The 62,719-nt window shown below is 47.1% G+C and overlaps 1 protein-coding gene across 4 annotated transcripts; it reads left to right on the forward strand.

The window, feature by feature from the left end:
* The first annotated feature begins 2,556 nt into the window (after positions 1-2,556).
* Positions 2,557-34,392, forward strand: hsp90ab1 (heat shock protein 90, alpha (cytosolic), class B member 1). 4 transcript variants are annotated; one of them, XM_078212107.1, is made up of 12 exons: positions 2,727-2,769; positions 6,405-6,428; positions 7,547-7,693; positions 13,492-13,858; positions 18,736-18,893; positions 20,254-20,568; positions 23,061-23,226; positions 23,910-24,100; positions 27,788-27,935; positions 30,964-31,232; positions 32,381-32,714; positions 34,000-34,392. In XM_078212107.1, exons 3-12 carry the CDS (start codon positions 7,547-7,549, stop codon positions 34,107-34,109), a joined length of 2,205 nt encoding a protein of 734 aa, XP_078068233.1. In that variant the 5' UTR covers positions 2,727-2,769; positions 6,405-6,428; the 3' UTR covers positions 34,110-34,392. The 4 variants fall into 4 exon arrangements, with proteins under 4 accessions (XP_078068229.1, XP_078068233.1, XP_078068232.1 ...); XM_078212103.1 differs by lacking the exon at positions 6,405-6,428 and having other exon boundaries at positions 2,557-2,769; XM_078212106.1 differs by lacking the exons at positions 2,727-2,769; positions 6,405-6,428 and adding an exon at positions 5,252-5,298.
* The last annotated feature ends 28,327 nt before the right edge of the window (positions 34,393-62,719 follow it).

Genomic DNA, 62,719 nt, shown 5'->3' on the forward strand with positions numbered 1-62,719 from the left:
AAGCCTTGGGGTTTTCCTTGATCCGACCCGCCAAGGACTTCTCATGTCCCCTCCTAGCTCTCCTAAGCCCCTTTTTCAGCTCATTCCTTGCTAACTTGTAACCCTCAATCGAGCCATCTGAACCTTGTTTCCTCATCCCGACATAAGCTTCCCTCTTCCTTTTCACAAGACATTCCACCTCTTTTGTGAACCATGGTTCCCTCACTCGGCCATTTCCTCCCTGCCTGACAGGAACATACCTATCAAGGACATCCAGTATTTGTTCCTTGAAAAAATTCCACTTTTCATTAGTTCCTTTCTCTGACAGTTTCTGTTCCCAACTTATGCCCCCTAATTCTTGCCTAATCGCATCATAATTACCCCTCCCCCAATTGTAAACCTTGCCCTGCCGTACGGCCCTATCCCTCTCCATTGCAATAACAAAAGACACCGAATTGTGGTCACTATCTCCAAATTGCTCTCCCACAACCAAATCTAACACTTGGCCCGGTTCATTTCCCAGTACCAAATCCAATGTGGCCTCACCTCTAGTCGGCCCATCCACATATTGTGTCAGGAAACCCTCCCGCACACACTGCACAAAAACTGCCCCATCCAAACTATTTGACCTACAAAGGTTCCAATCAATATTTGGAAAGTTAAAGTCCCCCATGACAACTACCCTGTGACCCCCACACATATCCATAATCTGCTTAGCAATTTCTTCCTCCACATCTCTATTACTATTTGGGGGCCTATAGTAAACTCCTAGCAACGTGACCGCTCCTTTCCTATTTCTAACTTCAGCCCATATTACCTCAGTGTGCAGATCCCCCACGAAGTGCCTTTCCGCAGCCGTTAAACTATCCTTGATTAACAATGCCACTCCTCCACCTCTTTTACCAGCTTCCCTACACTTAGTGAAACATCTATACCCCGGAACGTCCAACAACCATTCCTGTCCTTGTTCTACCCACGTCTCCGTAATGGCCACAACATCGTAGTCCCAAGTACCAATCCACGCCCCAAGTTCATCTACCTTGTTCCGGATGCTCCTTGCATTGAAGTAGACACACTTCAACCCACCTTCCTGTCTACCAGTACCCACCCTTGACCCTGATACCTTCCCCAATACCTCACCACCCTCACTGACTTCTGGACTACAACTCCCTTTCCCACTCCCCTGACAAATTAGTTTAAACCCCCCTGAAGAGCCGTAACAAATTTCCCTCCGAGGATATTGGTGTCCCTCTGGTTCAGGTGCACCCCGTCCTGTTTGTACAGGTCCCACCTTCCCCAGAACGTGTTCCAATTATCCACGTATCTGAAACCCTCCCTCCTACACCATCCCTGCAACCACATATTTAACTGCACTCTCTCCCTGTTCCTCAACTCGCTATCACGTGGTACCGGCAACGTACCAGAGATGACCACATGTTTCGTCTTGGCTCTCAGCTTCCAGCCCAGCTCCAGAAATTCCTGCTTTAAATCCCCGTCCCTTCTCTTACCTATGTCATTGGTACCAATGTGCACCACGACTTGTGACTGTTTCCCCTCCCCCTTCAGAATCTGGAAAACACGGTCTGAGACATCACGGACCTTGGCATCCGGTAGGCAACATACCATCCGTGAGTCTCTTTTGCTGCCACAGAACCTCCTATCTATCCCTCTAACTAACGAGTCCCCAATAACTATCGCCCTCCCGCTCTCCCCCTTTCCCTCCCGAGCCACAGAGACGGACACAGTGCTGGAGATCCTCTCACTGCGGCTCCCCACTGGTATGTCATCCCCCTCAACCGTATCCAAAGCGGAATACTTGTTGCTAAGGGGAACGACCACCGGGGATCCCTGCACGGACTGCTTCCTCCCAGCGAGGGGAGTGAGGGGAGTGGGGGTGAGGGGGATGGGGTGAGGGGGAGGGGAGGAGGGGGGTGGAGGAAGGGGGGAGGGGAGTAGGGGTGAGGGGGAGTGAGGTGAGTGGGGGTGAGGGGGATGGGCGAGGGGGATGGGGGAGGAGGGGGAGTGGGCGAGGGGAGTGAGGGGTGTGGGGGTGAGGGGGATGGGGTGAGGGGGAGGGGAGGAGGGGGAGTGGGCGAGTGAGGGGAGTCGGGGGGAGGGGTGGTGGAGGTGAGGGGGAGTGATGAGGGAGGGGGAGGGGAGTCGGGGGGAGGGGTGGTGGAGGTGAGGGGGAGTGAGGGGGGAGGGGAGTCGGGGGGAGGGGTGGTGGAGGTGAGGGGGAGTGAGGGGGGAGGGGAGTCGGGGGGAGGGGTGGTGAGGGGGGGATGGGGGAGTGAGGGGGTTGGGAGTGAGGAATTCGGGAAGCTGCAGTACCCGCCCTCTCCACAGGTGGCGCTCGGGCGTGGTCTCCATGGTAACCGCGGCTCCCGCCCAACCGTCCTCAGGCCCCGCCCTCTCAGGCCGCGGTGACGTCAGCGCATGGAAAGTGCTGGAACAAACCGCAGCACCGCGCCGCCCCCGCACCGTCCCCTTCCGCGCTCCGAGATGTAGTGCGGCCGAGTTCCGCGGGGGCGGGGCCTGAGCTGACAGGGTGGGAGCTGGGGGAGGGAAATGGGGAGGGGCAGGCCCGCGGGGCTTCCCGAGGCCGGTTCCAGGAGCTCCATCCGCCAATCCGGGCCCGCCTGCGAATGGATCCTTCTCCCGGGCTCCGGGGTGAAGCGGCCACTCACATAGTCCCGGCTCGAGCGTGAAGCGGCCTTTTGAGCGGAGAGAGCGGAGCAGAGCAGAGCGGAGCCCCGGTACCGAGAGAGAGGATCAGCAACCCCGGGAAAGGTAACCCAGAGAGAGGGGATCAGTAACCCCGGGAAAGGTACCCCAGAGAGAGAGAGAGAGAGGGGATCAGCAACCCCGGGAAAGGTAACCCAGAGAGAGAGAGAGGATCAGTAACCCCCGGGAAAGGTAACCCAGAGAGAGAGGATCAGCACCCCCGGGAAAGGTAACCCAGAGAGAGAGAGGATCAGTAACCCCGGGAAAGGTAACCCAGAGAGAGAGAGGATCAGCAATCCTGGGAAAGGTAACCCAGAGAGAGAGAGAGAGGGGATCAGCAACCCTGGGAAAGGTACCCCAGAGAGAGAGAGAGAGAGAGGATCAGTAACCCCGGGAAAGGTAACCCAGAGAGAGAGAGGGGATCAGCAATCCTGGGAAAGGTAACCCAGAGAGAGAGAGGGGATCAGCAATCCTGGGAAAGGTAACCCAGAGAGAGAGAGAGAGGATCAGTAACCCCGGGAAAGGTAACCCAGAGAGAGAGGATCAGTAACCCCGGGAAAGGTAACCCGGAGAGAGAGGGGATCAGTAACCCCGGGAAAGGTAACCCAGAGAGAGAGGATCAGTAACCCCCGGGAAAGGTAACCCAGAGAGAGAGAGGATCAGCACCCCTGGGAAAGGTAACCCAGAGAGAGAGAGAGGATCAGCACCCCTGGGAAAGGTAACCCAGAGAGAGAGAGGATCAGCACCCCTGGGAAAGGTAACCCAGAGAGAGGGGATCAGCAACCCCGGGAAAGGTAACCCAGAGAGAGAGAGGATCAGCAACCCCGGGAAAGGTAACCCAGAGAGAGAGAGGATCAGTAACCCCGGGAAAGGTAACCCAGAGAGAGAGAGGATCAGCAACCCCGGGAAAGGTAACCCAGAGAGAGAGAGAGAGGATCAGCACCCCCGGGAAAGGTAACCCAGAGAGAGAGGATCAGTAACCCCGGGAAAGGTAACCCGGAGAGAGAGGGGATCAGTAACCCCGGGAAAGGTAACCCAGAGAGAGAGGGGATCAACACCCCCGGGAAAGGTAACCCAGAGAGAGAGAGAGGATCAGTAACCCCGGGAAAGGTAACCCAGAGAGAGGGGATCAGTAACCCCCGGGAAAGGTAACCCAGAGAGAGAGGATCAGTAACCCCGGGAAAGGTAACCCAGAGAGAGAGGATCAGTAACCCCGGGAAAGGTAACCCGGAGAGAGAGGGGATCAGTAACCCCGGGAAAGGTAACCCAGAGAGAGAGGATCAGTAACCCCCGGGAAAGGTAACCCAGAGAGAGAGGATCAGTAACCCCGGGAAAGGTAACCCAGAGAGAGAGGATCAGTAACCCCGGGAAAGGTAACCCGGAGAGAGAGGGGATCAGTAACCCCGGGAAAGGTAACCCAGAGAGAGAGGATCAGTAACCCCCGGGAAAGGTAACCCAGAGAGAGAGAGAGGATCAGTAACCCCGGGAAAGGTAACCCAGAGAGAGAGGATCAGTAACCCCGGGAAAGGTAACCCGGAGAGAGAGGGGATCAGTAACCCCGGGAAAGGTAACCCGGAGAGAGAGGGGATCAACACCCCCGGGAAAGGTAACCCAGAGAGAGAGAGAGGATCAGTAACCCCGGGAAAGGTAACCCAGAGAGAGGGGATCAGTAACCCCCGGGAAAGGTAACCCAGAGAGAGAGAGAGAGGATCAGTAACCCCGGGAAAGGTAACCCGAAGAGAGAGGGGATCAGTAACCCCGGGAAAGGTAACCCAGAGAGAGGGGATCAACACCCCTGGGAAAGGTAACCCAGAGAGAGAGAGAGAGAGGGGATCAGCAACCCTGGGAAAGGTACCCCAGAGAGAGAGAGAGGATCAGTAATCCCGGGAAAGGTAACCCAGAGAGAGGGGATCAACACCCCCGGGAAAGGTAACCCAGTGAGAGAGAGAGGATCAGCAATCCCGGGAAAGGTAACCCAGAGAGAGAGAGGATCAGCAATCCCGGGAAAGGTAACCCAGAGAGAGAGAGGGGATCAGCAATCCCAGGAAAGGTAACCCAGAGAGAGGGGATCAACACCCCCGGGAAAGGTACCCCAGAGAGAGAGAGAGGATCAGCAATCCCGGGAAAGGTAACCCAGAGAGAGGGGATCAACACCCCCGGGAAAGGTAACCCAGTGAGAGAGAGAGGATCAGCAATCCCGGGAAAGGTAACCCAGAGAGAGAGGATCAGCACCCCTGGGAAAGGTAACCCAGAGAGAGAGAGAGGATCAGCAATCCCGGGAAAGGTAACCCAGAGAGAGAGAGGATCAGCAATCCCGGGAAAGGTAACCCAGAGAGAGAGAGGATCAGCAATCCCGGGAAAGGTAACCCAGAGAGAGAGAGGGGATCAGCAATCCTGGGAAAGGTAACCCAGAGAGAGAGAGGGGATCAGCAATCCCGGGAAAGGTAACCCAGAGAGAGAGAGGATCAGCAATCCCGGGAAAGGTAACCCAGAGAGAGAGATCAGCAACCCCGGGAAAGGTAACCCAGAGAGAGAGGATCAGCACCCCCGGGAAAGGTAACCCAGAGAGAGAGGGGATCAACACCCCCGGGAAAGGTAACCCAGAGAGAGAGAGGATCAGCAACCCCGGGAAAGATAACCCAGAGAGAGAAGATCAGCAACCCCGGGAAAGGTAACCCAGTGAGAGAAGATCAGCAATCCCGGGAAAGGTAACCCAGAGAGAGAGAGGATCAGCAACCCCGGGAAAGGTAACCCAGAGAGAGGGGATCAACAATCCCGGGAAAGGTAACCCAGAGAGAGAGGATCAGCAACCCTGGGAAAGGTAACCCAGAGAGAGAGGATCAGCAATCCCGGGAAAGGTAACCCAGAGAGAGAGGATCAGCAACCCCGGGAAAGGTAACCCAGAGAGAGAGGATCAGCAACCCCGGGAAAGGTAACCCAGAGAGAGAGGATCAGCAATCCCGGGAAAGGTAACCCAGAGAGAGAGGATCAGCAATCCCGGGAAAGGTAACCCAGAGAGAGAGGATCAGCACCCCCGGGAAAGGTAACCCAGAGAGAGGGGATCAACAATCCCGGGAAAGGTAACCCAGAGAGAGAGGATCAGCAATCCCGGGAAAGGTAACCCAGAGAGAGAGGATCAGCAATCCCGGGAAAGGTAACCCAGAGAGAGAGGATCAGCAATCCCGGGAAAGGTAACCCAGAGAGAGAGGATCAGCAATCCCGGGAAAGGTAACCCAGAGAGAGAGGATCAGCACCCCCGGGAAAGGTGACCCAGAGAGAGGGGATCAACAATCCCGGGAAAGGTAACCCAGAGAGAGAGGATCAGCAATCCCGGGAAAGGTAACCCAGAGAGAGAGGATCAGCAATCCCGGGAAAGGTAACCCAGAGAGAGAGGATCAGCAACCCCGGGAAAGGTAACCCAGAGAGAGAGGATCAACAATCCCGGGAAAGGTAACCCAGAGAGAGAGAGGATCAGCAACCCCGGGAAAGGTAACCCAGAGAGAGAGGATCAACAATCCCGGGAAAGGTAACCCAGAGAGAGAGGATCAGCAATCCTGGGAAAGGTAACCCAGAGAGAGAGAGAGAGAGGATCAGCAATCCCGGGAAAGGTAACCCAGTGAGAGAGGATCAGCACCCCTGGGAAAGGTAACCCAGAGAGAGAGAGAGAGGATCAGCAATCCCGGGAAAGGTAACCCAGAGAGAGAGGATCAACAACCCCGGGAAAGGTAACCCAGAGAGAGAGGATCAACAATCCCGGGAAAGGTAACCCAGTGAGAGAGGATCAGCACCCCCGGGAAAGGTAACCCAGAGAGAGAGGATCAGCAATCCCGGGAAAGGTAACCCAGTGAGAGAGGATCAGTAACCCCGGGAAAGGTAACCCAGTGAGAGAGGATCAGTAACCCCGGGAAAGGTAACCCAGAGAGAGAGAGACGAGACAGGATAACCCACACACCCGGGACAGGAGACCCAGAGACAGGATTGGGCTGCCTGAAGGGCGCTCTCTCCCCCTCCCCTCAGGACTGGGCTGCCTTGGGTGGGGCTCTTTCTGCCTCCCCTGGGACAGCAAGGGGGGGCGGGTCTGCCTGGGGAGGGGCTCACCCTCCCCCCGGGACGGGTCTGCCTGACCGGGGTGAGGGGGGGGGGGGGGCGTCTCATTGCCCCCAGCCCCGCTTCTTTTCAACTCCGGCGGCCATGCGTTCGTCTGAGCGCCGCCATTTCGTAGCGGAAGTGGATGCGTCATTTCCGGCAGCATGAGTCTGCGGATTTGAAGTTTTGTCAAATGGCTTCGAGCTGATTAATATATTCCACAGGCCAAACACTTTACCCAGCGGTCCCCATGTGTGGCAGGCATCTCATTTCCAGTGTCCCCAAGAAACTGAACACTAATCCCCATCTCCTGTTTAAGTTTACTGTCACCATGAGTCAGAATTGTGAAATACACAGCTGTACAAGCTTAACCTGTACAGACTTGTCTTTGGCTGTTTTCTGTATTAAAGTTTTATAATGTGTGTGTGTGGTTAACGCCAACAGAATTTTCCACGGGTGTTCGCCTGTGGGTTTGACCTGTCAAGGTGCTTTTAGTCTCATTTATGCTTCTGTTCCTGGCCGGTTTATATTTCATGGACTTTGATATTAAACAAAAGGTTTTATTGGTTGCAAAATGGATGAATCAAAATTAAAGGAGCTGCAACTGACCTTGGAACTGTGGATGTGCACACCTGAGATATTCTACAGATGTGTTGAGTCAGCTTTGAATGCAGTATAAGAATGTGGTTTAGAATGAGCTGGAAAAGGAGTGTTGGATGGATTGTTTTGAGTCAGGGTTTTCTGCTTTGCCCCACAGATGCCTGAAGAAATTCGCACCGTTGACGATGAGGTGGAGACCTTTGCCTTTCAAGCTGAGATTGCTCAGCTTATGTCATTGATTATCAACACCTTCTATTCGAACAAAGAAATCTTCCTCCGGGAACTCATCTCCAATGCCTCTGATGTGAGTTCTGTTTCCCTTCTCTGAATCATTGTAATGCTGATGATGCTCTCGAAGCTTGGCTACCCTGACACTGTCTCATAGAATTATTGTAGCACAATAGAGGGCCACTCATCTCCTCATGTCCAGGCTGACTCCCTGCCAGAGCAACTTGGCCCCATTCACCTGCCTTTTCCCCCAGATCCTGCAAACAATTGTCCAATTTCCTTTTGAAAGCTATGCCTGAATCTGCCTCAACCATGTTCTCAGATCCTCATTTGTAGCAGCTTGTCCATGTCGCTATTAGTTCTTTTGCCATTCACTTTGACTCTATCCTCTGGTTCTATTATAACTACTTGTATCTCTGCCTCTAAGTTGTGCTGCTCTTGGTCATTAGTTTATAGTTAGCAGCGTTCACATTATTTAGAAATGACCTGCATTTTTGTTAAAAACATGTAATCTAATTTCTTTCACAGGCTTTCAACCTTCCTCTACACCAACAAACTCATAACGTCTGACTGCTTCAGAAGCCTGAGCCTGGACTCATTTCTATTCTCACCTGTCTTCCAATTCTGTTTAATCTTACTTCAATGGTGGCTGTGCACTGCTATTTTCCCTGTGTTCATTTGTGTGCATGTTAGTTGCTTTCCATGGTTCTCAGTATCAAGATTAACCCTGGCTGCTTATGATGTCTGTCTTCAGCAGTGACCTTGCTGCTTCAGTTGATGTTTTCTGTCATGGCACATTTCATTGCACCCCTAATGCTCCACCCTCTAATCTATTGATCATGTCCTTCAATATGCTTGCTTAGGTGTTGTCTTCACCAACCCCCAGGGTGGTCATCTACCCGAGTAAAGGTTCCTCCATCCATGACCTGGGTTATATTGGTTTGGTGCTGCAGAAAAACAACTCCCTGGTGACTGTTCATCATTCCAGAAGTCCCTGCCTGCCTTTTCCCATCACAAGGGCATTTGAGTGCAGGGGTAGGGATATCTTACTGCAGGAGTATAGAGCCATGTGTACAGTTTTGGTCCCCTTATCTTTAAGGAAGAATATACTTGTCATAGAGGGCGTATAATAAAGGTTCACCCTATTAATCCCTGGGCTGGGGGTATTTTACGAGGCGAGATTGAGAACACTGCAGATGGATTCCTTTGAAGAATGAGGTGTGACCTAATTGAAACTTACAAGCTGTTTATAGGATGTGGTGGTGGCTGGTGATTCTAAAACCATACCCTCAGGATAATGGGTAACTGAGAGGCATTTCTTCACTCTGGCATCCTCTCCCCAGAGGACCGTGGAAACTCCATTATGGAGCATGTTCAAGACAGAAAGTGATAGACTTCTGGAGGCCAGCAACATCCAGCAATATGGAGATAGTGGAGGTCGGAGATCAGTCATGATCTGATTGAATGGCGGAGCAGGCTGAATGACCACCTCCTGTTCCTATGTTCTCATTCAGTCATTCCTGTTTCAGTCCCTCAGCAGAGCCCTATGCTAGCTGTCATTGTTAAGAATTCTTACTGAGTTGTGGCCAACCTAATGATCACTGCCCTCAACATTCGGGTGGATGGAGCTATTACAAGGGAGCATAACTATAGGGTTCGTGGTGGGAGATATAGGAAGGATATCAGAGGTAGGTTCTTTACGCAGAGAGTGGTTGGGGTGTGGAATGGACTGCCTGCAGTGATAGTGGAGTCAGACACCTTAGGAACATTTAAGCGGTTATTGGATAGGCACATGGAGCACACCAGGATGATAGGGAGTGGGATAGCTTGATCTTGGTTTCAGATAAAGCTCGGCACAACATCGTGGGCCGAAGGGCCTGTTCTGTGCTGTACTGTTCTATCTAACATTCCTCTGCTGACACTTCCCAAGAACTAGGTCTAGCAGTACCTGCTTTCTCATTGGGCTGGAAACATATTGCTGCAGAAAATGCTCAAGTTCCTTATAACTAAAGTTGTGTACCTCTTTTATTCCTCTACACCTTTCCCACTAGTTAGCCTGCAGACTACATTGAGCAATGTTAATTACACCTTGTTGTTCCTTAGTTCCCCTCTCTGGCACTGCAATGTTCGACTAATTGATACTGCTGCCCCTTCCCCAAACATCTTTTATCTGAGCATATTTAAAACCCAGTCCTGCCCATATTTGGGCTGCATCTCCATTACAACGACGATGACATATTTTCATGTGGCTATCTATGCCTGTAACTACCACACTCCGTGCATTCACATACATACACAGAACCCTACTTTAGACGCATTACTTTTCCCCACATAATACCTTACTATTTCTTACTCTGGAGCTGTTTCTTTCTGTATTCTGTGCACCTTTGTTTACGTCTCCAGTATTATGTCCTGCTTCCCACATTCGGGACATTGAGTAAATTAACTGATTTTGAATTCGGAATGGGCATTTGGATCAGTACAGGATGAAATGGAATCAGTACAAGCCAGACAGGCTGTACTTAATAGAACTGGATCCAATTTCCTTGCATGGTGATTGTCTAGAGTTATCACTACTTGCCAGGGCAGCATGGTGGCACAGTGGTTAGCACTGCTGCCTCTCAGGGCAAGGACCCGGGTTTGACTCCTGGCTTGGGTCGCTGTCTGTACGGAGTCTGCACGTTCTCCATGTCTGTGGGTTTCCTCCAGGTGCGCCGGCGTTTCCTCCCACAGTCCGAAAGATGTGCTGGTTAGGTGCATTGGCCATGCTAAATTCTCCCTCAAGTGTACCCGAACAGGCACCAGAGTGGCGACTAGGGGATTTTCACAGTAACCTCATTGCCGTGTTAATGTAAGCTGACTTGTGACACTAATAAATAAACTTTAAAACATCCCTAACAAGAAACGATAACATTAGAAAAGCACCCTGCAAGGAAATTGGATCCAGTTCTATTTAAGTACAGCTTGACTGGCTTGTACAGATTCCATTTCACCCTGAACTGGTCCAAGTGTCTGTCCCGAATTCAAAACCTATCAAATGTACTCACTGTCCTGACATCCACTGCCCTCTGAGGTCGTGAATTGCACAGGTTCACAACCCTTTGAAAGAAGAGGTAATTTCTTCTCATCTCTGCTACCCCTTCCACTAAAACTGACCTCTCCTTCAAATTGCCCCACAAGAGGAAATGTCCTCTTTATGTCCACTCTGTCAATCCCCTTTGGAATGATTTGAGATGAGGGGTACTTTTTAATTCAATCTAGTGAACCTCCTCTGAACTGCCTCCAATGCAACTATATCCCTCCTCAAAGCGACTGAAACTACACAATACTCCAGGGTAGTTTCACGAATGCCATGTACAGTTGTAGCAAAATTTCATTTGCCTTCCATATTACCGATGATTCATGCACGGACAGCCAGATCCCTCTGCACCAAAGCACCCTGAAGTTTCTCTCCATTTAGATAATTGGCCTTTCTATTTTTCCTACCAAAATAGATAACCTTACACTCAATTTCACCTGCCAGATTTTGGGCCACTCGCCTAACGTATCCATGTCCATTTGTAAATTATTTCTTGTGAATTTCTATCCCACCTATTTTGCTGTCGTATGCAAATTTAGCTATTGTACCTTATATTCATGCATCCAAATCATTCATGTACATTGTAAATAGTTGAGGCACTATTCACCCCACGAATTACATCGTACCAACCAGAGGGGACGTTTATTTCCACTTTCTGTTGGTTAGCCAGTCCTCCATCCAAGCTAATGAATTTTACCCCAAACCCCATGTGAACCAATTGTTAATAACTTTTTGTGCGGCATCTTATCAAATGCCTTCTGGTGGTTTGGTAACACATTCACCTGTTTCTATACTTGTTCATGGTGCGAGGACTGAACTGGGGATTGCTGTTTTTGCTCATTTCTACATAGTTCCCTAAATTCTGACAGCTAGATTGAGGGATGTATGTGGTTCTGCAATGTCATTGGTACTGATGTGGACCATGACTGCTGACAATTTACCCTCCACCCCTGCCTCAGATGAAAGAATTTATGATCTGGAATGCACCACATTTGAATCTGTTTCCAGCACCACTATTCAGGAAGATCAGGAAGCAGAGTGATGACAAATGGTTGTTTTTGAGATTGGAGGAGGGTTTGTAGTGGAGCTCCCCAGGGGTCAGTGTTGAGACTTTTGCTCTTCCTGATATATTAATGACTTACTCTGGTGTCGGGGCATTATTTTAAAATTTATAGATGACTTATAGATTTGTTCCTGTTCTGTAATTTTCTTTGTTCACTTTGGGGTTTTAGTTCAGTCGGGCAGCATGGTCGGTGCAGGCTTGGAGGGCCGAAGGGCCTGTTCCTGTGCTGTAATTTTCTTTGTTCTTTGATACAAATATTAAAAATGTTGTCAAGTATGATGAACAGTCTTGAACTTCACAAGGATATAGACATGTCGGTGGATTGGGCAGACAAGTGGCAGGTGAAGTTCCATGCAGAGATATGAGGTGATTCGCTTTGAGAGACATAAAACAAAGGGAGAAACACTACAGGAGGTGCAGGAACAGGGGCCTTGGTGTATATGTACATGGGTCATTGAAGGTGGCAGGTCAGGCTGAGAGAAGTTAATAAAGCATATAGTATCTTGGGTTTCATTAATAGGTGCGTAGACTACAAGAGTAAGGAGGTCATGTTGAACTTGTATAAGACACTAGTTAGGCCTCATCAGGAAACTGCCTCTAGTTCTGAGCCATATTTAAGGAAGGATGTGAAGACACTGAAGGTTTACAAGAATGATTCCAAAATATCAAACTGTAGCTATGAGGATAGATTGGAACTGTTTTCCTTGGAGAAAAGAAGGCTGAGAGAAGATTTGTCTGTTCATGAATCACAAAGTCGGTATGCAGGTGAAATATGTAATAAAGGCTAATGGATGTTGGCATTTATTGCAAAAGGACTGGAGTATAAAAGTAGATGCGTGTTGTTGCAATTGTACAGGGTGTTGGTGAGACCATATCTGGAATATTGTGTCCAGTTTGGGTCTCCTTATTTGCAGAAGGATGTTGCGGCATTGGAGGCAGTTCAGAGGAGGTTCCCCAGATTGATTCTGGGGGGTGAAGGGGTTGATGTAGGAGGAGATTAAACAGTTTGGGTTTATACTCGCTGGAGGTTAGAATGATGAGAGGGGATCTGATCGAGGTATATAAAAAATTTTTAAGAGGGATTGATAAAGTAAATGTAGACCAAATATTTCTCCTTGTGGGGCAATCTGGAACAATAGGTTGAGAGGCAGTAGATTTAAAACTGAGATGAACTACTCGCAGAGGGTGGTGAATTTGTGGAACTCGCTGCCCTGTAGCGCGGTGGAGTCTTGAATTGTTGAGTGGTTTTTAAGAAGATAGATTTCTAATTTTAAAAACAGGATATGGTGAACAGGTGGGGAGGTGGATTTGAGACCAGGGAGAGATCAGCCATGATCTGATTGAATGGCGGAGCAGACTCGAAGGGTTGAATTTGCTGACTTCTGCTCCTAATTCTGATGTTCATTGTTGACTTGGTAAGAGGTATTGAATGTGCTGAGGGGTATGGAGAAGGTAAATAGTGAGAAACCTGAGCAGTGGAAGCAGGTTCAATCAAGGTATTTGAAAGGGAATTGGATTGCTATCTGAGAAGAATGTTGTTTGAACTTCTGGAATTTCCTCCCAAAAATACTTTACTACAAAACATGTCTCTTACCTTTTTTAAAAGCCTCCTCATGTTGATTAACATCAGTGTTTTGATGTGTTTAATTTCAGGATATAGCTAAGTAATATTTTTGTAGTTTGTCTATTTTGTTTCAAATTCTGATATGGTCTGGTTACATTTAAACCGCAGGCTCTGGACAAGATCCGATATGAAAGCTTGACTGATCCTTCAAAATTGGAGAGTGGAAAGGATCTGAAGATTGAAATCATCCCCAATCTGCGTGAACGTACCCTCACCATCATCGACACTGGGATTGGGATGACAAAGGCTGACCTGATCAACAACTTGGGCACCATCGCCAAGTCTGGAACCAAGGCCTTCATGGAAGCTCTGCAGGCTGGTGCAGATATTTCAATGATTGGCCAGTTTGGTGTTGGCTTCTATTCTGCCTACCTGGTAGCTGAGAAGGTTACAGTGCTCACCAAGCACAATGATGATGAGGCATATGCCTGGGAATCATCAGCTGGTGGCTCCTTCACTGTCAAAACCTATACTGGTAAGTAATAAATGGGGCAGGTTATTTTCTGTTGGAAATGGGGTTGATTTTTGTCTTGCTACCGGAGGTGTAGTCTGTAACTCTGAAATTGAGCATCTGGTGTCACTGTGTATATAACCGATTAGTAACAGCAGGAATTGCAGTTGTGACATGGTTACAAATGTAAGAGTTTGCTCTCTACCGTTTTGTTGAATCAGCTGAAAGGTTGTAAAAAGTGACTTATTCACAATGCAGAATTTCACAGTAACTTCAATGCATTCTTAACGTAAGCCTTGTGACTAATCAGTAAACTTTAAAAACTTATTCAACACCGTTCAGCAGATCTGGGGAGCTGTGTATTGGAATGTCTGCTACACTGTGTTAACCTCAGCATGGAATAATGCAGGTGGTAAAGTTTGGGAGTTTAAAAACTTAAAATGTATTTATTAGTGTCACAAGTAGGCTTACATTAACACTGCAATGAAGTTACTGAAAATCCTTGCGAGAATACCTGGGAATTTTGAGGCCAGAGATCCAGTTGTCTAGGGTTGAAGCTGTGCAGCATCCACAGCTACTATCGTTCATACGTTGCAGCCGAATGGATCTTCAAAAATACCTTCAGGTCTGGTGATGTTCGCCTAGTCCAATTAGAATGCTGCTGCATTAAATCTTATTCACTTTTTATTGCTTTGAATTTGGTCAATATAATTTTCCTGTGGTGCATAGTCAGTTCAGCTGAGAATTTTAAACAGTTACTTATTCCCTGATCCTGCTATATTATCTGTCTGTGTGGGTAAACGTTACACCAACAGTGCATGGGAAAAGATAATGTGCCCGAGGAAGTGGGCTTACCTCTTCAATTCTGAGCCATCCTGTCCTCTCTCTTCAGACGTATATTTCCCCCCGTCCAGGAGACTTGATCTCCCCAGGCCTCGTCACCTCTTGACAGCTCAGATTTGGGGGCAGTGGGGAAGGAACCACCAAACAGTCCTGAGCTGTACTCAATGAACAGAACTGTCACCATGTACACGCATTGAATTAAAGGGCCACATTTCATAAATATAGTGGTCAGCATTTGCAGTTAAAGTGGGAGGAATAAGTTAAACAATTAGGTTTTATTCAGCAGCTGCTTAAATTTGAACATGCTGAAATATCTATTTATCTTTACTGACTTTGGGAAAGTGCAAACAGGAACATATTCCAGGAATTTGTCTTTCAATGATCAGCCATGATCAAAGTGAATGGCGGAACAGGCTCAAATGGCCTCCTTCTAGTTTCTTTGTAATGTCTGGAGTTCGAGTGGTTTGGAACTTGCCCACCCATGTTCTCGTTTGTATTGTGAGCTACTGTTACTGCACAGCTTTGAAGCATTTCTAATGTCCCAGTGTGGACTGTTGTAGCATGTTGCGTGAAAGTAGGATCATGGTCTGGGTGCCTGCAAGTTGCTGAACTTCACTTCCATCAATCTTTCTTTGAAGTAGTCTTCTAGACTCTTGTCACAGAATTGCCCAGGGTTTTCGTTGGAGGTCTGGAGTGTGTAATCCCCAGCCAATCCTGCGATGCTTTGGAATTGGAGACTCCATTGGACAAGGGAGTGAATGGCTACTGTGTTCTCTATTTTTTGGGAGATGATGTTCCCCTTCCAGGTGGAAATGTTGAGAGCAGGGCTGGAGTGAAGTCTTCCTGGCAGATACTTTGTAGGCTAAAGTTAGGAGATGGAGATTGGTGAGAGAAATAAGAGTTGGTTAGTTAGTATTCCTTATGTTTTTAAATGAAGTCTTGATACCTGAAATCTGGAAAGATTTAAGGGTGTAACAAGGAACAAAACATGGGCTATTGTATTCTTGCACATTTATTATCCAATTACTTGTCCCCTCAGCCAGAGCTCATGCAATTCTTCCGGCAAAAACTGCAAGTTAGTGTGAGCGGAATGGTCTGCTGGAGTTATTCTGGGAGATTGAGTGTCAGAGGTTTACAGCATGGAAACAGGCCCTTCGGCCCAACTTGTCCATGCCGCCCGCCCTTTTTAAAACCCTTACGCTAATCCCAATTGCCCGCATTTGGCCCATATCCCTCCATACCCATCGTACCCATGTAACTATCTAAATGCTTTTTAAAAAGACAAAATTGTACCCGCTTCAACTACTATCTCTGGCAGCTTGTTCCAGACACTCACCGCCCTCTGAAAAAATTGCCCCTCTGGGCACTTTTGTATCTCTCACCTTAAGCCTATGCCCTCTAGGTTTAGACTTCCCTACCTTTGGAATGGAGCCATCCTATCTCCGAGAAGGAGAAGTGTGTAAGAGGCCATGAGATTGGCACTGGAAATGGTTTGCTGGTGATTGCAGTGTTCTGATACTGCAGCAATCTGTGTCTATAGGAGCAGAGTTTGGGCTGATCAGTGGCAAGTAACATTTGTGCCCCACAAGTGCCAGACGGTGACCATCTCCAGTAAGCCTAGCCACTGCCAATGTCTAAGTCCTCCGGTCACTATTGATCTGAAATTTAACTAGACCAAATGAATAAGTTTTGAATTCTGCATTAACTCCCCAAAGCCTATCCAACATCTACAAAACCCAACAAGCATGTGATGGAACACTCTACATTTGTCAGGGGAGAACAGCTCCAACAACCTGCAGAACAAAGCAGCCTGCTAGATTGGCATCCAGTCTGGCACTGATGATGCATCCTGGCTGCATTGTACCATCTGCAAGGTGCACTAATGCAACTTTGGGTTCCATTCTCTCCAGCTGTGAATGTTCAGCCCCTAACATTAAAGATAAATGTGACTTTCTAAACATGTGTCGAAATGTCCAGGTATAAGCAAATTCCAGCAGTGATTTGCAGTGTTTGAAGCAATAGCTTTTTATCACCTATAAGGACAGGAACGCCACTTTAGAAATTCCCCCATTGCTGGGTCAAAATCCTGGAACTCTGTCATGAGTGGGACAGTGCACTGGTAACTTTGCTCCAAGGACAGGAGTAGCAGGTAGCCACCACCTGGAGGTTCCCGTCCAAGTCACTCAACACTTTGATTTCAAAATACATGGCTGTTCCTTCACTGTCGCTGAGTCAGAACCCTGGACCTCCCTCCCTAACAGCACTGTGGGTGTATTGGGGACTGCAGTGGTTCAAGACAATTAAGGTTGGCAGTAAGAATGTTGGCCTAGCCAGTGAGGTGCACATCCTGTAAAGGCAATGAAATGTTAGCTGCTCTCTCGCCTGCCTAGTTGATTGCTGGCCATTCCAGCATTTTCTGTTTCTAACACACCAGGAGTAATGGCTGAGTGTGAAAACACTGGTGCGAACCTGCAGGCTCAGGCTTTGTCATTTTCAGTGAAGTGAGGATCTTTTGATCCCAGTTGTGATGAGGTTCTTTGAGGCGGTAAAGAGGATTTGTGATTCTATAGACTAAGCAGTAGTAAAGCATGAAACTCTGTCAGACTCACCTTGAGATCTTGGTAGCCTGGATACTCTGGAATGCTGGGCATGAGGTACATTCTGGTGCTGTTGGATTGGCATCTTGTTGAGCTTTTCAGAGTGTGTGTGGAAAGGGGCTCCTTGTCTGTGCCACTCATGCTGAAAGCTCCCTGCTCTGTAACTAGTGACCCAATTGAAGCTGCAGCCTTGCTTTATATTGAGGGTTTGTGACTGGCACATGGTGTTGCTAATCAGGAGCAGGTGCCTCAACACGATTAACCTGTTTCATCGTGGGATTATTTGCTGTTCTCCAAATTGGATAGTGAATTTGACGGGGATAAAACTTCTTAATCCAATCGAGGCTTCCTGGCAAGCAGGAAGGTTTATTAAGTAAATGTCTAACTGTTGAAGCTGGATTGATTTGGAATTGTCTGCAGTGGGATTAATTTATTGCATCTGCTGTTAGCATCCTAAACGTGGGCAGTAAGATGACAGTTACCAAAAAGGAAATCTTGAACTTTATATCAAACTGATCACGTTATTAAAATTTTCACTTGTTCGGGCACTTTAACCCTGTTTTCCCCTGTCACCTGCTCTATGATCCTGTATCACCATTTGGTTTTCACTGGGAGTGATAGCTTGTGAATAAATTCTTTGATGTATTACCACTGGCAATGCAGCTGTTGTGTAATCCCATAGTGCTGCTTTGAGTCAGCAGGCTTAATGCTTTGGGATGAGGCTGTTGCTGGTCAGCATGCTTTCTTCATTCACGTGGCACATTGGTATCTCTTGCTTTAACTCAGCTCCTGCTTGCCCACAGTTTTAAAGACTAGTACGATATTCTTGCTGAAACTGTCTTCAGGTGGTTGAGTCAGCAGAGTGATGGCTGCCTCACTTTATCGGCTGTTTTAACGAGGACTGTTCTAGCCTTAAACCCTGGTGCTAACGGCTGTATTCTCCTGTTTCAGCCAATCTGAAAAATACACAATGTCATGGCTGCTCAACAAAAATGAAGAAACAGGCAATCTCTGCATAATATATGGAAATGTGATACAAGTCCAACCAGTCACGACTTAATTTGATCCTGAAAGTACTGACTTATCCTTTGGTCAGTGTTGAGTTGGTTGACATTGGCAGTAAGGATCTGTATCCATGGGTTAGAGGTGAGGAATCCAGCCAGGGTTTCCTTGCTGATCATCTAGTGCCAAGTGCGTCCTCCCAATGATGGGTGGGGATTGAGTATTTAGCTGTGTACTAGTGATTGACAGTGTTTTACAATACAGCCACTCACCCAGATCTCTTGTTTTAGAATCAAAACAGGATCAGGGTGAGTGCTGCCACAGCTAGTAGTGTTAGTAGAATGGCTGCCCCTTGTTCCTTTCAGTATTGCTTTGTTAATCTCGAGATGCTGGCTCCAAGAGCAAGGTATTTAGGGAGCTTCATCTCCAGTTATAATTCCTTTATATTTTGCCTTTCAGGAAAGGGTGATGGGGATGACTCTGCTGATGCAGTCATCCGTGGTACAAAGGTGGTTCTCCACCTGAAGGAAGATCAGGCTGAGTATCTGGAGGAAAAGAGGATCAAAGAGGTTGTGAAGAAACACTCTCAGTTCATTGGTTATCCCATTACGCTCTTTGTAAGTACTGTAATGTGTACTTTGCCTGTTATTAGAAACTTGTTTAATTTTTTCCACCTCCAATTTATTAGTTGCAGCAACTTGTCACTGTTAGTCTGGTCCTTAGTGTGTGTGTGTCAGTACCTTGGAAATTTAAATTGATTTTGTGGGCAGCTCTGGTAGTTGTACTGAAAAACTTTGGGGTTAGCATGGGAGAAGATTCAGTCTGGAGCTGCTTTGCATTATCTCTGTTGGTGACTTGTTCTGAGAACCCAAGAGGTTGGTGTTGCTGAAGAGAGACAGTAAAGACATTACTAGCCAAGGAGCCTTGGATTTTTATGCTGCAGCATTATACCTTGGTGATTTCTCTCCCCACACACGTGTCTGAATCGGTATTCATTGAATTTATGAACTTGACAGTTGAGTTCAGTTTTAACAACACATATGCTCAAATAGATGGTGTTGCCATGGCATAGTCTTTGCTAGGTTCCATGAGAAACGTGGCTTTGGACTGATACCTAACCTCCTACCCCTTGCATATTTCCAATATGTGGATGATCACGCTTGTTATATTTAAATCACTGGCAGCGTGTAATAATTTCCTTGTCTTAATGGTCTCCATCTTGTGTTCAAATTCACCTTGAAATGGGAGCAATCCAAATGAGATCCTTTTTCTTGACATACTAGTTGAAAGATCTGCTGGGGGGGAGGGGGTGGTATTCTCTATCCTGGTCTACCACTATCCTACCTTTGCTGATCAATACTCACATTGAGATTCTTACAGTTCCACGCACTGCAAGCTGGATGCTGAAATTGTGTGCATCAAATGCCATCCTGTGGGATAATGGCTAGCTTGATCAAATCACATCACGTTGCATATCATGCAAACTCATGAATAGACCCAAGGCCCTGAAAAGTGACCAGTCTATCTCCAGTTTATCCTGGAAGGCAAAAATTAATGCAACAGGCAAGATTTGCTGTTTCAATCTGCTATGCAGTAGCAGCACAAGTGGCATTCTTGCTGCCATCAAACCAAAAAGAGACAAGTAATGTGGTATGTAAATTTCAGTGCCACTTCAATCCACTTTCATAACCCATACTTTTTAGTTCCAGTCAACTTATTACACTCCAGGTTGCATCCCAATAACCTTTTTGCAGTGCTTGTTTTCCTGTTTGTCTCTGTTCTTTCTGTTGTAAAATTAGAGCAGGAATTGACGTGTGGAAATGACTGGTGTTCAGTTTGTGGTGGGATTTTCATTATCACCATCTCTCTGAAAAGGGAGAATTGGGGTAAATATCAGTTTTGCCTGAATGTGCGTTGCTTGTAGATGTGGAAGTAGCAGTGGACCGGTTTACTGACCTTGTGACTTGTTTTCTTCAGGTTGAGAAGGAACGGGAGAAGGAGATCAGTGACGATGAGGTTGAAACCGAGGAAAAGCCTGAGAAAGAGGAAGGTGCGGATATGGAGGAAGGGGAGAAGCCCAAGATTGAAGATGTAGGGTCTGATGAGGAAGAAGATGGTGAAAAGAAGGACAAAAAGAAGACTAAGAAGATCAAAGAGAAGTATATTGACCAGGAGGAACTGAACAAAACCAAACCCATTTGGACCCGCAATCCCGATGACATCACGCAGGAGGAGTATGGCGAGTTCTACAAGAGTCTCACTAATGATTGGGAGGATCATCTTGCTGTGAAGGCAAGTTTAACCTGATTGAGTGCATTGTGACTTTAACATTAGCTGCTCTAACAAAGCTACTTTAGTATCCTCCCGTGTAATTTTTTGAAATATCTTTTTTCATGAGGTGGGGACCTCACTGGCTGGGCAAGCACTTATTGCCCAATTCCTCATTCACCTTGAAGGTGGTGATGGGCTTGAACCACTATAGTCCCTGTGTAGGTTCACCCACTATGCTGTTGGGGACAGAGTTCCAGGATTTTGATCCAGTGACAGTGCAGGAACAGTGATATATTTCCAAGTCAAGATACTGAGTGACTTGGAGGGGTAGTGATATTCCCAAGTATCTGGTGCCCTTCTAGATGGCCGTGGCCATGAGTTTCAGTGGTGTTATCTAAGGAGTTTTGGGAGTTGCAGTGCATTTTATAGATGGTATGCACTGCTGCTGCTGAGCTTCAGCAGTGGGGGGATGAATGTTTATAAGTGGGATTCAATCAAGTGGTCTACTTTGCCCTGGATGGTGTTAAGCTTCTTTAGTATTTGTGCTCAACCCATCCAGCAAGTATTCTATCGCACTCCTGACTTGGACCTTGATTGTGGACAGACTTTGGGGAGTCAAGAGGTGAGTTACTCGTTGCACGATGCCTAGCCTTTGGCCTGGTCTGGTACCTACAGAATTTATATGCAGTTTAGTTTCTGATAAATGTTGACAGTGGGGGATTCAGCAATGGTAATAGAACATAGAACAGTACAGGCTCTTTGGCCCACGATGTTGTGCCGAACCTTTTCCAAAACCAAGATCAAGCTATCCCACTCCCTATCATTCTAGTGTGCTCCATGTGCCTATCCAATAACCGCTTGAAAGTTCCTAAAGTGTCCGACTCCACTATCACTGCAGGCAGTCCATTCCACACCCCAACCACTCTGAGTAAAGAACCTACCTCGGACACCCTTCCTATATCTCCCACCATGAACCTTACAGTTATGCCCCCTAGTAACAGCTATATCCACCCGAGGAAATAGTCTCTGAACGTCCACTCTATCTATCCCCCTCATCATCTTATAAACCTCTATCAAGTCTCCTGTCAACCTCCTCCGCTCCAAAGAGAAAAGTCCTAGCTCCCTCAACCTTTGCTCATAAGACCTACCCTCCAAACCAGGCAGCATCCTGGTAAATCTCCTTTGCACTCTTTCCAGTGCTTCTACATCCTTAGAGTGAGGTGACCAGAACTGCACACAATATTCCAAATGTGGTCTCACCAAGGTCCTGTACAGTTGCAGCATAACCCCACGGCTCTTAAACTCAATCCGCCTGTTAATAAATGCTAATACACTATAGGCCTTCTTCACGGCTCTATCCACTTGAGTGGCAACCTTCAGAGATCTGTGGATATGAACCCCAAGATCTCTGTTCCTCCACATTTCTCAGAACCCTACCTTTGACCCTGTAATCCGCATTTAAATTTCTCCTACCAAAATGAATCACCTCGCATTTGTCAGGGTTAAACTACATCTGCCATTTTCGGCCCAGCTCTGCATCCTATCTATATCTCTTTGCAGCCTACAACAGCCCTCCAGCTCATCCACTACTCCACCAATCTTGGTGTCATCTGCAAATTTACTGATCCACCCTTCAGCCCCTTCCTCCAAGTCATTTTAAAAAGCAGAGGACCCAGCACTGATCCTTGTGGTACACTGCTGGTAACTCGTCTCCAGTCTGAAAATTTTCCATCCACCACCACCCTCTGTCTTCTTTGAGATAGCCAGTTAGCTTTCCAATCGACAAATTTCCTTCTATCCCACACCTCCTTACTTTCTTCATGAGCTGACCATGGGGGACCTTATCAAATGCCTTACTAAAATCCATGTATATGACATGAACTGCTCTACCTTCATCGACACACTTGGTTATCTCCTCAAAGAATTCAATCAAATTTGTGAGGCAAGACTTGCCCTTCACAAATCCATGTTGACTAATGCCATTGAATGTCATGGGGCGATGGTTAGATTTTCTTCTGTTGGAGATGGTTGTTGCCTGGCACTTGAGTGGTGCAAATGTTATTTGCCGTTTGTCAGTCCAAGCCTGGATATTGTCCTGCATTTGGATATGGACTACTTCAGTATCCGAGGAGTTGTGAATGATATTGAATATTATGCAGTCATCAGCGAACATTCCCATTTCTGACCTTATGGTGGAACGGAGCTCTAGCTAATGATGGTTGGGCCTAGCTCACTATCCTGAGAACCTCCTCAGTGATGTTGTGAAGCTCCCACCCCATCCCGATTCACATTGATTCTAGTTTTTCAGGGGCTCCCAATGGGCTATTTTTCCCCACCCTTCTGTCTTCCTCCTGTCTTACCCTTGACTGCCTGGGACTAATCTTCAGCCATAATCATTTCCGTTCCCCTCATTGGAATCTCTAACATTCCCTATACCTGATATTGTCTCTAGATATTAGTCATGAAATGAAAGTTAGTTAGCTCAGTGAAAGTAACTTGTTTTCCCTCCTCAGCATTTTTCTGTTGAGGGCCAGTTGGAATTCCGCGCCCTCCTGTTCATTCCCAGGCGGGCTCCCTTTGACCTCTTTGAGAACAAGAAGAAGAAGAACAACATCAAGCTCTATGTTCGCAGAGTCTTCATCATGGACAGTTGTGAGGAGTTGATCCCAGAGTACCTCAGTGAGTATTTCATAAACATGGCTTGTGTGCCTTCCTGATTTGGGGCTTTGTATGGCAGAGGGATGTTTCTCTCTCATGAGATATTGTCAGTGGAGACTGCTGGATATAGGCTTCTAGTTTCAGGGATTCCTGTTTAAAAATGGTTCCTCCCAAGAATCTCTTGCTGCTTTTGTTTTTATTAGCTGTTACGGCTTCCTTTTGCTAGCCTAGGACTTGTATACTGCATGTTTTGAGTTGCAGTGCAGCAGATGTCATTTGTATCTGACAGTCTGATCACCCTGGTAATTGCTGCTTGCGGAGGTGTTCCCACAGATGGGTAAATTTGTTGGTAGTGTATTCTCATGGTAAACTGGCTGGTGAAAGCTTCTCATTGGCCCAGCGTGTGTGAAAGGCGATTGGCTGTTATTCCTTTCCGACACCGGCTAACTATCTTTTGTGTGCATCTTGGTCCAGTGCCATTTTATATTCCAGTCATTTTAAAGCTCTTGGAGCCTGTTATAAAATATTTATTTTGTATGTGTAGAATTCCAGACTGACTTTTACTAAACATGGAAGTCCAGGATCCGATGTTATTTCAGCAGTGTTATATCTGGCCCTATTGGACCAACATGGTCTTCTTTTCTCATAAGGCCCTTGGTTCATGTCTGATGTATGACTGTGTGAATCTGATTCTCTCAACCCAGACTTTGTTCGTGGGGTGGTGGACTCTGAGGACCTGCCCTTAAATATTTCCCGAGAGATGCTGCAACAGAGCAAAATCCTGAAGGTCATTCGCAAGAACATTGTCAAGAAGTGTATGGAGCTGTTCTCTGAGCTGGCGGAGGACAAGGAGAACTATAAGAAATTCTATGAGCAGTTCTCAAAGAACCTCAAGGTAAGGGTAAAAGGAGAAAAGTTCCAGCTTTGTATTGGTGTGCTGTCTGTATGAGGGCCAAAATGCAGTGTGTGTTTGGGGGAGGGGGGGTCAGAAAATTCTTAACAAATTATTTATATAATAGCTACTTATTGAATTTCTGATGGGTCTATAGTATAGAGAGTGCAGAGATCTCCCAGTGTAACTGCTGATTCAGCCCGTTAATGAGAATTGTACACGTACCGAAAGGCAGGTCTGCAGAGTAATATAGGCATGTGCGAATATCACTACATCTGAGTATTGAAAGAAACCAAGTGTGGATTTGGATTCGCCCTTTCAGTACATTGTGGAGACATTTTTACATACAGATTAGGAATAGGCCACTCAGCCCCTCCTAGTCTGCCCCACCATTCAATAAGACCATGGTTGATCTGATTGCCACCACCTGCTTACCCCAGTAACCTTTCATCCAATTTAATCAAGAATCGAACAAAGAACATTACAGCACAGGAACAGGCCCTTCGGCCCTCCAAGCCCACGCTGCTCCCTGGTCCAAACTAGACCATTCTTTTGTATCCCTCCATTCCCACTCCATTCATGTGGCTATCTAGATAAGTCTTAAACGTTCCCAGTGTGTCCGCCTCCACCACCTTGCCTGGTAGCACATTCCAGGCTCCCACCACCCTCGGTGTAAAATACGTCCTTCTGATATCCGTGTTAAACCTCCCCCTCACCGTGAACCTATGACCCCTCGTGAACGTCACCACCGACCTAGGAAAAAGCTTCCCACCATTCACCCTATCTATGCCTTTCATAATTTTATACACCTCTATTAGGTCACCCCTCATCCTCCGTCTTTCCAGTGAGAACAAGCCCAGTTTACCTAATCTCTCCTCATAACTAAGCCCTTCCATACCAGGCAACATCCTGGTAAACCTCCTCTGTACTCTCTCTAAAGCCTCCATGTCCTTCTGGTAGTGCGGCGACCAGAACTGGGCGCAGTATTCCAAATGTGGCCGAACCAACGTTCTATACAACTGCAACATCAGACCCCAACTTTTATACTCTGTGCCCTGTCCTATAAAGGCAAGCATGCCATATGCCTTATTCACCACCTTCTCCACCTGTGACGTCACCTTCAAGGATCTGTGGACTTGCACACCCAGGTCCCTCTGCGTATCTACACCCTTTATGGTTCTGCCATTTATCGTATAGCTCCTCCCTACGTTAGTTCTACCAAAATGCATCACTTCGTCTTTATCTGGATTGAACTCCATCTGCCATTTCTTTGCCCAAATTTCCAGCCTATCTATATCCTTCTGTAGCCTCTGACAATGTTCCTCACTATCTGCAAGTCCAGCCATTTTCGTGTCGTCCGCAAACTTACTGATCACCCCAGTTACACCTTCTTCCAGATCGTTTGTATAAATCACAAACAGCAGAGGTCCCAATACAGAGCCCTGCGGTACACCACTAGTCACAGGCATCCAGCCGGAAAAAGATCCTTCCACTACCACCCTCTGTCTTCTGTGACCAAGCCAGTTCTCCACCCATCTAGCCACTTCCCCCTTTATCCCATGAGATCCAACCTTTTGCACCAACCTACCATGAGGGACTTTGTCAAACGCTTTACTAAAGTCCATATAGACGACATCCACGGCCCTTCCCTCATCAACCATTCTAGTTACTACTTCAAAAAAACTCCTCCAGGTTAGTGAGGCATGACCTCCCTCTCTCAAAACCATGCTGACTATCGTTAATGAGTTTATTCCTTTCTAAATGCGCATACATCCTATCTCTAAGAATCCTCTCCAACAACTTCCCTACCACAGACGTCAAGCTCACCGGCCTATAATTTCCCGGGTTATCCTTCTTAAATAACGGGACCACATTAGCTATCCTCTGGGACCTCACCTGTGTCCAGTGATGAGACAGATTGCGTCAGAGGCCCAGCAATTTCGTGTCTCGTCTCCCTGAGCAGCCTTGGATAGATTCCATCAGGCCCTGGGGATTTGTCAGTCTTTATATTCCCTAAAAAACCTAACACTTAGAACATAGAACAGTACAGCACAGAACAGGCCCTTCGGCCCACGATGTTGTGCCGAGCTTTAGAACATAGAACAGTACAGCACAGAACAGGCCCTTCGGCCCATGATGTTGTGCCGAGCTTTATCTGAAACCAAGATCAAGCTATCCCACTCCCTATCATCCTGGTGTGCTCCATGTGCCTATCCAATAACCGCTTAAATGTTCCTAAAGTGTCTGACTCCACTATCACTGCAGGCAGTCCATTCCACACCCCAACCATTCTCTGCGTAAAGAACCTACCTCTGATATCCTTCCTGTATCTCCCACCACGAACCCTATAGTTATGCCCCCTTGTAATAGCTCCATCCACCCGAGGAAATAGTCTTTGAACGTTCACTCTATCTATCCCCTTCATCATTTTATAAACCTCTATTAAGTCTCCCCTCAGCCTCCTCCGCTCGAGAGAGAACAGCCCTAGCTCCCTCAACCTTTCCTCATAAGACCTACCCTCCAAACCAGGCAGCATCCTGGTAAATCTCCTTTGCACTCTTTCCAGTGTCTCCACATCCTTCTTGTAGTGAGGTGACCAGAACTGCACACAATATTCCAAATGTGGTCTCACCAAGGTCCTGTATAGTTGCAGCATAACCCCACGGCTCTTAAACTCAAACCCCCTGTTAATGACAGGGCTGTAACACACTATAGGCCTTCTTCACAGCTCTATCCACTTGAGTGGCAACCTTCAGAGATCTATGGATATGAACCCCAAGATCTCTCTGTTCCTCCACATTCTTCAGAACCCTACCTTTTGACCCTGTAATCCACATTTAAATTAGTCCTACCAAAATGAATCACCTCACATTTATCAGGGTTAAACTCCATTTGCCATTTTTCAGCCCAGCTTTGCATCCTATCTATGTCTCTTTGCAGCCTACAACAGCCCTCCACCTCATCCACTACTCCACCGATCTTGGTGTCATCAGCAAATTTACTGATCCACCCTTCAGCCCCCTCCTCCAAGTCATTTATAAAAATTACGCATAGCAGAGGACCAAGCACTGATCCCTGCGGCACTCCGCTTCCTCCCTTGTAATGGAGATTTTCTCTAACGGGTCAACACTCCCCTCTGAGACACTCCCAGTCAACACATCCCTCTCCTTTGTGAATACCGACGCAAAGGTGGTGGAAGACTCTGCTTCCACCACCTTTTGACGAAGGGAGTTCCAAAGACCTGCTACACTCAGGAAAAAAAAATTCTGTCTTAACTGGGGAGCCTGGTTCTAGATTCTCCCACAAGAGGAAACATCCTCTCCACGCCGACCCTGTCAAGACCCCTCAGGACCCTGTCTTTTTCCTTGTAAGACAACCTACCCATTCTTAGTATTTAGTCTAGGAAACCTCTCAACTGTTCCTAACGCATTTACGGCCTTCCTCAAATAAGGAGACCAATATTGTACACTAGGTGTGGTCTCACTATTGTCCTGTGTAACTGAAGCATAACTGCCCTATGTTTATATTCAATACCCTCACAATAAACAATATTCTATTGGCTATCCCAATTACTTGCTGTACCTGCAAATTAGCCTTTTGTGATTCATGCACTCGGACACCCAGATCCTCCGAGGTTAGGTCATGTACCTCACAGTGTAGTAACTGATTTCCTTTCTTTAACCCTCACAGCTGGGTATCCACGAGGACTCCCAGAATCGCAAGAAGCTTTCTGAACTGTTGCGTTACCACACCTCTCAGTGTGGAGATGAGCTCACCCCATTGTCAGACTATGTCTCCCGAATGAAGGAAAACCAGAAGTGCATCTACTATATAACCGGTGAGTTGTGGTTTAGTGAGAAATATCTGGGTTTGGGGAATGGGAAGATCAGTGAAGGGCTGAACCACCCTTCCCTCTGCCTGCTGTGTAGTCCAAGTGGATGATTAGCGAATTCGCCAATGCTTTGAACATTCGGGGCCGTTCCCCCATGCAGTGAGATCAAGATTGGTCCATATGTTAGCCCCATATTCTCCAACATCTTTGTCTAGGAAAAAATAATTGCTCTCGGATTTAAAATTATTCAGCTAGCATCTGTTACTACTTGTGGGTGAAGAGTTCCAAAGAATGCAAGCTCAGCTTAGTATTGCCTCCTGCATATCAAATCATCAAAGATTATTGAATACTCCGACAACAGACTTGTGCAATACAATGCTACAAGCTGCTTATAACATGGTTTGAAAAGTGTCTGTGAGCAGACAGTTTCATGTTGTTGTTTGTCTAGACTACCCAAGTCGCGTTCCCCTCTGGCATCAGAATATTGTGCTGATGACAACCACTCTTCAACCTTTTGTTGGTTACTGCTGTAAACAACAATTTGAGGCCAAATGCGGGCAATTGGGATTAGCTTTGGGGTTTTTAAAAAAAAAAGGGCGGCATGGACAAGTTGGACCGAAGGGCCTGTTTCCATGCTGTAAACCTCTGACTCTATCTCCAATCGTAGGTTGACTTGGTAGAGCCTGCCCTAGTGTTGTCTACCCTTTTAATTGTTTCAACAAGTTACCATCATGGAGCCTAAACCTGACTTGATCTTAATAGGAGAGCAAGTCTCAAACTGTTCATCTGGCATGTTTCCAAATCCAAAATGTTTCCATTCTACAGATCCTATGAGATCTGCTTTATTTCAGATACAGATGTCTCCTCGAGTGTGTCTTTTATTAACACCCAGCTCCAAGTTTATTTTTAAGACTGTAAACAAGTACTTTCCCATCAGTACACTGCTTTTAGCATCACATACTGGGCTCCATTCCCATATCAGCTGTGGCAGGGCATGGAGGATTGCCTTATCCTTACTGCCTGTGGAGTGCTGCTATTAATAGCCAATTGTCTTTTGAATGGAGTGATACACCTGTGGTTCTTCAAGGACTAGGGCTCATTGCTATCTATTCAGCATGTATTCTTACATGTTGGACTCTGAGAAATGTTGGTTAGTCTTCACTGAAATCTTTCTGAAGTAATAAAGCTTGTATTAATGTCGTACCTTTCATCTCCAGGTGCTTGACAACAGCATTGGGAGGCAAAATTAGACACAGCTCCATAAAGTGATCTTTAAAGCTGTAAAGTTTGTTTATTAGTGTCACAAGTAGGCTTGCATTAACACTGCAATGAAGTTAGTGTGAAAATCCCCTAGTTGTCACACTCCAGCACCTGTTCGGGTACACTGAGGGAGAATGTAGCACGGTCAATGCACCTAACCAGCAAGTCTTTTGGACTGTGGGCGGAAACCGGAGCACGCGGAGGAAACGCAGGGAGACACGGGGAGAACGTGCAGACTCCGCACAGTGACCCGAGGCTGGGAATTGAACCTTGGTTCCTGGCGCTGAGGTGTCGGGGCCAACCACTGCCACCCCTGATATTTGGACAGGTGACTGAGTTGGAGTTTTGCAGCACAGAAAGAGGCCCTTCAGCTCATCCTATCTGTGTTGGCCTTCCAACTTTTCTGGTCATACCAATGGTGGGAGCTGTTGTGGGTGGGGCTGAAAAATGCCGTCCATTGGAAGGATCAAGAAAAGCAGCAATGATCCTGATTCGTCTAGATTGAAGCCTGTAATTTTATAAAATTAAGCTCAGTTTCTTTGCTGTACTAGAAAACCACTTTGTTTCTGTCCATTAATGTAATGGGGCGGCACGGTAGCACAGTGGTTGGCACTGCTGCCTCGCAGCACTGGGGACATGGGTTCAACTCCCAGCCTCGGGTCACTGTGCGGAGCCTGCACATTCTCCCCGTGTCTGCGTGGGTTTCCTCCGGGTGCTCCGGTTTCCTCCCACAGTCCGAAAGACGTACTGGTTAGGGTGCATTGTCCATGCTAAATTCTCCTTCCGTGTACCCGAACAGGCGCCGGAGTGTGGCGACTAGGGGATTTTCACAGTAACTTCACTGCAGTGTTAATGTAAGCCTACTTGTGATACTAATAAATTAACTGAACTTTATTGTTGAAAGAGGAGGAAACTTGCCCAGCGGAATGCCTTTAGGGAAGGAAATCTGCTTTCACAGAATACTACCGTGCAGAAGAGGCCCTTCGGCCCATTGAATCTGCACCAACGCATGAAAGGCCCTGACCTGCCCACCTAACCCCACTTGCCCATAGTCTTGAATGTTATGGTGTGCCAAGTACTCGTCCAGGTATTTTTTAAAGGATGTGAGGCATCCCGCCTCCACCACCCTCCCAGGCAGCGCATTCCAGACCATCACCCTCTGAGTAAAAAGGTTTTTCCTCAAACCCCCCCCCCCCACCCCAGCCAAAAACCTCCCCCCATACTTTTAACTTGTGTCCCCTCATAACTGACCCTTCAAAGAAAGGGACCAGCTGCTCCCTATCCACCCTGTCCATGTCCCCCATAATCTTGAACACTTCAATCAAATCACCCCTCTGTCTTCTCTGCTCCAAGAAAACAACCCAAGTCTATCCAACCTCTGATTATAAGTGAAATGTTCCAGCCCAGGCAGCATCCTGGTGAATCTCCTTGCCTAGTCTGGCCTACATATGACTCCAGATCGTGGTTGACTCTTAAATGGCTTCCCAAGCCACTCAACCGCAGGATGGGCAACAAATGCTGACCTTGCCAGTGATGCTTACATCCCATGAATGACTAATGGAAAAAGGAATTGGCTGCCTCAGTTTGCATGTATGCCTAACCTATCCAGTCAGTTCAATGGTTACAACATTGGCAGCTTAGCACAGCAAGTGTGATGCTTGTAACCTGGAGGTTAAGACTATGGAAGAAGTCACCCTAATTCCTGAATAACCCAGTGTTAAAGAATTCCATTCCCACAGATGAATAAGAATTCTTACGCTGTTTCCTTTTTCAGGTGAAAGCAAAGATCAAGTAGCTAACTCTGCCTTTGTGGAGCGTGTCAGGAAGCGGGGCTTTGAGGTGGTCTACATGACTGAGCCAATCGATGAATACTGTGTGCAGCAGCTGAAGGAGTTTGATGGTAAGCAGCTGGTCTCTGTCACAAAGGAGGGCCTTGAGCTGCCTGAGGACGATGAGGAGAAGAAGAAGCGTGAAGAGGATCGAGCCAAGTATGACAACCTGTGCAAACTCATGAAAGAGATCCTGGACAAGAAAGTGGAGAAGGTAAAACTGCAGAGAGTTCATTCAAAGCCTTTCAACGCAAGCAATGTTTCAGGATAACTTTCTTCACTCTTGTCCTGTGCCATGTAAACTAGCATTACCTTTCCAGGGTCATTCCCCAGATATGCACATTAAGGTTAATAAGCAGGCATAAAGATGCATAAATCCCCAGGGCCTGATGAGATGTATCCCAGGCTGCTATGGAAGGCAAGGAAGGAGATTGCAGGTACTCTGGCTATTTAAATCTTCACTGGCCACAGGTAAAGTGTTAGTAAGTCCCTAGGAAGCATTAGAGAACAAAGGGACCTTGGGTCCCTGGCAACACAGGTAGATAGGGTGGTGAGGAAGGCGTATGGAGTGCTTGTCTTCATTAGCTGGGGCAGAGGGTATAGGAGCAGGGCAATCTTTTTGGCTAGACCACAGATGGAACATCGTGATGTTCTGGTTGTGATGTGATTGGAAGAACATGATTACACTGGAGAGGGTGCAGAGGATGTTGCCTGGAATGGAAAGGTTTCAGCTGAGGTGAGGGTGAGTTTATTCTTCCTGGAGCAGAGGAGGCTGAGGGGGGGGATCTGTAGAGTTGTACAAAATTGAGGCATAAATGGGGTAGATCATAACCGTTTCCCCGTGGCAGTGGTGTCTAAGAACAGAGGGCATCGATTTAAGGTGATGAGGATGAGAGGGAAAGTTTGTTCAGAGGGTGGTGGCAGGTACTCGTAACATTTAAGAAGCATCTGGACGAGCGCTTAAATGGCCATGGTGTGGTAGCCGTGGCCCAAGTGCTGGTAAATAGGATTGGTATTTGAGGGTCGGCACAGGCATGATGGGCTGTATGACTGATATGCCTGTTGAAATCAAATCCAAGTCCTTCCAGCAGTGTTAGCTGATCTTAAGTACGTTGTCCCTGGGGACAGGAGATCCATCTAGGGCTGGTTCCTTAGTAATCCCTGCTGTACAGTATTCCCAGTGAGCCATTAACATAATTGTCTGGATTTACAAGTGGCCATTTCGGGTGAGATGGCTGTCACTGGTAGATGGCACCTCAGGAATATTTGGTGGGAATTAACCCTGCTGGTTATTTACGCCCCAGCGTGTGTGCAGCAACTACTAACTGGAGCAGCTTTAACACACTTGACTCTGTGTCCTAGGTGAGTGTTTCGAACCGGCTCGTCTCCTCCCCATGCTGCATTGTGACCAGCACCTATGGCTGGACTGCAAACATGGAGAGAATCATGAAGGCTCAAGCCCTGAGGGACAATTCAACCATGGGTTACATGATGGCCAAGAAACATCTGGAAATCAACCCAGACCACCCAATTGTGGACACCCTGCGACAGAAGGCCGAGGTAGACAAGAATGATAAAGCTGTCAAAGACCTTGTGATCCTGCTCTTCGAGACTGCCCTCTTATCCTCCGGCTTTTCATTGGATGATCCGCAGACGCACTCTAACCGTATCTATCGAATGATCAAGCTGGGTCTGGGTAAGTGTTAAATTATTTATCCGCACAGCAGAGCTAACAAGTGACCAGTATTGCTGAAATATACTGAATAAAAGATGCTCTCTCGGTTACCATGCTTTGTGCTGCAAGCTGATCCCACTGGGCTAGACTCAGCTCCACTCTGCATCAATGATTTAGCTGAAGGGACTGAATGCATGGCTGCTAAATTTGCCTATGACAAAAACATTGTCAAGAGGTGGTAAAGTTTTAAAGTTTATTTATTAGTCACAAGTAAGGCTTACATTAACACTGCAATGAAGTTACTGTGAAATTCCCCTAGTCGTCATAGTCTGCTGCCTGTTTGGGTCAATGCACCCTAACCAGCACATCTTTCAGAATGTGGGAGGAAACCAGAGCACCCGGAGGAAACCCACGCAGACACAGGGAGAACGTGCAAACTCCACACAAGACAGTGACCCAAGCTGGGAATCGAACCCGGGTCCCTGGCACTGTGAGGGAGCAGTGCTAACCACTGTGCCACCGTGCTGCCCCAGGTCCCTGGCACTGTGAAGCAGCAGTGCTAACCACTGTGCCACCTTGCCATCCGTAAGGTAGACAGTCTTCAAAAAGATGTAGACAAATTGGGCAAAAAATTGGCAGATGGAGTATAATGTGGGAAAATGTGAGTTTGTCCACTGGCAGGGAGAATAGCAAAGCAGCATACTGTTTAAATGGAGGGATTGTAGAACACGGAGGTACAGAGGGATCTGGGTGTCCTGGTACATGAACCACATGCAGGTACAGCAAGTGATTACAGAGATAAATGAGATGTTGGTGTTTACTGGAAGGAGAATGGAATTTAGGGAAGTTTTACTGCAGTGTAAAGGACCTTGGTGAGGCTATAGAGAAGGTTCACTTGACTCATTCCTGGGATGAGGCTTAAAGCTTGAACCAGTTGGGTCTGTATCCATTGGAGTTCAGAATGAGGTGAGCTGGCTGACTGAAACACGGGGATCCTGAGGGCATTTGATAAGGTAGATACCAGGAGCATGATACCACTTGTGGGAGACACGAGGCAAGGCGCATAGTTGAGTTTTTTGAGTTATTGCACTATTAGAAAGGTTTTTGCTTGAATGGTGGAACTGGCTTGAGGGGCTGAATGGCCTTCTGCTGTTCAGTCCTGTTGTGGAAGACCACCACTTCCCTCAACTATTGTGAATTGACTTGCCCTTGGAACAATATGTGAATTAGTGTGCACTCTGCCTCTAGCTGAGTGAAATAGTGATTTTTGCAGTGGTGTTGAATTGTTTTTCTGTTTGTTTGAAAGGTATTGATGATGATGAGGTGCCTGTGGAAGAGACCACGCCACAAGTTGTTGAAGAGATTCCACCTCTGGAGGGAGATGAGGATGCATCCCGCATGGAGGAAGTTGACTGAATGCTGCCCTCTCCCTATATTTTCCCTTGATGTATTCAAATTGGACTGCTATATTTAATTTGGACTTTGGAAAAGATCTGTTGTGCAGTGTGTGTAAAGTAATGATTATCTGACCAGTCTGATCAGATCGATGTGGATTGGGGGGGCTTTTACCAGAATGAGTCTTGCACTACAGTCATTCTCAGATGTTGCTGTCCTTTTTTTTTTAATTTTCAAATGCATGTCATTTATACTTTTGCAGCTGTGTGCTGTAAAATAAAATCCGAAACTACTGGGGTGCAAATGAGGGCGTGGCTTTATTGTGTTGGGAAATTTGTAATTTGAGAATTCCTCATTTAATCCCATTCCAAACTTTATTCATGGGACATGGGCGTCACTGGCTGGCCAGCATTTGTTGCCCTTGAGAAAGTGGTGCTGAGCTGCTTTCTTGAATCACTCTAGTCCATGTGCTGTGGGATAGGTTTACAACATGGAAACAGACCCTTCAGTCCAATTTGTATATGCTGCCCTTTAACCACTAAGCTAGTCCCAATTGCCCACGTTTAGCCCATATCCCTCTATACCCATGTAACTGTCTAAACACTTTTTAAAAGACAAAATTGTACCTGCCTCTACTACTGCCTCTGGCAGCTTGTTCCAGACACTCACTGCCTTCTGTGGAAAAAATTGCCCCTCTGGACCCTTGTGTATCTCCCCTCTCACCTTAAACCTATGCCCTCTAAGTTTTAGACTCCCCTGTCTTTGGGAAAAGATGTTGACTATCTAGCTGATGTATGCCCTTCATTGTTTTATAGACCTCTATAAGATCACCCCTCGGCCTCCTACGCTGCAGAGAAAAAACGTCCCAGTCTATCCAACCTCCTTATAACTCAATCCATCAAGTCCCAGTAGCATCCTGTAAGTCTTTTCTGCACTCTTTCTAGTTTAATAATATCCTTTCTATAATAGGGTGACCAGGACTGCACACAGTATTCCATGTGTTGAAGTGGAAACTTTCCTGCTTCTTGACTGTGATAGAAAGACTCAACAAAATTTGTTCCGACTAAATAACTTTGTCTTTATTTACGAAAGACTGCATGCAGTATTTGGCTGAAATTTGAGTTCAGAGAGTAGTTGGTACAACTGCTAATTCATCCTCGAGTCCGCGCTTACAGAAAGAATCAGTTCAGTATTTATACATAATCATCAGTTTGTGTGACCAGAGCTTATTCAGGAATTCGATCAATAATAGAATCATAAGCAATGTCATTAATCATGGCACAACCTGCTGACCCCCTAGAACTTGTCTCATCATTCATCCTTATCTTGCCCTTTGATGTAACAGAAGGTCAGTGACTCTGTCATCCCTGATCTTATCTTGTTTTATTTCCTCATACCGTCCTAGGTTCTTTGTTCTTTGAGTTAATCTTATCAGGCCTTAGAGGTCAGGCATTTTGGAATAGCTTGACCCTTCTCTGATCTTATTCACATCTTAAGTTATGCAGAGTCAGCCTTTCTTATATTGTACCAAATAGTTGACCAATTTCCCCATCATGCTATTCCTTAGTTTGTAGAACTTCGCACAAGTGTGGCCTTAGTAATGTCTTGTACAACTTCAACACGACGTCCCAACTCCTATATTCAATGTTCTGACCAATGAAACTAAGCATGCCGAATGCTGCCTTCAGCACTCTGTCCACCTGTGACTCCACTTTCAAGGAGCTATGAGCCTGTACCTGTAGATCTCCCTAATGCCCTACCATTAACTGAGTAAGTCCTGCCCTGGTTCCATATACCAAAGTGCATTATCTCTTTTATCTAAATTAAACTTCATCGGCCCATTGGCCCAATTGATCAAGATCCTGTTGCAATTGGTGTCATCTGCAAACTTACTAACCATGCCTCCTATATTCTCATCCAAATCATTAACATAAATGACACAGTTGACCCAGCACTGATCCCTGAGGCACTCCAGTTTGCAAAACAACCCTCTAGTGCCCTGTTTTCTGTTGTCAAGCCAATTTTGTATCCATTTGGCTACCTCATCCTGGATCCCATGAGATTTAACCTTCTACAACAATCTACCATGCGGTACCTTGTCAAAGCCCATGCTAAAGTCCATGTAGACAACATCAACTGCACTACCCTCATCTACCTTAGTTACCCCTTCAAAAAACTCATCAAATTCGTGAGACACAATTTTCCACTCTGCTGACTCCCTAATCAGTTCTTGCCTCTAAATGTCTAGATCCTGTTTCTCAGAATTCCTTCTAACAACTCGCCCACTACAGATGTTAGGCTCACCAGCCTGTAGTTCCCAGGCTTTTCCCTGCAGCCCTTCAACAAATGCGCAACGTTTGCCACCCTCCAATCTTCAGGCCCCTCACCTGTGGTTGTCAATGATTGAAATATTTCTGCTAGGGGACCTGCAATTTCTTTCCTAGCCTCCCACAATGTCCTGGGATGCGCTTCATCAGGTCCTGGGGATTTATCTACCTTGATGTGCTTTAAGACTTGTAACATGTATACTCAAGACATCACTAGTTATTTCCCCAATGCCTAACCCAGTCTAGCAGCTGTATCCTTCAGGAACTGATGAGCTCGATCAGTAGTGTTGCTGCCCAGTCACTCTTGGTGGTGGACAGTGAAAACCCCATCCAGAGTACATTTTGCGCCCTTGCCACCCTCAGTGCTTCCTCCCAAGTATTGTTCAAGATGGAGGAATACTGATTCATCAGCCAAAGGTGGAGGCTACATGGTAACCAACAAGAGGTTTCCTTGCCCATATTTAACCTGCAGCCATGAGATTGAGCCTGGAGTTGTGGACTCCTTGGGCAACTCCCTCCTGACTATACCACTGTGCCACCTCTGCTGGATCTGTCCTGCTGGTGGGACAGGACCTATCTGGGAATAATGATGGTGGTGTCAGTAAGGTATGATTCCATGAGAATGACTGTTAGGCTGTTGCTCAACTAGTCTGAGACAGCTCTCCCAATTCTGGCATTAGCCCCCAGATGGAAAGAAACCCGACAGTGCAGAAGGAGGCTGTTTGGCCCATTGAGTCTACACTGATAACAATCCCACCCAGGCCCTATCCACATCACCCCGCTAATCCCTCTAACCTATTCATGCCAGGACATTAAGGGGCAATTTAGCATAGCCAATCAACCTAACCTGCACATCTTTGGAGTGGGAGGAAACCCATGTGGAGAATATGCAGACTCCGCAGAGACAGTGACCCAAGCTGGGAATCGAATCTGGGTCCCTGGTGCTGTGAGGCAGCAGTGCTAACTGCTGTGCCACCTGTTAGATGTTAATAAGGTGACTGCGGGGTTGACTGGGCTGTTTTGCCAGTGCTTGAGTCAATGCTAGATGGTCGTCTGGTTTCACTCCTTTTTATTGACTTCATAGTGATTGATGCAACTGAGTGGCTTTCTCGGCCATTTCAGAGGTCAATTGAGAGTCAACCACATTGCTGTGGGGGTGCAGTCAGGCCAGACCGGCTAAGGATGGCAAATTTCTTTCCCTGAAGGCTATTAGTGAATCAGATGGGTTTTTGCAACAATAGCTTCATGGTCATCATTAGACTCTTATTCCAGATATTTTTTATTGAATTCAAATTCACTGGAATTCCACAAACCACCCACAGGATTTCACAGCACCAGCTGGGATATTCTATTTCGCACCATCATTAGCTGTCGTCGTGCCCAGTAACCAATAACAGAATGATGGTGCAGAAGGAAGCCATTCGGCACAGGTGCCTGCACTGGCTCTCCAAATGAGCAACTCTGCTAGTTCCACACTCTTGCTTTCAGTTCATAACCCTGCACATTGTTTATCTTCAGATAACTATCTAATTCCCTTTCGAATGCTTCTATTGAAACTGCTACCAGCTTGCTCAGATCCCAAACACTCTGTGCAAAGATTTTCCTCATCGCCACTGCTTTTACTAGTAAATCTGTACCTCTGGCTCTTGATCCTTTCACCAGCGGGAACAGTTGCTCACTCTGTCCAGACCACTCGAGATCTTGAATACCTCTATCAAATTACTCTGCCTTTTCTCCAAGTGGATGTCACATTGAATTGGCTTCGTGATAAATCCCTTCACCTAGTTCTAGACTCAGCTGTCGAACAACTCTCAATGCAGACCTTGGACTGGTACCCCCTCGAAGGTAAATTTATCTTCCTTTGCACAGAGAGCTACACAGTACATCAGATGTGGGCCCAACAAAATTTCAGTACTGACCCTCTGACAGTGCGGCACTCCCTCAGTACTGACCCTCTGACAGTGCGGCACTCCCTCAGTACTGACCCTCTGACGGTGCGGCACTCTCTCAGTACTGACCCTCTGACAGTGCGGCACTCCCTCAGTACTGACCCTCTGACAGTGCGGCGCTCCCTCAGCATTGGCCCCTCTGTGGCACTCCCTCAGCACTGATCCTCTGACAGTGCGGCACTCCCTCAGTACTGACCCTCTGAAATGCGGCACTCCCTCAGTACTGACCCTCTGACAGTGCGGCACTCCCTCAGTACTGACCCTCTGACAATGTGGCACTCCCTCAGCACTGACGCTCTGACAGTGCGGCACTCCCCCAGCACTGACCCTCTGACAGTGCGGCACTCCCTCAGCACTGACCCTCTGACAGTGCGGCGCTCCCTCAGCACTGACCCTCTGACAGTGCGGCGCTCCCTCAGTACTGACCCTCTGACAATGCGGCACTCCCTCAGTACTGACCCTCTGACAATGCGGCACTCCCTCAGTACTGACCCTCTGACAGTGCGGCACTCCCTCAGCACTGATCCTCTGACAGTGCGGCACTCCCTCAGTACTGACCCTCAGTGGTTGGTAAGTTGATGGAGAGGATCCTGAGAGACAGGATTTATGATCATCTAGAGAAGTTTAGTATGATCAAAAGTAGTCAGCACGGCTTTGTCAAGGGCAGGTCGTGCCTTACGAGCCTGGTTGAGTTCTTTGAAAATGTGACCAAACACATTGACGAAGGAAGAGCGGTGGATGTGGTCTATATGGACTTCAGCAAGGCGTTCGATAAGGTCCCCCATGCAAGACTTCTTGAGAAAGTGAGAGGGCATGGGATCCAAGGGGCTGTTGCCTTGTGGATCCAGAACTGGCTTGCCTGCAGAAGGCAGAGAGTGGCTGTGGAGGGGTCTTTCTCTGCATGGAGGTCAGTGACCAGTGGAGTGCCCCAGGGATCTGTTCTGGGACCCTTGCTGTTTGTCATTTTCATAAATGACCTGGATGAGGAAGTGGAGGGATGGGTTGGTAAGTTTGCTGACGACACCAAGGTAGGTGGTGTTGTGGATAGTTTGGAGGGATGTCAGAAGTTGCAGCGAGACATAGATAGAATGCAAGACTGGGCGGAGAAGTGGCAGATGGACTTCAACCCGGATAAGTGTGTGATGATCCATTTTGGCAGATCCAATGGGATGAAGCAGCAGTGTAATATGAAGGGTACCATTCTTAGCAGTGTAGAGGATCAGAAGGACCTTGGGGTCCGGGTCCATAGGACTCTTAAATCGGCCTCGCAGGTGGAGGATGCGGTCAAGAAGGCGTACGGCGTACTGGCCTTCATTAATCGAGGGATTGAGTTTAGGAGTCGGGAGATAATGCTGCAGCTTTATAGGACCCTGGTTAGACCCCACTTGGAGTACTGCGCGCAGTTCTGGTCACCTCATTACAGGAAAGATGTTGAAGCCATTGAAAGGGTGCAGAGGAGATTTACAAGGATGTTGCCTGGATTGGGGGGCATGCCTTATGAGGATAGGTTGAGGGAGCTTGGTCTCTTCTCCCTGGAGAGACGAAGGATGAGAGGTGACCTGATAGAGGTTTACAAGATGTTGAGAGGTCTGGATAGGGTAGACTCTCAGAGGCTATTTCCAAGGGCTGAAATGGTTGCTACGAGAGGACACAGGTTTAAGGTGCTGGGGGGTAGGTACAGAGGAGATGTCAGGGGTAAGTTTTTCACTCAGAGGGTGGTGGGTGAGTGGAATAGGCTGACGTCGGTGGTGGTGAAGGCAAACTCGTTGGGGTCTTTTAAGAGACTTCTGGATGAGTACATGGGATTTAATGGGATTGAGGGCTATAGATAGGCCTAGAGGTGGGGATGTGATCGGCGCAACTTGTGGGCCGAAGGGCCTGTTTGTGCTGTGGCTTTCTATGCTCTATGTTCTATGACCCTCTGAAATGCGGCACTCCCTCAGTACTGACCCTCTGACAGTGCGGCACTCCCTCAGTACTGACCCTCTGACAATGTGGCACTCCCTCAGCACTGACGCTCTGACAGTGCGGCACTCCCCCAGCACTGACCCTCTGACAGTGCGCACTCCCTCAGCACTGACCCTCTGACAGTGCGGCGCTCCCTCAGCACTGACCCTCTGACAGTGCGGCGCTCCCTCAGTACTGACCCTCTGACAATGCGGCACTCCCTCAGTACTGACCCTCTGACAATGCGGCACTCCCTCAGTACTGACCCTCTGACAGTGCGGCGCTCCCTCAGCATTGGCCCCTCTGACTGTGGCACTCCCTCAGCACTGATCCTCTGACAGTGCGGCACTCCCTCAGTACTGACCCTCTGAAATGCGGCACTCCCTCAGTACTGACCCTCTGACAGTGCGGCACTCCCTCAGTACTGACCCTCTGACAATGTGGCACTCCCTCAGTACTGACGCTCTGACAGTGCGGCACTCCCCCAGCACTGACCCTCTGACAGTGCGGCACTCTCTCAGCACTGACCCTCTGACAGTGCGGCGCTCCCTCAGCACTGACCCTCTGACAATGCGGCACTCCCTCAGTACTGACCCTCTGACAATGCGGCACTCCCTCAGTACTGACCCTCTGACAATGCGGCACTCCCCCAGCACTGACCCTCTGACAGTGCGGCACTCCCTCAGTACTGACCCCCTGACAGTGCGGCACTCCCTCAGCACTGACCCTCTGACAGTGCGGCGCTCCCTCAGCACTGACCCTCTTGACAGTGCGGCACTCCTTCAGTACTGACCCTCTGACAGTGCGGCACTCCCTCAGTACTGACCCTCTGACAGTGCGGCACTCCCTCAGCACTGACCCTCTGACAGTGCGGCACTCACTCAGCACTGACCCTCTGACAGTGCGGCACTCCCTCAACACTGACACTCTGACATAGCAGCATTCCATCATTTCTGTTTTGAGAATGTTAACTGGATTTGTGTACTCCAGCCTGAGGTAATGCTTCAACTCCTGTGACAAGGAATGGCATGATGTGGGAGGCATAACTAACAACCTCGATCAGATGATGCTTAAATCCCGGATTGTTAGTGCTGGGGTAGAACATGTGTTTTGATTAGTTTCATAATAATTACTGAGATCTTAATCTTAGTTTGTTCAAACAGTAGTGAGTTTGTTGTATGTACAGCTAGCTTACTCGATATGACATTGATGAAGCCATGAACATTCTCCCTCTCAACTCCTGATCATGTCTTCTCTTATATCATCATGGGAAGTTCCACACATTTAGATAAATGCAAGGTGATGCATTTTGGTAGATTGAACCAGGGCAGGACTTACTCAATTAATGGTAGGGCTTTGGGGAGAGTTACAGAACAAAGAGATCTAGGGGTACATGTTCATAGCTCCTTGAAAGTGGAGTCACAGGTGGACAGAGTGGTGAAGAAGGCATTCGGCATGCTTGGTTTCATCGATCAGAACATTGAATACAGGAATTGGGACGTCTTGTTGAAGTTGTACAAGACATTGGTAAGGCCACACTCGGAATACTGTGTACAGTTCTGGTCACCCTGTTATAGAAAGGCTATTATTAAACTAGAAAGAGTGCAGAAAAGATTTGCGAGATTGCAACCGGGACTTGATGGATTGAGTTATAAGGAGAGGCTGGATAGACTGGGACTATTTTCTCTGGAGCGTAGAAGGCTGAGGGGTGATCTTATAGAGGTCTATAAAATAATGAGGGGCACAGATCAGCTAGATAGTCAATATCTTTTCCCAAAGGTAGGGGAGTCTAAAACTAGAGGGCACAGGTTTAAGGTGAGAGGGGACAGAGACAAAAGTGTCCAGAGTGGCAAATTTTTCACACGGGGGTGGTGAGTGTCTGGAACAAGCTGCCAGAGGTAGTAGTAGAGGCGGGTACAATTTTGTCCTTTAAAAAGCATTTAGACAGTTACATGGGTACGATGGGTATAGAGGGATATGGGGCAAATGCGAGCAATTGGGATTAGCTTAGGGGTTTAAAAAAAAAGGGCGGCATGGACAAGTTGGGCCGAAGGGCCTGTTTCCATGCTGTAAGCCTCTCTGACTCTATGACTCTATAACCTTATAAACCACATTACTTCATCTGCCCATAAGTCTTTGTCCATATTTTAACATTCATATTTTATACTGTTAGGGAATAGAACTGGTTCAATTCACCATAACCTCTGATCTCCTTATTAATCAAGAACCTATCTATCTCTGTCTTAAAGACACTCAATGACCTGGCCTCCACAGCCTTCTGTGGCAAAGAGTTCCACAGATTCACCACCTTAGCTGAAGAAATTGCTCCTCATCTCTGTTCTAAAAGATCGTCCCTTTAGCCTGAGGTGCCTTCTGGTTCTAGCTTTTCCTATAAGTAGAAACATCCTCTCCGTGTCCACTCTATCCAGGCCTCGCAGTATCCTGTAAGTTTCAATAAGATGTCCCCTCATCCTTCTAAACTCCAACAAGTACAGACCCAGAGTCCTCAACCGTTCCTCATACGACAACCTCTTCATTCCAGGGATCATTCTTGTGAACCTCCTTTGGACTCTTTCCAAGGCCAGCACATCCTTCCTTAGATATGGGGCCCAAAACTGCTCACAATACTCCAAATGAGGTCTGACCAGAGCCTTATACAGCCTCAGAAGTACATTCCTGCTCTTGTATTCTAGCCCTCTCGATATGAATGCTAACATTACATTTGCCTTCCTAACTGCCGACTGAACCTGCACGTTAACCTTAAGAGAATCTTGAGCAAAGACTCCCAAGTCCCTTTGTGTTCCTGATTTCTGAAGCATTTCCCCATTTAGAAAATAGTCTATGCCTCCATTCCTCCTTCCAAAGTGCCATAACCTCACACTTTTCCACATTGTATTCCATCTGCCACTTCTTTGCCCACTCTCCGAGCCTGTCCAAGTCCTTCTGCAGCCCCCCTGCTTCCTCAGTACTACCTGTCCCTCTACATATCTTTGTATCATCTGCAAACTTAGCAACAGTGCCTTCAGTTCCATCCTCCAAATTGTTAATAGATATTGTGAAAAGTTGTGGTCCCAGCACTGACCCCTGAGGCTCACCACTAGTCACCGGCTGCCATCCTGAAAAATACCCCTTTATCCCCACTCTCTGCCTTCTGCCAGTCATGATGTGGAGATGCCGGCGTTGGACTGGGGTAAGCACAGTAACAAGTCTCACAACACCAGGTTAAAGTCCAACAGGTTTATTTGGTAGCAAATACCATCAATGGTATTTGCTACCAAATAAACCTGTTGGACTTTAACCTGGTGTTGTGAGACTTCTGCCAGTCAGCCAATCCTCTATCCATGCCAGGATCTTACCCTGAACACCATGGGCGCTTAACTTATTTAATAGTCTCCTATGTGGCACCTTGTCAAAGGCCTTCTAGAAATCTAAATAAATCACGTCCACTGGTTCTCCTTTATCTAACTTCCTTGTTACCTCCTCAAAGAACTCTAACAGATTTGTCAGACATGACCTCCCCTTGACGAAGCCGTGCTGACTCAGTCCTACTTTATCATGCACTTCCAAGTACTCCGCGATCTCATCTTTAATAATGGACTCTAAAATCTTGCCAATGACTGAAGTCAGGCTAACCAGCCTATAATTTCCCATCTGTGCTTCCCTCCCTTCTTAAACAGCGGTGTTACATTCGCTATTTTCCAGTCCTCTGGGACCCTCCCTGCCTCCAGTGATTGCTGAAAGATCACCACCAATGCCTCCACAATTTCCTCAGCTGTCTCTTTTAGAACCCTGGGGTGTAGTCCATCCGGTCCTGGTGATTTATCCACCTTCAGACCTTTCAGTTTCCCCAGAACCTTCTCCTTAGTGATGGCCACTACACTCACCTGTGCCCCCTGACTCTCCTGGAGCTCTGGCATCCCACTGGTGTCTTCCACCATGAAGACTGATGCAAAGTAACTGTTCAGTTCCTCTGCCATTGCTTTGTTTCCTATTATTACTTCTCCAGCCTCATTTTCCAGTGGTCCCTCTCCCTTACCTTTTATAGATTGAAAAAAAAATTTCCTATCTTCTTTTATATTACTAGCTAGCTTACACTGATATTTCACCTTCCCCCTTCTTATTGCTTTGTTAGTTCTCCTCTGCTTGTTTTTAAAGGATTTCCAATCCTCTAGCTTCCCACTAATCCTCGCCACTTTGTATGCTTTTGCTTTTATGCTGTCCTTGACTTCCCTCGTCAGCCTTATAATCCTGAGATGGATAGGAAGTGGGAAGGTGCAAGGAAGGGAAGTAACCAGGTAGGAGAAGGGACAGTTTGGAATGGTCCAGGAACTTCTCCTCAGATCAGAAGGGAAGATGCTGAGGGTGGAAGTGACATTTAGAGGCCTAACTGTTTCCATTGTAACACAGTGGAACATATTTGGGCAGATTGCTGGAAATTAAATGGGAGACGTTGCAGTAACTGGAAAGGAAGCACCAGAAAATGAATTGGTAATTAAACTTGTAATGTCCTAACTATGTTAGTGGTCTGGGTTTTAGTAGAAAGAAAGGAACACCTAAACTGGAGGGGCACGAATATCCGAGCTGGGAGTTTTGCTAGTGCGGTTCGGGTGGGTTTAAACTAATGTGGCAGGGGGGTGGGGATCAGAACAATAGGTCAATAAGCAGAGAGGCTGGGGACGAGGTTGGGGCCAAGACAAGGCTAGCTAAGAGGAAGAGCATTCTGGGGGAGGATGACCTCAGTGGGCCTGGAGGTCTGGAGTGCATCTGCTTCAATGCAAGGAGCGTCACGGGCAAGGCAGACGAGCTTAGAGCCTTAATGCTTGCGCGGAACTTGGGTGTGGTTGCCGTGACGGAGACTTGGTTAAAAGGACAGGACTGGCAGCTGAATATTCCGGGGTGTAAGTGTTTTAGGCGAGACAGAGGAGGGGCGAGGAGAGGTGGGGGAGTAGCAATGCTGGTTAGGGAGCATATTACAGCGGTACAGAGGGTGGACAATATGGAAGGGTCAGGTAACGAGTCACTGTGGGTGGAGCTCAGAAACAGGAAGGGCACAGTCACTATGCTGGGGGTATACTACAGGCCCCCCAACAGCCCACAGGAAGTTGAGGAACGGATATGTAAGGAGATTCTGGACAGGTGCAGAAAAAATAGGGTTGCTGTAGTGGGAGACTTTAATTTCCCTCACATAGACTGGAAATCGCTTAGGGCTGGGGGCCTGGACGGGGAAGAATTTATAAAATGCGTACAGGAAGGCTCTTTGGAACAATATGTTGACAGTCCAACTAGAGAGGGGGCTATACTGGACCTAGTACTGGGGAATGAGCCCGGTCAGGTCATCAAAGTTTCAGTAGGGGAACATGTGGCAAATAGTGACCACAATTCTGTAAACTTTAGGATAGTAATGGAAAAAGATGAGTGTTGTCCTATGGGTAAGGTGCTGAATTGGGGGAAGGCTAACTACAGCCGGATTAGGCAGGATTTGGTGGCTGTTGATTGGGAGAGGCTGTTCAAGGGTAAATCCACATCTGGCATGTGGGAGTCTGTTAAGGAGCAGTTGATAGGACTGCAGGACAGGCATGTGCCTGTAAAGAGGAAGGATAGGAAAGGTAGGATTCGAGAGCCGTGGATAACCAGTGAAATTCTGGGTCTAATCAAAAAGAAAAAAAGAGGCATACATGAGGTCCAGGCAGCTAAAAACAGATGGAGCACTGGAGGAATACAGAGAAAGTAGAAAAGAACTCAAACAGGGAGTTAGAAGGGCAAAAAGGGGTCACGAAACGTCCTTGGCAGACAGGATTAAGGAGAATCCTAAGGCATTTTATACATACGTTAGGAACAAGAGGGTTGTTAGGGAAAGAATCGGACCTCTCAGGGACAAAGGAGGGGAATTATGCTTAGAACCAAAGGAAGTAGGAGAGATCCTAAACGAATACTTTGCATCAGTATTCACAAAGGAGAGGGACATGTTGACTGGCAGTGTCTCAGAGAGATGTGTTGACCCGTTAGAAAAAATCTCAATTACAACGGAGGAAGTGTGAGGTTTTTTAGGAAACATTAAGACAGACAAATCCCCAGGGCCGGATGGGGATCCTAGACTCCTCAGGGAGGCGAGAGATGCAATTGCTGGGCCTCTAACATAAATCTTTGTCTCTTCACTGGACACAGGTGAGGTCCCAGAGGATTGGAGGATAGCAAATGTGGTCTCGTTATTTAAGAAGGGTAGCAAGGATAACCCGGGTAATTATAGGCCGGTGAGCTTGACGTCCGTGGTAGGGAAGTTGCTGGAGAAGATTCTTAGAGATAGGATATATGCGCATTTAGAACTGAATAATCTCATTAGCGATAGACAGCATGGTTTTGTATGAGGGAGGCCATGCCTCACAAATTTGGTTGAGTTTTTTGAGGAGGTGACAAAAACGACTGACGAAGGAAGGGCCGTGGATGTCGTCTATATGGATTTTAGTAAAGCGTTTGACAAGGTCCTTCATGGCAGGCTAGTGCAAAAGGTTAAATCTCACGGGATAAAAGGTGAGCTAGCTAGATGGGTGGAGAACTGGCTTAGCCATAGAAGACAGAGGGTAACAGTGGAGGGGTCTTTTTCCGGTTGGAGGTCTGTGACTAGTGGTGTTCCGCAGGGCTCTGTACTGGGACCTCTGCTGTTTGTGATATATAGAAATGATTTGGAGGAAGATGTAGCTGGTGTGATCAGTAAGTTTGCCGTCGACACAAAGATTGCTGGAGTTGTGGATAGTGATGAACATTGTCAGAGAATACAGCAGGATATGGATAGGCTGGAACATTGGGTGGAGAAATGGCAGATGGAATTTAATCCAGATAAATGCGAAGTGATGTATTTCGGTAGATCTAATGTAAGGGGGAGCTATACAATAAATGGCAGAACCATCAGGAGTATAGACACACAGAGGGACCTGGGTGTACAAGTCCTCAGATCCTTAAAGGCACAGGTGGAGAGGGTGGTCAAGAAGGCATATGGCATGCTTGCCTTTATTGGACAGGGCAAAGAATATAAAAGTTGGCATATGATGTTGCGGCTGTATAGAACGTTGGTTAGGCCACATTTGGAATATTGCGTCCAGTTCTGGTCGCCGCACTACCAGAAGGACGTGGAGGCGTTAGAGAGAGTGCAGAAAAGGTTTACCAGGATGTTGCCTGGTATGGAGGGTCTTAGCTATGAGGAGAGATTGGGCAAACTGGGGTTGTTCTCCCTGGAAAGACGGAGGATGAGGGGCGACCTAATAGAGGTGTATAAAATTATGAAGGGCATAGATAGAGTGAACAGTGGGAAGCTTTTTCCCAGGTCGGAGGTGATGAACACAAGGGGTCACAGATTCAAGGTGAGGGGGGCAGGGTTCAACACAGATGTCAGGGGGACGTATTTTACACAGAGGGTGGTGGGGGCCTGGAATGCACTGCCAAGCAAGGTGATTGAGGCGGACACGCTGGGATCGTTTAAGACTTATCTAGATAACCACATGAACAGACTGGGAATAGAGGGATACAAAAGAATGGTCTAGTTGGGCACATGAGCAGCGCAGGCTTGGAGGGCCGAAGGGCCTGTTCCTGTGCTGTATTGTTCTTTGTTCTTTGTTCATACACACATAGATTAAAGCTAATACACAACAGGTTTTATTAAAAGAGGCATTCTCTGCTCTGCATAGAATACAAAACTGGAAGTATAACAGTAGTTTGTGCAGACACCCTAATAACATCACCATCAAATCATGTGACCAGCTCTTAAAGCAACCTGCAACTCTTTTAAATATATAACATCTCTCCCTCTTTTGTGGTCATGAAAACAAATTACTACGATGTTATACATAGGATCAGTAATACTCTAGACACATTACTGTGCATCATCGATCATCATAAACAGTGCATTAGAAAGTCAGTCAGGAGAATATCTCTTCCTCTTTGGTTGGATATGACGTTCTGGAATTTGGCTGTTGCCCCTCGAGGTATGATTTGGAAATTCAGTAGACACTTCTTCTCTTGGAACTAATTCTACATCATTCTCACGTGGTATAGTAACAAAGACACAACAATCAGGCAACTCAGATACAAGGTCTTCCATAATAATATTCACACCACTCGGGACTAAAGAAGTTGGTATTCCTGGAGATGATTCTGAGGAATGATTTTGAGATGACAACAATTGGTCAGCAGGGTGTTGCCAAACTAGTTCATTTTCACTTTGAACCGTGTTTTTGCTAAAACTATGGCTGGAACCCACTCCCCACATCTCATCTCGCAGCTTGAGATTGTTGTTGACACTTTACAGTCTCTGAAGTTTCTGGAAGTAATAACAAATGGAATATAATTCTTGACTTTCTCTGTCAGAGAGTAATGCAGGTGAACTTTGGGGTAGTCACATGAGAGGTGTTTCTATAAGATGCTGAAAAGCTATTCATACGACGTGATAATGGACCTTGCTCTTTTGAAGCTTTTAAAGACTGTTTCAAGGATTGTATGAATCTTTCAGCCAAGCCATTGTTTGATGGATGATAAGGTGTGGATTGTATATGCTGAATAACATTTATTTTGAGATGATCCTCAAACTCTTGTGAAGTGAACTGAACAATTATCGCTAACAATCTGTTCTGGTTCACCAGATGTTGCAAAACTTCTGTCAAGTGTTTCAATGGTTTGTTTGGTTGGAGCAGATCTCATGATAACTTCTGGCCACTTTGAGTGTGTATCAATTATGACTTAAGTACATGTAACCCTAAAACGGACAAGCAAGCTCTACAGCAATTGTTGCGATGGCATTTTAGGCCTTTCCCAAGGGGGGGTATAAAGGAGACGACAGTGGAGTATTTCTTATTTGTGCCCAGGATTGACACTGTCCCACCTTTTCTACAATCTGAGCATCCTGACCCAGCCACCAAAATATTCACATTCCTTCTTCCAAACTACACCAGGATGTCCTTCAAGTAGTTTCCCAAGAACTCTTCCACGCAAATTAGGAGGAATAGAAACATAGAAAAACTACAGCACAAAACAGGCCCTTCGGCCCACAAGTTGTGCCGAACATATCCCTACCTTTTAGGCCTACCTATAACCCTCCATCCTATTAAGTCCCATGTACTCATCCAGGAGTCTCTTAAAAGACCCTATTGAGTTCGCCTCCACCACAACTGACGGCAGCCGATTCCACTCGCCCACCACCCTCTGTGTGAAAAACTTCCCCCTAACATTTCCCCTGTACCTACCCCCCAGCACCTTAAACCTGTGTCCTCTCGTAGCAGCCATTTCCACCCTGGGAAAAAGCCTTTGAGAGTCCACCCGATCTATGCCTCTCAACATCTTATATACCTCTATTAGGTCTCCTCTCATCCTACGTCTCTCCAAGGAGAAAAGACCGAGCTCCCTCAGCCTATCCTCATAAGGCATGCCACTCAATCCAGGCAACATCCTTGTAAATCTCCTCTGCACCCTTTCAATCTTTTCCACATCCTTCCTGTAATGAGGCGACCAGAACTGAGCACAGTACTCCAAGTGGGGTCTGATGAGGGTCTTGTATAGCTGCATCATTATCCCCGGACTCCTAAACTCAATCCCTCGATTGATAAAGGCCAGCACACCATACGCCTTCTTAACCACCTCCTCCACGTGCAGGGCCGATTTTAGAGTCCTATGGACCCAGACCCCAAGGTCCTTCTGATCCCCTACAGTACTAAGAGTCTTTTGCTTTATATTAGAACATAGAACATAGAACAGTACAGCACAGAACAGGCCCTTCGGCCCACGATGTTGTGCCGAGCTTTGTCTGAAACCCAGATCAAGCTATTTCCTCCCTATCATCCCGAAGTACTCCATGTGCCTATCCAATAGCTTCTTAAATGTTCCTAAAGTTTCTGACTCCACTATCCCTGCAGGCAATCCATTCCACACCCCAACTTGGTGAGACCACATTTGGAATATTGTGTGCAGTTCTGGTCACCTCACTATAAGAAGGATGTGGAAGCGCTGGAAAGAGTGCAGAGGAGATTTACCAGGATGCTGCCTGGTTTGGAGAGTAGGTCTTATGAGGAAAGGTTGAGGGAGCTAGGGCTGTTCTCTCTGGAGCGGACGAGGCTGAGGGGAGACTTAATAGAGGTTTATAAAATGATGAAGGGGATAGATAGAGTGAACGTTCAAAGACTATTTCCTCGGGTGGGTGGACCTATTACAAGGGGTCATAACTATAGGGTTCGTGGTGGGAGATATAGGAAGGATATAGAACATAGAACAGTACAGCACAGAACAGGCCCTTCGGCCCACGATGTTGTGTCGAGCTTTATCTGAAACCAAGATCAAGCTATCCCACTCCCTATCATCCTGGTGTGCTCCATGTGCCTATCCAATAACCGCTTAAATGTTCCTAAAGTGTCTGACTCCACTATCACTGCAGGCAGTCCATTCCACACCCCAACCACTCTCTGCGTAAAGAACCTACCTCTGATATCCTTCCTATATCTCCCACCACGAACCCTATAGTTATGCCCCCTTGTAATAGCTCCATCCACCCGAGGAAATAGTCTTTGAACGTTCACTCTATCTATCCCCTTCATCATTTTATAAACCTCTATTAAGTCTCCCCTCAGCCTCCTCCGCTCCAGAGAGAACAGCCCTAGCTCCCTCAACCTTTCCTCATAAGACCTACCCTCCAAACCAGGCAGCATCCTGGTAAATCTCCTCTGCACTCTTTCCAGCGCTTCCACATCCTTCTTATAGTGAGGTGACCAGAACTGCACACAATATTCCAAATGTGGTCTCACCAAGGTCCTGTACAATTGCAGCATAACCCCATGGTTCTTAAACTCCAACCCCCTGTTAATAAAAGCTAACACACTATAGGCCTTCTTCACAGCTCTATCCACTTGAGTGGCAACCTTTAGAGATCTGTGGATATGGACCCCAAGATCTCTCTGTTCCTCCACAGTCTTCAGAACCCTACCTTTGACCCTGTAATCCAGGGTATGTTCTTTACGCAGAGAGTGGTTGGGGTGTGGAATGGACTGCCTGCAGTGATAGTGGAGTCAGACACTTTAGGAACATTTAAGCGGTTATTGGATAGGCACATGGAGCACACCAGGATGATAGGGAGTGGGATAGCTTGATCTTGGTTTCAGATGAAGCTCGGCACAACATCGTGGGCCGAAGGGCCTGTTCTGTACTGTACTGTTCTATGTAAACCACTCTCTGAGTAAAAAACCTACCTCGGACATCCTTCCTATATCTCCCACCATGAACCATAAGACCATAAGACATAGGAGCGGAAGTAAGGCCATTCGGCCCATCGAGTCCACTCCACCATTCAATCATGGTTGATTTCAACTCCATTTACCCGCTCTCTCCCCATAGCCCTTAATTCCTCGAGAAATCAAGAATTTATCAATTTCTGTCTTGAAGACGCTCAACGTCTCGGCCTCCACAGCCCTCTGTGGCAATGAATTCCACAGACCCACCACTCTCTGGCTGAAGAAATTTCTCCTCATCTCTGTTCTAAAGTGACTCCCTTTTATTCTAAGGCTGTGCCCCCGCGTCCTAGTCTCCCCTGTTAATGGAAACAACTTCCCTACGTCCATCCTATCTAAGCCGTTCATTATCTTGTAAGTTTCTATCAGATCTCCCCTCAACCTCCTAAACTCCAATAAATATAATCCCACGATCCTCAGACGTTCATCGTATGTCAGGCCTACCATTCCTGGGATCATCCGTGTGAATCTCCGCTGGACCCGCTCCAGTGCCAGTATGTCCTTCCTGAGGTGTGGGGCCCAAAATTGCTCACAGTACTCCAAATGGGGCCTAACCAGTGCTTTATAAAGCCTCAGAAGTACATCCCTGCTTTTGTATTCCAAGCCTCTTGAGATAAATGACAACATTACATTTGCTTTCTTAATTACGGACTCAACCTGCAAGTTTACCTTTAGAGAATCCTGGACTAGGACTCCCAAGTCCCTTTGCACTTTAGCATTATGAATTTTGTCACCGTTTAGAAAATAGTCCATGCCTCTATTCTTTTTTCCAAAGTGTACGACCTCGCACTTGCCCACGTTGAATTTCATCAGCCACTTCTTGGACCACTCTCCTAAACTGTCTAAATCTTTCTGCAGCCTCCCCACCTCCTCAATACTACCTGCCCCTCCACCTATCTTTGTATCATCGGCAAACTTGGCCAGAATGCTCCCAGTCCCGTCATCTAGATCGTTAATATATAAAGAGAACAGCTGTGGCCCCAACACTGAACCCTGCGGGACACCACTTGTCACCGGTTGCCATTCTGAGAAAGAACCCTATAGTTATGCCCCCTAGTTACCGCTCCATTCACCCGAGGAAATAGTCTTTGAACGTTCACTCTATCTATCCCCCTCATCATCTTATATTGTACTCCTTCATCTCATTTGACCTGCCAAAATGGACCGCTACGCATTTATCTGGGTTGAAGTCCATCTGCCACTTCTCTGCCCAGTCTTGCATCCTATCTATGTCCCTCTGTAACTTCTGACATCCTTCCAGACTATCCACAACCCCACCAACCTTCGTGTCATCGGCAAACTTACCAACCCATCCCTCCGCTTCCTCATCCAGGTCATTTATGAAAATGACAAACAGCAAGGGTCCCAGAACAGATCCCTGGGGCACTCCACTGGTGACCGACCTCCATTTAGAAAAAGACCCATCTATACACTCTCTGCCTCCTTTGGGCAAGCCAGTTCTGGATCCACAGGGCAGCAGCCCCTTGGATCCCATGCCCTCTCACTTTTTCTAGAAGCCTTGCATGGCGGACCTTATCGAACGCCTTGCTAAAATCCATATAAACCACATCTACCACTTTCCCTTCGTCAATGTGTTTAGTCACATTTTCGAAGAACTCCACCAGACTCGTAAGGCACGATCTGCCTTTGACAAAGCTGTATTCTTGAGCATACTAAACCTCTCTAAATGCCCATAAATCCTGCCCCTCAGGATCTTCTCCATCAGCTTACCAACCACTGAGGTTAGACTCACCGGTCGGTAATTTCCTGGGCTATCCCTATTCCCCTTCTTGAAAATAGGAACCACATCTGCAATCCTCCGGCACCTCTCCCGTCTCCATCGACGACGCAAAGATCATCGCCAGAGGCTCTGCAATCTCTTCCCTCGCCTCCCACAGTAACCTGGGGTACATCCCATCCGGACCCGGCAACTTATCTATCTTGATGCCATTCATAGATTCCAGCACAACCTCTTTGTTAAAGTCCACATACTCAATCTTTTCAGTCCACTGCAAGCCCGCAGTACATCCACCCAGGTCCTTCTCCTCTGTGAAAACCAAGGCAAAATACTCATTGAGCACCTCTGCCATTTCTACTGGTTCCGTACAGACTTTCCCGCCTTCACCTTTTATAGGCCCTATTCCTTCACTTCTCATCCTTTTCCTCTTCACATATTTATAGAACACCTTAGGGTTCTCCTTAATCCTACCTGCCAGGGCCTTCTCGGGGGCAGGGAATTCATATGGTGTTCGTGGAAGTGGAAATGACTAGGGTTGGGAAGCATTTTCCGATCAGGGCCATTGTGATCTCCTGGACTCGTTTCGATCGCCTCAGGGGGTCGGAGAGGAATTTCCCAGATTTTTTTTTTTCCCCATATTGGCCCTGGGGTTTTTCACTCTGGGTTTTCGCCTCTCCCTGGAGATCACATGGTCTGGAATGGGGGGGGTGGGGGTGAGTTAATAGGTTGTAATGAACAAAGCATCGTAGCTGTGAGGGACAGCTCGGTGGATAGGATATTGGTATGTAGATAGGCTGGAAAATTGGGCGGGGATCCTGGATTCAGGATTCAATCCTGGACCGGGGAGCGGCGCGGGCTTGGAGGGCCGAAGGGCCTGTTCCTGTGCTGTATTGTTCTTTGTTCTTTGTTCTCGTGACCCCTTCTGGCTCTCCTAATTTCCTTCTTTAGTCCCTTCCTACAAGCCGTATACTCATCTGGATCCCTATCTTCGCCAAGCTCTCTGAACCTTTTGTACGCTTTCCTTTTCTTCTCGACTAGGTCCCCCACAGCTTTCATGCACCAGGGTTCCTTTAACCTACCAACTCCTCCCTGTCTGCTCGGAACGTTGTCCTGTAGAACTCTAGACAGACATTCCTTGAAAAACTGCCACCTCTCTTCAGTAGATTTCCCCGAGAATACCTCCTTCCAATTTATTCCTCTAATTTGCTGCCTTATGTCTTCATATTTCCCCTTACTCCATATAAACACTTTCCTAGCTTGCCTGATCCTCTCTTTTCACTCAGATGATCGCTCAGATTCCCCACAATACATACCCACCTTGAACAGTCAACTCAAACTGTTATAAGAACATAAGAACATAAGAAATAGGAGCAGGAGTAGGCCATCTAGCCCCTCGAGCCTGCCCCGCCATTCAATAAGATCATGGCTGATCTGACGTGGATCAGTACCACTTACCCGCCTGATCCCCATAACCCTTAATTCCCTTACCGATCAGGAATCCATCCATCCGCGCTTTAAACATATTCAGCGAGGTAGCCTCCACCACCTCAGTGGGCAGAGAATTCCAGAGATTCACCAGCCTCTGGGAGAAGAAGTTCCTCCTCAACTCTGTCTTAAACCGACCCCCCTTTATTTTGAGGCTGTGTCCTCTAGTTTTAACTTCCTTACTAAGTGGAAAGAATCTCTCCGCCTCCACCCTATCCAGCCCCCGCATTATCTTATAAGTCTCCATAAGATCCCCCCTCATCTTTCTAAACTCCAACGAGTACAAACCCAATCTCCTCAGCCTCTCCTCATAATCCAAACCCCTCATCTCCGGTATCAACCTGGTGAACCTTCTCTGCACTCCCTCCAATGCCAATATATCCTTCCTCATATAAGGGGACCAATACTGCACACAGTATTCCAGCTGCGGCCTCACCAATGCCCTGTACAGGTGCATCAAGACATCCCTGCTTTTATATTCTATCCCCCTCGCGATATAGGCCAACATCTCATTTGCCTTCTTGATCACCTGTTGTACCTGCAGACTGGGCTTTTGCGTCTCATGCACAAGGACCCCCAGGTCCCTTTGCACGGTAGCATGATTTAATTTGTTTCCATTGAGATAGTAATCCCATTTGTTATTATTTCCTCCAAAGTGTATAACCTCGCATTTCTCAACGTTATACTCCATTTGCCATATCCTCGCCCACTCACTCAGCCTGTCCAAATCTCTCTGCAGATCTTCTCCGTCCTCCACACGATTCACTTTTCCACTTATCTTTGTGTCGTCTGCAAACTTCGTTACCCTACACTCCGTCCCCTCCTCCAGATCATCTATATAAATGGTAAACAGTTGCGGCCCGAGTACCGATCCCTGCGGCACGCCACTAGTTGCCTTCCTCCAACCGGAAAAACACCCATTTATTCCGACTCTTTGCTTCCTGTCGGATAGCCAGTCCCCAATCCACTTTAACACACTACCTCCAACTCCGTGTGCCCTAATCTTCTTCAGCAGCCTTTTATGGAGCACCTTATCAAACGCCTTTTGGAAATCCAAAAACACCGCATCCACCGGTTCTCCTCCATCAACCGCCCTAGTCACATCTTCATAAAAATCCAACATGTTCGTCAAGCACGACTTTCCCCTCATGAATCCATGCTGCGTCTGATTGATCGAACCATTTCTATCCAGATGCCCTGCTATCTCCTCTTTAATAATGGATTCCAGCATTTTCCCTACTACAGACGTTAAGCTGATCGGCCTATAGTTACCCGCCTTTTGTCTCCTTCCTTTTTTAAACAGCGGCGTAACATTAGCCGTTTTCCAATCAACCGGCACTACCCCAGAATGCAACGAGTTTTGATAAATAATCACTAACGCATCCACTATTACCTCTGACATTTCTTTCAATACCCTGGGATGCATTCCATCCGGACCCGGGGACTTGTCCACCTTCAGTCCCATTAGTCTACCCAGCACTGCCTCTCTGGTAACATTAATCGTATTAAGTATTTCTCCTGCTGCCAACCCTCTATCGTTAATATTTGGCAAACTATTTGTGTCCTCCACCATGAAGACCGACACAAAAAACTTATTTAAAGACTCAGCCATATCCTCATTTCCCACTATTAACTCCCCCCTCTCGTCCTCCAAGGGTCCAACATTCACTCTAGCCACTCTATTCCTTTTCATATATTTATAAAAACTTTTACTATCATTTTTTATATTAATTGCTAGCCTAGCTTCATAGTCTATCCTTCCTTTCTTTATCGCTTTCTTAGTCTCTCTTTGTTGTTTCTTAAATTTTTCCCAATCACTTGTTTCTCCACTATTTTTGGCCACTCTGTACGCAGCTGTTTTTATTTTAATACTCTCCTTTATTTCCTTCGTTATCCACGGCTGGTTCTCCCTTTTCTTACAATCCTTGTTTTTTGCTGGAATATATTTTTGCTGAGAACTGAAAAGGATCTCCTTAAAAATCCTCCACTGTTCCTCAGCTATCCTACCTGCCAGCCTGCTCTCCCAGTCTACCGTAGCCAATTCATCCCTCATCCTATCATATTTCCCTCTGTTCAAACAGAGGACACTGGTTTGGGACCAAACTTTCTCCTCTTCCATCTGAATCAGAAATTCGACCATATTGTGGTCACTAGACCCAAGAGGGTCCTTCACAATAAGATCCTTAATTCTACCTACCTCGTTACACAATACCAGATCCAAAATAGCTCGTTCCCTCGTCGGTTCCGTAACATGCTGTTCAAGGAAACTATCCCGACAGCATTCTAAGAACTCTTCCTCCATTCCACCCTTACCGACTTGAGTCTGCCAGTCAATGTGCATGTTATGATCCAGGTCAGAAACTCCAAGGTGTTTTATAGAGTTAGCCTAGACCAGGGGTCTCCAAACCTTTCAGTACGAGGGCCACATTGTATATTTTACACATTTTCGGGGGCCAAAGGAAAAAAACTAGTTTTATAAATGAACTGGCGATGATTAAGCCCGTGAGATCGAATGAAATTCACTGTTGAAACAACAGTTTTCAGAACGCAAGACATATCCACATATTTTCCGCACAATGCTTGTTGATGGATAATGCAATGCAGAAACATGGGCTTTGAGAATCCACCAACCTCACAAGCTTGTGTGATTTGTCCAACCATACCTTTCTTCACCCCAGACATGTTCTTTCCTCCATCAATTGTCATGCATTGCAGTTTATTCCACTCCAGGTTATATTCTAACACAGTTTTTTGCAATTCTTTGAAGATGTCTTCTCCAGTTACTGTGCTGTGCATGCTATGCACTGATGCTAATTCTTGTGTCACATTAAATTCACTGTCGACGCCACAGATGAATACTAGGAGTTGTGATGTGTCACACACATCAGTCGATTCATCAAGTGCGAGAGAATACAACTGGAAATTTCTTGCTTTGTCTGCAATTTGATGAAATATATTGCTTCCTAAATCCTCAATTCTACGAGCAACAGTATTTGGCGCAAGACTGATGATTTTGAACAGATTTGCTTTTTCTGGGCATAACTCTTCCACTGCTTCCATTATACACTCTTTGATGAGATCTCCATCGGTGAATGGCTTTCCTCTTTTAGCCAACACATAAGCTGGTTTGTAACTGGCTCTGGTTAAAGCTTCATTTTCAGTTATCTTCTGCGTAAAAAAAGCTTGTTGGGAAAGCAACCTGCGTCGCATTGATTCAAATGTTTCCGAACGCTGTGTTCCAGTGAATTGGGAATAACTTGGTTCATGTTTGGTCTCATAGTGCAGACGGTCATTGTACTCCTTCAAAACTGCAACAGTTTCGTTGCATATGACACACAAGGCTTTATCACCTGCTTGTACAAAGAAGTACTTTACACCCCATCATTAAACAGGCGGCACTCACTGTCCACTTTTCTTTTCTTTTTTCTTCCATAACTGAATTGGTCTGAATTGCCGCCATCATTGTCATTGTTCTCGCTCATTTCAGACAGATGGAGCTTACGGATTGGATAAAGCAGCTGTCACTCAGTCAATGCAGAGCGGCAACTGGATAACAGATGTCTCAATTGCTGATTCGTTTAATGAACTGTCAGTCACAGGACGGCAGCTCTGATTGGACAATAGGTCGGTAAAGAGGGCGGGGATTCCCATGGGTCTATCAGACACCGCGCGGAGCGGCAGCAAATGTCCGGCCTGTGGCTTCCGTCCCCGCCTCCGGATCCTGAGTCAGTGGCGGGATTCCAGACGCGGGAGTGTTTTCGGCAGCGGGAATCCCGTCCCGCCCCACTGGCTGCGGGCCAGATGTAGCCCACTGCGGACCAGATGTTAGCCCACTGCGGGCCAGATGTTAGCCCACTGCGGGCCAGATGTTAGCCCACTGCGGGCCAGATGTAGCCCACTGCGGGCCAGATGTTAGCCCACTGCGGGCCGGAGACCCCTGGCCTAGACCATAGGTTTTGCATTTTGAACTTTGGCACGGGTAAGTATAAGGTGTTTCACCTCAGATATGATTCAATAACCCACGAGGGAGCCTTTATCAACAAAGTTTATTGAAGAATATAGTTAACACAGGGAAAGAACATTAGCAATTACTTTTACCAGTTACAAACAAGAAAAAAAACATGATATTGTATATACCTTAGTGAGAAGTCCCACAACACCAGGTTAAAGTCCAACAGGTTTATTTGGAATCACGAGCTTTCGGAGCGCCGCTTCTTCATCAGGTGATGAAGTGATTCTGACTGCAAAGTGGCAGCGGGATTCCCCACCCGTAAGATCGCCCCCCGAGGTCCTGCTTCCATCAGGCCCGCCCTCTTGGCACTGCCCCGTGCTCAGTGGGCAGTGCCAAAGAGAAACCAAGCAGCGTGCCTTAATGACTATCGGTCGGTGGCTCTGGCATCCATCATTATGAAGTGCTTCGAAAGGCTAGTCAGCCTCCCGGACTGCCTGGATCCACTACAGTTTGCCTACCACCACAACAGGTCCACAGCAGACGCCATTTCCCTGGCCCTGCACTCAACCCTGGAACACCTAGATAACAAGGACACTTATGTCAGACTCCTATTTATTGACTACAGTTCAGCCTTCAACACCATTATTCCCACGAAACTCATCTCCAAACTCCGTGGCCTGGGCCTCGGCACTTCAATTTCCCTGGTATAGACTGGAAATCGCTGAGGGCAGGGACTCTGGATGGTGAGGCATTTGTAAAATGTGTACAGGAGGGTTCGTTGGAACAATATGTAGACAGCCCAACTAGAGAGGGGGCTATACTGGACCTGGTGCTGGGGAATGAGCCCGGTCAGGTCTTCAAAGTTTTGGTTGGGGAACATGTGGCAAATAGTGACCACAATTCTGTTAGCTTTAGGATAGTGATGGAAAAGGATGAGTGGTGTCCCAAGGGTAAGGTGTTGGATTGGGGGAAGGCTAACTTTATTGGGATCAGGCAGAAATTGGCAGCTCTTGATTGGGAGAGGCTGTTTGAGGGTAAATCCACATCTGGTATGTGGCAGTCTTTTAAGGAACGGTTGTTAGGGCTACAGGACAAGCATGTGCCTGTAAAAAAGAAGGATAGGAAGGGTAGGATTAGAGAACCGTGGATAACCAGGGAAATTGAGGGACTGGTCAAAAGGAAAAGAGAGGCGTATGTTAGGTCCAAGCAGCTAAAAACGGAGGGAGCTCTGGAGGAGTATAATGAAAGTAGGAAAATACTCAAACGGGGAATTAGAAGAGCAAAAAGGGGTCACGAAATGTTCTTGGCAGACAGGATTAAGGAGAATCCCAAGGCATTTTATTCATACGTTAGGAACAAAAGGGTTGTTAGGGAAAAAATCGGACCTCTCAGGGACAAAAGTGGGGACTTATGCTTGGAGCCCAAAGAGGTAGGGGAGATCCTAAATGAATACTTTGCGTCGGTATTCACTAAGGAGAGGGATGTGTTGACTGGGAGTGTCTCAGAGGGGAGTGTTGAACCGTTGGAGAAAATCTCCATTGCAAAGGAGGAAGTGTTAGGTTTGTTAGAGAATATAAAGACTGACAAATCCCCAGGGCCTGATGGAATCTATCCAAGGCTGCTCAGGGAGACGAGAGGTGAAATCGTTGGGCCTCTGACGCAAATCTTTGTCTCGTCACTGGACACAGGTGAGGTCCCAGAGGATTGGAGGATAGCCAATGTGGTCCCGTTATTTAAGAAGGGTAGGAAGGATAACCCGGGTAATTATAGGCCGGTGAGCTTGACGTCCGTGGTGGGGAAGTTGTTGGAGAAGATTCTTAAAGATAGGATGTATGCGCATTTAGAAAGGAATAAACTCATTAACGATAGTCAACATGGTTTTGTGAGAGGGAGGTCATGCCTCACGAACCTGGTGGTGTTTTTTGAAGAAGTGACCAAAATGGTTGACGAAGGAAGGGCCGTGGATGTTGTCTATATGGACTTTAGTAAACCATTTGACAAAGTCCCTCATGGTAGGCTAGTGAAAAAGGTTGGATCCCATGGGATAAAGGGAGAGGTGGCTAGATGGGTGGAGAACTGGCTTGGTCATAGAAGACAGAGGGTGGTAGTGGAAGGGTCTTTTTCCAGCTGGAGGCCTGTGACTAGTGGTGTACCGCAGGGCTCTGTATTGGGACCTCTGCTGTTTGTGATTTATATAAATGATCTGGAAGAAGGAGTAACTGGGGTGATCAGTAAGTTTGCGGACGACACAAAACTGGCAGGACTTGCAGATAGTGAGGAACATTGTCAGAGGCTACAGAAGGATATAGATAGGCTGGAAATTTGGGCAAGGAAATGGCAGATGGAGTTCAATCCTGATAAATGCGAAGTGATGCATTTTGGTGGGAATAATGTAGGGAGGAGCTACACGATAAATGGAAGAACCATAAAGGGTGTAGAGACGCAGAGGGACCTGGGTGTGCAAGTCCACAGATCTTTGAAGGTGACGTCACAGGTGGAGAAGGTGGTGAAGAAGGCATATGGCATGCTTGCCTTTATAGGACGGGGCATAGAGTATAAAAGTTGGGGTCTGATGTTGCAGATGTATAGAACGTTGGTTCGGCCGCATTTGGAATACTGCGTCCAGTTCTGGTCACCACACTACCAGAAGGACGTGGAGGCTTTGGAGAGAGTACAGAGGAGGTTTACCAGGATGTTGCCTGGTATGGAGGGGCTTGGTTATGAGGAGAGATTGGGGAAACTGGGGTTGTTCTCCTTGGAAAGACGGAGGATGAGGGGAGACTTAATAGAGGTGTATAAAATTATGAAAGGCATAGATAGGGTGAATGGTGGGAAGCTTTTCCCCGGGTCGGTGGTGACGTTCACGAGGGGTCATAGGTTCAAGGTGAAGGGGGGGAGGTTTAACACAGATATCAGAAGGACATATTTCACACAGAGGGTCGTGGGGGCCTGGAATGTGTTGCCGGGCAAGGTGGTGGCGGCGGACACACTGGGAACGTTTAAGACTTATCTAGACAGCTATATGAACGGAGTGGGAATGGAGGGATACAAAAGAGTGGTCTAGTTTGGACCAGGGAGCGGCGCGGGCTAATTGTTCCTGGTTTCTCGTTTCAAGGCTTCATTCTATGATCATCTTGCTGGTGCCAGTACAGAGTGAGACTGCGGATAGTTGGGAACCTGTCTCGGGGGCAGGGAATTCATATGGTGTTCGTGGAAGTGGAAATGACTAGGGTTGGGAAGCATTTTCCGATCGGGGCCATTGTGATCTCCTGGACTCGTTTCGATCGCCTCAGGGGGTCGGAGAGGAATTTCCCAGATTTTTTTTCCCCATATTGGCCCTGGGGTTTTTCACTCTGGGTTTTCGCCTCTCCCTGGAGATCACATGGTCTGGAATGGGGGGGTGGGGGTAAGTTAATAGGTTGTAATGTACAAAGCATCGTAGCTGTGAGGGACAGCTCGGTGGATAGGATATTGGTATGTAGATAGGCTGGAAAATTGGGCGGGGATCCTGGATTCAGGATTCAATCCTGGACCGGGGAGCGGCGCGGGCTTGGAGGGCCGAAGGGCCTGTTCCTGTGCTGTATTGTTCTTTGTTCTTTGTTCTTTGTTCTCCCTCTGCGACTGGATCCTGAACTTCCTAACCCACAGACCACAATCAGTGAGAATAGGCAACAACACCTCCTCCACGATCATCCTCAACACCGGTGCGCCACAAGGCTGTGTTCTCAGCCCCCTACTATACTCCTTATACACCTATGACTGTGCGGCCAAATTCCCCTCCAATTCGATTTTCAAGTTTGCTGATGACACCACCGTAGTGGGTCGGATCTCAAACAATGACGAGACAGAGAACAGGAATGAGATAGAGAATCTGGTGAACTGGTGCGGCAACAATAATCTCTCCCTCAATGTCAACAAAACGAAGGAGATTGTCATTGACTTCAGGAAGCGTAAAGGAGAACATGCTCCTGTCGA

The sequence above is a fragment of the Mustelus asterias genome, chromosome 5 (genome assembly GCF_964213995.1).
Source record: "Mustelus asterias chromosome 5, sMusAst1.hap1.1, whole genome shotgun sequence".
Classification (NCBI taxonomy): Eukaryota; Metazoa; Chordata; class Chondrichthyes; order Carcharhiniformes; family Triakidae; genus Mustelus; species Mustelus asterias.

Coding starts and splice junctions, on each gene's coding strand:
- hsp90ab1 (XM_078212103.1), top strand. CDS start 7,547: ATGCCTGAAGAAATTCGCACCGTTGACGATGAGGTGGAGACCTTTGCC. Junction 13,859..18,735: donor CACTGTCAAAACCTATACTG/GTAAGTAATAAA, acceptor TTTGCCTTTCAG/GAAAGGGTGATGGGGATGAC. Junction 24,101..27,787: donor AGTTCTCAAAGAACCTCAAG/GTAAGGGTAAAA, acceptor TAACCCTCACAG/CTGGGTATCCACGAGGACTC.